The sequence below is a fragment of the Coregonus lavaretus genome (assembly GCF_964263955.1).
Source record: "Coregonus lavaretus genome assembly, chromosome: 2".
Lineage (NCBI taxonomy): Eukaryota > Metazoa > Chordata > Actinopteri > Salmoniformes > Salmonidae > Coregonus > Coregonus lavaretus.
This window is the reverse complement of record NC_139989.1, coordinates 29,990,377-30,062,465: the sequence shown is the minus strand read 5'-3', so window position 1 is coordinate 30,062,465 and position 72,089 is coordinate 29,990,377. Positions and strand designations below refer to the sequence as shown.

The window sequence follows — 72,089 nt, the reverse complement described above, 5'->3', positions numbered from 1 at the left end:
ATGTTTTTTTATTGTCCAGCCAAATGAATTTTAGGCATATCATTGGAGATGTGGTTATCTGTTGTCTTACTATGAGGTTACCTTTTATTCATGTTGATCCTGACATGACCTTTGACCCTAGACTGCAGTTACTTCCTTCTTGCTTGGTACACACCCACTGGAATACGTTGCCATTAAACATTTTTTTTAACATAAACTTGTTTTCATATATTTATTTGTATGTGGCTGTCAGTGTCATATAGTTTGATACTTGTATCCGCAAAGAACAATAAATAATACCAAGATAAACAGTAGACACTGCAGCCCAAAGCTCAGTGAAACCAATGTAAAAGGCAGTAACTGATGTGAGTGATGGCAGTTACTGCCTTTTTTCTTGGGTTTACTGTAACTTTTTGCAGTTACTGCAAACATGACCCCCATTTTCTCCATAGCACAACACAATGGAGGCAGGATATTTGTCCACATGATAAAGCATGTATTTAATGTATTACAAAAATGTAACTAACTCATTTTTCACCAAATGTGCATCTACTGCTCTTTTGCTTGGTAGGACAGTATAGGATAGGCTATCGCTCTCCCAGCTATACGATGTTTTTTGCATGTCTGTTTTGACAATTGACGTGCGTCAATTTTTACATAAAGCTGCGTAATCCCACTTGGGTCAAACTCCCGGAATAGGCTACTGTAATTCTACGCCTAAATTCCATCAAAGTAAAACAATTATTTTGGCATAAACTTTTGATTTAGTCTATGATAAATCTGTTAACGCTATACTTATTGCATTCAGCGAAACATATGCGCACGATTTTTCCATGCATAACCCAAAAAGACACGGGGTAATTAATGTGCGAAATTGCTCAATTTATAATAGTAAACCAAACCTGATCTTTCTCGGATTTTGCTGTTCCCGTTCTCCTTCCGCCTCCTTCATTCTCTTTATCCGTATCCTTCATTACGCACTCTATACCCCTCCCTCTCGCCTCTTCTCCTGCTAGGGGCAACAACAACAAAATCGAATAGGTCCGAAACCCAAAAACAAATAGTTTGAAGTTGACCGCTGGAAGTGCACCGCAGGCAGACACAGCGATGTAAAATTATTCCGAATGGCCACCTCGAGCTGCGCTGCGCTCCGTTCCGTCCTCACACAAGTCACACGGAGCTACCTCAAGATGTTTACAGAGCTAGATGTACTGTAGCTCTGTGTAGTATAGCCGAGCCCACGACAGGTATGTTGCAAGCACGGTGTAGGAGGCGGCCATAGGGATATTTGAGAAGGGAGGGCCCACAACCAGTCACACGGAGTTCAATGTACTGTAGCTCTGTGTAGTATAGCCGAGCCCACGACAGGTATGTTGCAGGCACCGTGTAGAAGTGGGAGGCCAAAGGGATATTTGGGAAGGGCAGGAAATAATGTCCAATGTCTGAGCATCTCGAGTGCATTCAATTACATCGCAGATTCTGTTTTTCTCCTTCGTTGGACCAACAATCATGAACGAATGAAACCTTGACTTTGGCCTAGCATGTTTAACATTGTTTGTGGTATTAAGTTACTAGTTACCGTCATTAACGTTGCATTTAAACGCTACGGCTGACGTTTGTAGAACAGCTATGTGCGTCGTCTTTAGAGCTTTTTTGCCCTCAAGCTTCTGTCGTAGTAAATATAAAATGTTATAGATTGATCTGAGTAATATGTTGTGTAAAATGGTCTTATAAATGCTGTTACAGGAGTGTGTCATGTGTCTGATACTAACAGCGTACTGTTCTGTGTCATGTGTCTGATACTGTTGTGTTAGTTGTCTGTGCATAACAATGGACAGAGGACCATATCTTGTCACCAGGTGGCCAAGGACAACACCCACGCCACAGGCCACAATCACTTGCTGCTCCCCACGAGTTTCCCTTGAGACACACACACACACACACACACACACACACACACATCTCACTGTGGACGCACACTCATTCTCAACTTGACACACATACACACACACACACACACACACATCTCACTGTGGACGCACACACATTCTCAACTCCCCTTCTACTGGTCGGGTGCCAAGGGCAGAGGACTCTGCCGTGCACCAATGGGGCATCTGCTCATGACAGAGCAGACCCGCCTCCTACGCCTCGGGAACCAATCAAGGGACTAGAAGAAGGACCCCTTCCTTTATGTTACATTGTATAAAATAATGCTGTAACTCTGTTTATCCATTCCTTCTCAACTGTCTCCATAAGAGGCAATTGATTGGGTCCATGCATAGGGCCCATGCATGTAGCTTGAGCAGTACCAGCTATCTCTGTTTTAATAAACTGCCTTTTGCTTAAGCAAATTCCTCTCTGTCTAGCGTCGTTGGTTTTGTACTTCCTCTCCAATTATGTGTTCACCAACACTTCCCTTTATACACAAAAGATCTCTGCTAAAAAAGTCACATGGTTTATCCGTCTCTGTGACCGCCGATAACTATAGAACAAAGTTGACTACAAATACAGCACAAATGGGAGAAGGTAAGGAACTTGTCTGTCGGCCCTGCATTAAAGATCAAAATTGGTTAAATAACTGTCAATAAAGTATACTGACTATCCTACCGATCCTTGACTTCGGCGATGTCATTTACAAAATAGCCTCCAACACTCTACTCAGCAAATTGGATGTAGTCTATCACAGTGCCATCCGTTTTGTCTCCAAAGCCCCATACACTACCCACCACTGTGACCTGTACGCTCTTGTTGGCTGGTCCTCACTACATGTTCGTCGTCAAACCCACTGGCTCCAGGCCATCTATAAATCACTGCTAGGCAAATCCCCGCCTTATCTTAGCTCATTGGTCACCATAGCAGCACCCACCCGTAGTCTGCGCTCCAGCAGGTATATCTCACTGGTCATTCCCAAAGCCAACACCTCCTTTGGCCGCCATTCCTTCCAGTTCTCTGCTGCCAATGACTGGAACGAATTGCAAAAATCTCTGAAGCTGGAGACTCTTATCTCCCTCAATAACTTTAAGCATCAGTTGTCAGAGCACCTGACCGATCACTGCACCTGTACACAGCCCATCTGAAATTAGCCCACCCAACTACCTCATCCCTATATTGTTATTTATTTTGCTCTTTTGCACCCCAGTATCTCTATTTGCACATAATCTCTTGCACATCTAGCATTCCAGTGTTAATACTATTGTAATTATTCTGCACTATAGCCTATTTATTGCCTTACCTCCATAACTTGCTACATTTGCACACACTGTATATATATTTTCTGTTGTATTTTTGACTTTATGTTTTTTTACCCCATATGTAACTCTGTGTTGTTTTTATTGCACTGCTTTGCTTTATCTTGGCCAGGTCGCAGTTGTAAATGAGAACCTGTTCTCAACTGGTTTACCTGGTTAAATAAAGGTGAAATAAAAAAAATAAAAAATAAAAAAATACCAGTTTCATTTAAGGACCCAAAAGTTGCAGCCTCATTCTAAAATTGAAAACTATTTTTTCCTCAAATCTACAAACAATGCCCCATAATGACAAAGTAAAAAACAGGTTTAGAAATGTTTGCTAATTTATTACAAATAAACTAAAATATCACATTTACATAAGTATTCAGACCCATTACTCAGTACTTTGTTGAAGCACCTTTGGCAGCGATTACAGCATCGAGTCTTCTTGGGTATGACGCTACAAGCTTGGCACACCTGTATTTGGGGAGTTTCTCCCATTCTTCTCTGCAGATCCTCTCAAGCTCGGTCAGGTTGGATGAGGGGTGTTGCTGCACAGCTATCCTCAGGTCTCTCCAGAGATGTTCGATCGGGTTCAAGTCCGGGCTCTGGCTGGGCCACTCAAGGACATTCAGAGACTTGTCCTGAAGCCACTGCTGCGTTGTCTTGGCTGTGTGCTTAGGGTCGTTGTCCTGTTGGAAGGTGAACCGTCGCCCCAGCTTGAGGCCCTGAGTGCTCTGGAGTAGGTTTTTGCTCTGTTCATCTTTGCCTCGATCCTGACTAGTCTCCCAGTCTCTGCCGCTGAAAAACATCCCCACAACATGATGCTGCCACCACCATGCTTCACCTTAGGGATGGTGCCAGGTTTCTTCCAGACGTGACGCTTGGCATTCAGGCCAAGAGGTTCATGGTTTCATCAGACCAGAGAATCTAAAGGCCTGATTGGTGGAGTGCTGCAGAGATGGTGGTCCTTTTTGAAGGTACTCCCATCTCCACAGAAGATCTCTAGAGCTCTGTCAGAGTGTACATCAGGTTCTTGGTCACCTCCCTGACCAAGGCCCTTCTCCCCCAATTGCTCAGTTTGGCCAGGCGGCCAGCTGTAGGAAGAGTCTTGCTGGTTCTAAACATCATCAATTTCTTGGGGACCTTCAATGCTGCAGAAATGTTTTGGTAGCCTTCCCCAGATCTGTGCCTCGACACAATCCTGTCTTGGAGCTCTACGGACAATTCCTTCGACCTCATGGCTTGGTTTTTGCTCTGCCATGCACTGTCAACTGTGGGACCTTATATAGACAGGTGTGTGCCTTTCCAAATAATATCCAAGCAATTTAATTTACTCCAATCAAGTTGTAGAAACATCTCAAGGATTATCAATGGAAACAGGATGCACCTGAGCTCAATTTCGAAGTCTCATAGCAGACGCTGAATACTTATGTAAATAAGGTATTACCGTATTTTATTTTTAATACATTTGTAAACATTTCTACATTTCTAAAATCCTGTTTTCGCTTTGTCATTATGGGGTATTGTGTGTAGATTGCTGAGATTTTTATTTATTTAATCCATTTTAGAATAAGGCTGTAACATATCAAAATGTGGTAAAAGTATTTCCAGGGATACAACCATCCCAGCTCTGCAGATTTTGCTGTGAAGAGACAGAATCATTAGTTTTGGTACTGCCTTTATGTAGCTTGTTTTTGGTCACAGGTTAATGAATTGCAACATTTACCTGGCGCTAACTGTGCAAATAGCACTGCTGGGTGATTTGAAAAGTCATAGTCAATCGAACAATAAAATAATAATACTCTTAGCAAACAAAAATGTTTATCTTTAATTTACAACCTGTAGAAACTATGAGAGTAGAAAGGTTCAGAACTTTTGTGAAACATCACAGCACAGTTTAAAAATACAATGTGTATGGCAATTAGAAATAAAAACTGGATGGTTTTCAGAGATAGATGAGAGGGGTTCCAGGTGAAGCTGGTTGAGAGAATGCCAAGAGTGTGCAAAGATGTCATCAGGGCAAAGGGTGGCTATTTGAAGAATCTCAAATATAAAATAAATGTTGATTTGTTTAACACTTTTTTGGTTACTACATGATTCCATATGTGTTATTTCATAGTGTTGATGTCTTCACTATTATTCTACAATGTAGAAAATAGTAAAAATAAAGAAAAACTCTTGCATGAGTAAGTGTGTCCAAACTTTTGACTGGTAAGTGGTAATATTTCTCTCGGAGCTGATCTGTCGTCAGTATTTTGAAAAGATTATAATGTTAAGGAAAGATTTGAATGGAGAAAGCTGACCTGAGAGTAGTGCTCCCTTTCTTTCATTCTATCAGTATCGACATATGCTCAAACGACGCACTTAGCTAAGGTTCTCTCTGCGTGGTGTTTTGGGTAACGCATGTTACATCTTCGGCCGTTGTAGGTAAAATGCGTTGTTAAAACACTCGTAAGCCTAAATCCATCGCTATCGGGAAACCAGGCCCTGGATTGCTCTCGGGAAAGTGTGTCACAGACAGTGGCCGTGTCCAAATACCCATACTAGCGTACTAAATAATATTCGAAAAAATAATGTTTTATAGTATGTGAAATTTCGAAAGTAGTACTCCGAATGCATCATCTAATGCGCAATTGCGTTGACTCCCGCCATTCGTTCATATTGGTACAGTGTGTCAATTTATCTGGTTATCAGCTGTTGTCAAACACGTGAGTCAAAAAAGAAGAGTGAATTCTACTAGAACAAATGCCGAAAAGAGCATGCAGTTTCAGTATGAAGTACGCTAGTATGGTTATTCGGACACAGCCACTGTGTCACCAAGGTCACCCAGCATAAAAGCAACCATTCAGGGCTTTGTTTCCCAGTTGTGATGTAACTTAAGCATTACGATGATTGAACCAGTTGATCGTAGCAGATGATCATACCAGAAAATCTTAAGAAGTGTTTGCTTCCCAAACAAGCAGGTAGAGAGAACATTCACTAAGTCAGTCGTTAGACCATGTGTCGATACTGAGAGAAACGAAAGAAAAGCAAAACTGCTCTCGGATCAGCTTTCTTCATTCAAATCGTACCTTAACGTTAGAGTTATTCCACATTATTGACAACGGATCAGCTCCTAGAGAGATATTACCACCTATGGCTGCAAATAGGCTATTGAGGTGGCATATTATGCTTACCCAATAATAATGCACTAAATCACAGATTGGGTACATCATTGCGCACATGTTGTCACACATCATGAAACACATTGAGGCAAAAATTACAGACAGTAGCCTAGTCGCAAAATAAAACTAAATTGATTAAACATGAAATAGATTTCAATATGATTGAAATTGCCTATATAGGCCCATGCAGCCTATATATTTTAATGCAGTCTTCTCTGTTTTCATTTTAAGCATAATTTGATCCTCCACTTGTTTGTAACAATTGCAAATTCTTTGGCAACTTTGTATTTGTAATCAACATCAGCAGTCACAGACAGACAGATCAGTGGAGGCTGGTGGGAGGAGCTATTGGAGGACGGGCTGGAATGGAATAAATGGAATGGTATCAAACATATGGAAACCACATGTTTGACTCCGTTCCATGAATTCCATTCCAGCCATTACAATGAGCCCGTCCTCCTATAGCTCCTCCCACCAGCCTCCTCTGAGACAGATAGCCTAAACATCTTGATTCTATGTTTAGCGGAGATCTTCTGTGAATAAAGTGACGTGGAAGGGCAAAAAAGCATCTAACGATGCACTTTGGCTGCTCTACGAGTGGTCTGGATCACTTGTAGATGTGCAAAGGTTTTTAAGAGCCACGTTACTACACTGTTAAAATAGAAAGACTCAAAACACCCTCATTGTGTAGTGAAACCATGAAAAGTAGTGCACCTAAGCTGAGATCAGGGCCTGGTTTCCCCATATCAGAAGATAAATGTTTAGATTAAAGGCTTCAAACGTTGTGCTGCCGTACTGTTCAGAATTCTCCCAGTCTTGGGGCATGGAGGTGGAGAGAGGGCATTCGTATGTCAGTTGTGCCCTCTAGCAAACTCTATGGTCCAGTAAAACAACAGGCACATTTGCAGGCACCTCCCCTACCTTCTCAGGCCCTAGAGCCTGAGAAGGGAGATATGGAGAACTAAAAGAAGGAAGAAGTGGGAGTTTTGTTTGTTTTGGCAATGTACTATTTTTATTAGGGTGGATTGTTAGAATCACTATTAAGTATGGATTTCTTTATTTTAATTAAATTTTTAGTTTCAATCCGTCCAGTTGGTGGCGTCAATACAACTTTTGGATGTAGTCCGCCATAAAACACACAGAAGAAGAAGGCAACTCCCCGCGGGAGGAGGAAGAAGACTTTCTGCGGGAACGTCGTTGAGGAGAGGGATTTTTGAAATCATTGAGAAACAAACAAACTTTCTTAAATGAAAAAGAAAGCGGGAGAGAAAGGGAGTAGGGGTATGAAGGGGAGCGAGAGTTCTACAGAGGTAGAGAGGAGGCAGAAAAATAAGTTTGAGGAGAGCAACCTAGATTCCAACGATAGTGGAAGTTCGGAGGCAGAAAGTGCAGAGGAAGGGAAAGATAAGACGAGAGGAACATGGAGGTGAGGAGGAGCATAAAGTGATTATGAAGTTTAGGGAGGAAGGGGGAGTTGGGGCGATGAGTCCGATAAGGTTGACGGCTGTGATAAAATAGTTGATTGGGGAAGTTGTTAATGCTAAAGTGTTAAGAGATGGGAGCTTGTTGGTGTTCTGTAAGGACATGGCGCAGGGGGAAAAAGCTATCGTAGTGAAACAAATAGGGAAGTGTAAGGTGGTGTCGAGCAGCTGGTCTGACCAAGCAGGGAAGCAGTGGAGTAAAGGGGTGATAACAGGAGTGCCTGTGAGTGTTAGCACTAAAGAGATAAGGGAAAATTTGAGAGGAGGTGTTCTAGTGAATGCACAAAGATTGCAAGCAACAAGGGGTGGAGATAGGGTAGATAGCGCGTCTATTCTGTTAAATTTTAAGGACCGGGGACTGCCAAATAAGGTAACAATAGAATATGAGTTATTATGTGAGGGCTTATGTACCGAAACCTTTAAGATGTTATAAATGCCAGAGGTTTGGGCATGTGGCAACAGTCTGTAAAGAGAAAAAGAGGTGTGCCAGGTGTAAAGGGGAGCATGATTATGGGAAGTGTGGAGATGGTGTACAACTAAAGTGCTGCAACTGTGGGGGTGCTCATAGTGTGGCATATAGTGGGTGTGAGGCTATGAAGAAGGCAGTGGAGGTGCAACAACTGAGAGTGGAAAGAAGGGTATCATATGCTGAGGCACTGAGGGTGGTCCAGGAGAAAAGGGTGTCATATGCTGAGGCAGTGAGGGTGGTCCAGGTCCAGGGAGATACAGGTTCAAGGGAGAGAAGGGTAGGAGCATCTAGACCGGGGATTACGGGGCAGGTGGGCAGCGATATGGTATACATAGAAAAGAGAAAGCTGGTGACGTTCATAGCAGGAGCTATCAATAGCACTGATAAAGTATAGTCTAAAACGGAGAGGATTAAACTAATAGTGAAAGCTGCTGAAAGTTTTCTTCCAGGACAACCTTGTACGTGGCTTGATTCATGCGTCCTTCACAAAGACAAATCTGCCCGATTCCAGCCTTGCTGAAGCACCCCCAGATCATCACCGATCCTCCACCAAATTTCACAGTGGGTGCGAGACACTGTGGCTTGTAGGCCTCTCGAGGTCTCCGTCTAACCATTAGACGACCAGGTGTTGGGCAAAGCTGAAAATTGGACTCATCAGAGAAGATGACCTTACTCCAGTCCTCTACGGTCCAATCCTTATGGTCTTTTGCAAACCTCAGCCTGGCTCTTCTTTGCTTCTCATTGATGAAGGGCTTTTTTCTAGCTTTGCACGACTTCAGCCCTGCCCCTAGGAGCCTGTTTCGAACCGTCCTCGCTGTGCACTTCACCCCAGCTGCCGTTTGCCATTCTTTTTGTAGGTCACTTGATGTCATCCTACGGTTGTTGAGTAACATTCGAATGAGTTGGCGGTCATCCCGGTCAGTAGAGAGTCGTTTTCGCCCTCTGCCGGTCTGTAGCTTTGTTGTCCCCAATGTCTGCTGCTTGACCTTGTTCTTATGAACCGGCGTCTTTGAAATTTTAAGGATGGAAGCAACCAGCCAGTAAAGCCAGAATTGAACCTTTCTTTTCCTCACTCAAAACTTTCCTTTTCAACTCTTTTGGCATGGTCAATAGTTATTTTTTGATTAATATTACTTTTGAGGTACTATTAGCACTGTTTTTGCCATCCAGGTGGTCCTATTGCAAGAGGATAGTGATGACCACAGCAGTGGTTTTTATACTTTTCCCCGTTAAATAAGATTTGGTTCAGGTGATCACCTAATCAGTACCTAATTCAGTAGAATGAGGTGTGCCTGTGTTGGAATTAAACAGACACTGGAATGGAATGGCTGTCATACATGTAGAGATGCTGATTTAAGAAACATTTGCAGTGGTCTCTTAATTTTTTCCAGAGCTGTATAGTGTATGCATGTCCTTTATACTGCAAAACATTTGTATACATTGTAGAAACTACTGGGGACAAGCAAATTGGCTTGTCCCACTGGTGACGTGTAGAGCTGTAGTGACATGTTTTAGGTATTTAGAGATGTATATCTATTATTTTGAATGCTAGACAGTGAACAAAATGATTTAATATATTGTATAGATCAATAAAAACAAAGGCTATTAAAATACTTTTTTTTATAGTACAATGTGTGTCCCTCAGTTTTATTTTATTGGTGTTACCGCCTTGAAAATAATTTATTACAGAGATATACAAGGACCTTGAGCATTTTCTCGTGGCAAACTTATCGGGGGAGGGGTCTATACTAAAGAAAATTCTTAGCAAATCACACCCTTTTAGTAGGCCTATGTCATAAATTTGAGGATTCCATTGATTTGGTGTCTAAATCCAAGGTATCACTTGGTGTTAGTCCATTTAAATGAAGGGAAATAACATTGAGCAAAATGATTAATCATATCACTTTAGTAAACTATTTTTAAAGGTTTGATTACCTTAGATTTGAGCATTTGTGGACATTTAAAGTTGGCCAATTTATTACACACATTTTTTTTATTATAGGCTAACCTAAACCTAAAGCACTGGAACTTGAGTAGGCCAAGGCCTATCGTTGTTGGGTAGTCTGTTGGCATTCAGGCAGGTCTCTCTTTCAGTTTACGCTTATTATGACAAATAGTCTGAGTTACCAGACACCTGATAGGGAGTGATGGGCATCTGCTCTATTGTTAGTCCCCGACTCCCTTTTCTGTTCAGTTGGCCCCTCATTTTCTTTTATTATTTTGTACCTCTTTTTCGTTATATCCAATTGGTAGTTACACTCTTGCCCCATCGCTGCAACTTCTGTACGGCCCGGGCTTGAACCCTGGTCTATAGTGACGCCTCAAGCACTGAGATGCAATGCCTTAGACCGCTGCGCCACTCGGAAGGCCCCCTCCTCATTCTATGCACTGAACATGCTATGACAGGTGCTGGGGTGTGGTTCAATGGGATATGAATTCTGAATGAATGTCAATCCCCTGCCAACAGCTATTGCTAGTCAGGTTCAACCTGTTACATTAGACTACAGTTTGTTTAGTTGAAATGACAGGATGTTTGTGTGCTATGGGTCAGAGGAGACTGGATGGAAAAACCAAAACCATTTCTTTGGGAATGTAAAAGGGGGGGGATCTTCAATACACACACACACGCATGTGTGTATTGAAGAACCTCCCTGTCACATATCCAAAGAAAAGATTTTGGTTTTTTATTGGTTGCCATCCAGTCTCCCCTGACTATGGTATAGCACACAAACATCCTGTTATTTCAACTAGTGTTCCCAACCGGGGTGTGTGTGAGAGCGAAAGAGAGTTTGCATGCGTGTGTGTCATAGAGTGTAAAAGATATGGATGAAGCCATCAATGACGTCACCCCATTTGTTTCCTATGTGCCGTCTCAGTAGCGCATTTGAAGATCAGGACGTGTTGTTTTAGTATGTCGCCATCTTGCTACATGAAGGAGTCAGTGACATGAGGTCAGTGGTTGGGTAGGCACTGGCCAGATTTACTCTCAAATAAACATTGATAAGCCCAAGTTCACCATACAACAAATAGCTACAACAATCCAGAGTGACTAAGACTATTAAGAAAATAAATTACCCCCATGTAAACACTGATGTAGCCAAGATACACTAGTAATAGTCTTCGATGACCGCATTTCATATTATCCTACAAAATCACACACAGCTCAACTAACAGCCGTGGCCATCCACAACCGATAGGTGTCACTAAAGACCAATATATGGACAATAAGTAGCACACTCAGGGCGTTTTCACACAGTTTTGAGCTATATTTCGAATCAGAGTTGGACTATTTGTTACATTGTATATTTTTTATTTGGTCCGGTTGGTTTCACTTTGCCAAATGTCAAACAAACTAACATTCCTAAACAACCAAGTCAAATGTGCATCACCCGCTCTGACTGTCAGTCATTCAGTAAAAACGGAAGGGTGGTGCCAAAAGAAGTTAGAGAAACCAAAAAAGAGCTCTTGAGGCCAACGCTGCTAAATGTGTGAAATTAAGACTTTTTTGCTAAAGGTTCTGGTTCTGCTGGTCCAAGTGCTGTGTCTGTGAGAAATTACAGATAATTTTCCTTGGTGCAGTCGAGGTAGAAAGAAAACAGAAAGACACAGTCACGCATACTGACACAGATCATGTAGCCTACTACTGCCAGTTAGGCCTAATATTTTGGCTGTATATTGTATGAAATATATTGCATACCTACTATAGTAGGCTAATTAGGGAAGGTGGATTCGGAGGAACATTTGGACACTAGGCTACTTGCAATATAGCCTAACAAGTCGTTAGATTGGCTTTTATAACACATAGGTAAGGCAATATCCATCTACACATTTTTACCAAAAACGTCATGTATTACAATAAAGATCAATTCGTGGACTGTCTGTGTATTTTGTTTCATCAATGTTTATTCGCTTATGAATCTGTCTCTTCAGCCCAGCGAGTGAGTTTATGAGCTGTAGTAGCAAGTGACTCTGGTGTCGGATTACATTACATAGCCACAGAACTGAAGGCTGGAAAGACCTGCCTATCTCCGGCTTATTTCATTTGTTGAAAGGCCTGTCACAACTTGCCAGAAATCTACACATACGTGCACGGCACTGTCAAACGAAGCACAACGCAATGAATATCCGCATCCACATAAACTAGTCCCGACATCATTCATTGACAAACACCGACGGTTGTATATTTAATGAAATAGAAGGAAAGAGGAGTGGGAGGCCCCGGTGCACAACTGTTGCAAAGAAAAAGCCATATCTCAGACTGGCCAATTAAAATAAAAGATTAAGATGGGCAGTCTGAGATATGGCTTTTTCTTTGCAACTCTGCCTAGAAGGTCAACATCCTGGAGTCACCTCTTCACTGTTGACATTGAGACTGGTGTGTTGTGGATACTATTTAATGAAGCTGCCAGTTGAGGACCTGTGAGGCGCCTGTTTTTCAAACTAGACACTCTAATGTATTTGTCCTCTTGCTCAGTTATGCACCGGGGCCTCCCACTCCTCTTTCTATTCTGGTTAGAGCCAGTTTGCGCTGTTAATTTATGTCCTCCGAATTCATATTAATTATATAAATAGGCCTGTTTAATTTTGTCTGGCTTGCCATTCCAAATAAAATGCAAAACAATGTCTCATATAATTTAAACAACTGTTCGCAAGGCTTAGGCAAGACCATAAGCAAATAGGTAAACTGGGATAATACTAAAGAGATAATCAGGGTGATTTTTCCACAAATAGGCAGGTATTTACCTTTCCATGGTAGCAAGATCTTATCTACAGTTGAAGTCGGAAAACTTGTTTTTCAACCACTCCACAAATTTCTTGTTAACAAACTATAGTGTTGGCAGGTCGGTTAGGACATCTACTTTGTGCATGACTTTTCCAACAATTGTTTACAGACAGATTATTTAACTTATAATTCACTGTATCACAATTCCATTCGTCATACCACTCAGGAAGGAGACGCGTTCTGTCTCCAAAAGATGAACGTACTTTGGTGTGAAAAGTGCAAATCAATCCCAGAACAACAGCAAAGGACCTTGTGAAGATCCTGGAGGAAACAGGAATCTATAAAACGAGTCCTATATCGACACAACCTAAAAGGCCGCTCAGCAAGGAAGAAGCCATTGCTCCAAAACTGCCATAAAAAAGCCAGACTACGGTTTGCAACTGCACATGGGAACAAAGATCGTACTTTTTGGAGAAATGTCCTCTGGTCTGATGAAACAAAAATAGAACTATTCGGTCATAAAGACCATCGTTATGTTTGGAGGAAAAAGGGGGTCGCTTGCAAGCTGAAGAACACCATCCCAACCGTGAAGCACGGGGGTGGCAGCATCATGGTGTGGGGGTGCTTTGCTGCAGGAGGGACTAGTGCACTTCACAAAATAGATGGCATCATGAGGAAGGAAAATTATGTGGATATATTGAAGCAACATCTCAAGACATCAGTCAGGAAGTTAAAGCTTGGTCGCAAATGGGTCTTCCAAATGGACAATGACCCCAAGCATACTTCCAAAGTTGTGGCAAAATGGCTTAAGGACAACAAAGTCAAGGTATTGGAGTGGCCATCACAAAGACCTGACCTCAATCGTATAGAAATTTGTGGGCAGAACTGAAAAAGCGTGTGAGAGCAAGGAGGCCTACAAACCTGACTCAGTTACACCAGCTCTGTCAGGAGGAATGGGCAAAAATTCACCCAACTTATTGTGGGAAGCTTGTGGAAGGCTACCCGAAACGTTTGACCCAAGTTAAACAATTTAAAGGCAATGCTACCAAATACTAATTGAGTGTATGTAAACTTCTGACCCACTGGGAATGTGATGAAAGAAATAAAAGCTGAAATAAATCCTTCTCTCTACTATTATTCTGACATTTCACATTCTTAAAATAAAGTGGTGATCCTAACTGACCTAAGACAGGGACTTTTTACTAGGATTAAATGTCAGGAATTGTGAAAAACTGAGTTTAAATGTATTTGGCTATGGTGTATGTAAACTTCCGATTTCAACTGTATTTCACCAGACCACCCTCCTTGCATGAGCGAGGAAGAGGTGTGGCTTATTTTTGAATGACTCAGAGACGCTGCGTCTGACCTTTTTATAGGGTAGGAGGGACATCCTTCCCCGACGCACACGTCTCGACGTCCAGCCAATCATGGCTGGCATAGTGTAATAAAGGCTTCTGACAAATACGCTGGAGGCGTTTCCCATAAGTGAAATACCTCACTCATACTATCAGAGAACCGGGGTTACAGTCGTAACCGAAAGTTCTGTAAACTGCGTGCTAATACTCACAGTAGAAGGATTTGTCTTAATGTATATGAAAGTGATGCTATGAAAAGGATTCTTTCAAGTTATCAAGCTCACTCTGACTGACAAATCACTGCCTATTACTGTAATTAAAAAGAGCATTTGAAAATTCTCCAAAACATAGGGGAGCTCCCAGTAACGATGAGCATACAGAGAATTGTATGGTTGTTCAGGAAACATTGTTTTTCATGAGGCCTACCTGTGCGCCTTCCTTTAAGCACCTCTGTCCGAACATACATGTACAGTCCGAACAAACATGTACAGCCATTTGCGGATCTTTTCAGTGTCCATGTGAAAGATAGTTATTGCGAGGCTGGACCATTTGTTAACTTCCACTTCTTTTTTTGAACACCCATGTGAAATGAATGCTTGCAAAACTGCATCTCTTCCTCCACCTTTTTTCCACAGATCTGATTCCGAGCTTCTGTGGCCTTTTTTAATACGTTCCATGTTTTTTCGATTGACGAAACCTAACTAATGAGACATATTTTATTTTGTATAAAGATGTTTTCACATTTGGCAATGTAGTTAAAATCACGGTAATAGTTATGCACGCTCAAGTTGTCTGTTTTTTTGTCTTATTTCTTGTTTGTTTCACAAGAAAAAATATTTTGCATCTTCAAAGTGGTAGGCATGTTGTGTAAATCAAATGATACAAACCCCCCCAAAAATCTATTTAAATTCCAATGTAAGGCAACAAAATAGGAAAAATGCAGAGGGGGGTGAATACTTTCGCAAGCCACTGTACAAGCTACATTGAAGCTTCAGACTATATCGTTTCTGTGGGCCATTTGACAGATAGTTGTTTACATTAACATGGAAAAGCACGTTCTCCAGTCCGACTGGGTAAAAGCATCTGGTTCAAGCATATTGTTAAAGAATATATATTGTTTACATGACGGTGCCTGTATCATTCAGCAATAGCAACTGTTATCTCTCTGGCGGCAAACAGACTTGCTGTCTCCAGCTGACTATTTGCTTACTGGCCTGGGCAAATGTGTGTCTCTGTCATCTTATCAAAGACCACGTTGTCCTTAACCACGACAGCTTTCCCAAGGGAAAAAGCAGAGTCAAATAGACATTCTAAATTACTCATAAAACACTTCAGGAATTCTAGTTTTCTTCAAAGACAAAAGGATTCCCTCTAAGATAGTCACACAAATGTAAGCATTTGAAAAGCATTTATTAGTGTATTTCTTATTATTACCTTAAAAGTTGAACGTAGTTAAGACCCATGGGGCGGCGCACAATTTGCCCAGCGTCGTTCAGGGTAGGGGAGGGAATGGCCGGCAGGGATGTAGCTCAGTTGGTAGAGCATGGCGTTTGCAACGCCAGGGTTGTGGGTTCGATTCCCATGGGGGGCCAGTATAAATAATAATAATAATAATAATAATAATAATACAAAAAAACTGTAAGTCGCTCTGGATAAGAGCGTCCGCTAAATGACTAAAATGTAATGTAAATGATGGGCCTGCTATGTCATTTTTACATGTGTAGTTCTACATTTATTAAAAACGTGTAATATAGCATAATTAATCATTTATGACAAAAGATTACCGCAAATACTCAGATTACAAAGTTTACAGGTTTATTCAAGAAACTGGATGTAAGAAATCTGCAGGTTGTCCTCCAAAACATCAATTTGTGGTATAGGCTGACACCCTTTGGATTATGCTGGAACTGCACAGTGCGCAGTCATGACAAACTCACATTAGCAGTAATGTGACCAACAAAATAATGATACGAATACTTTTTCCCCAAAAAATTATTCATGGTAAAATTACAATATAGTTATGCACTTGTAATTTGTACTTGCTAATAGATTTTTATGAATATTACCAGTAGCTAAACAATTACCTAACACCATATTCCATGGGTTTACTGACCACAGTCCATTGAATTAATATTAAGAAGTGTTGATTATTTGGCGACAGGAGTGCACAGCGCATAGAAGAAAGCAGTAAGATGTGTAAAATAGCGTTATGTTTCTGCTAAATGTTCACTGCTAGCGTGCGAGGCCAAGAGTGTGGGGCACTTCATTTCGGTCGCGCAGGGATCAAATCCCCACCTTCCTCCCGGGAGTTAGCCCCAGGTCTTCAGGACTGAGCCCCGGATGTTCTGAAAGTCTAGCGATGTCCTTGTTAGCTAGTCAGCTGACAGCAAAGGTGCAGGAGCTTTCAGGGATTTGTAGTCTTGCATGATGTCTACTTTGACGCCAATTAGCATTTTCGAATCTGAGAGCAAATAGAGCTGAATATATTGACAAAACTCACCTTGTCCGAGAGAGATTTACATGGTTATCAAAACGTCATGCCAGGGAAAGCTTACATGAAACACAGACCTTCTAAAATCCGCTATGGGAAAAATGTATGGTGATTTTTCTCTCATTACTAAACTTTGCGAGGCATGTCACTTCACCCATCTCTTCGCATATGCTCTGTTTCAAAATATAACTTTTTTCCACGTTGCCATGACCCAACTTGAGTGGGGAAAATATTATTTGTATTTGATTCTGTTACATTTCATTATGTTCTTAGCCTACTGTAAAATATACAGTGCCTTAAGAAAGTATTCATACCCCTTGATTTAGTCCACATTTTGTTGTTACAGCCTGAATTCGAAATCGATTTAAATATTTATTTGTTCACACCCATCTACACACAACACCCCCTAATGACAAAGTGAAAACATGTTTTTAGAAATGTTGGCAAATCTATTGAAAATGAATTACAGAAATAACTCATTTAGATATGTATTCACACCCCTGAGTCAATACATGATAGAATCACCTTTGGCAGTGATTAGAGCTGTGAGTCTTTCTGGGAAATTCTCTAAGAGCTTTGCACACCTGGATTGTACAATATTTGCACATTATTCTTTTTTAAATTCAAGCTCTGTCAAGTTGGTTGTTGATCATTGCTAGATAGCCATTTTCAAGTCTTGCCATAGATTTTCAAGCCGATTTAAGTCAAAACATTAACTAGGCCACTCAGGAACATTCAATGTCGTCTTGGTAAGCAACTCCAGTGTATTTGTCCTTATGTTTTAGGTTATTGTCCTGCTGAAAGGTGAATTCGTCTCCCAGTGTCTGTTCGTCAAACCCTGATCTGTTTCACCTGTCTTGTGCGTTTCTCCACCCCCCACTAGGTGTCTCCTATTTCCCCCATTATCCCCTGTGTATTTATACCTGCGTTTTCTGTCTGTGTTGCCAATTCGTCTTGTCTCGTCGTCCCAGTGTGGTTTTCCTTCTCTCTATTTGTGTTCTAGTCTTCCCGGTTCCGACCGAAAAATATATTAAATCCTATGTGAAAGCAGTATAACGGACAACAAATACTTCTACTTACAGCTATTTTCGCTCACATGTATGGTACATGTAGTCAAATACTAATACACTATATATACAAAAGTATGTCGACACCCCTTCAAATTAGTGGATTCTGCTATTTCAGCCACACCCCGTTGCTGACAGGTGTATAAACTCGAGCACACAGCCATGCAGTCTCTATAGACAAACATTGGCAGTAGAATGGCCTTACTGAAGAGCTCAGTGACTTTCAACGTGGCACCGTCATAGGATGCCACCTTTCCAACAAGTCAGTTTGTCAAATTTTTGCCCTGCTAGAGCTGACCCGGTCAACTGTAAGTGCTGATATTGTGAAGTGGAAACGTCTAGGAGCAACAATGGCTCAGCCGCAAAGTGGTAGGCCCCACAAGTTCACAGAACGGGACCGCCGAGTGCTGAAGCGCATAGCGTGTAAAAATCGTCTGTCCTCAGTTGCAATACTGGAAGAAACGTCAGCACAAGAACTGTTCGTCGGGAGCTTCATGAAATGGGTTTCCATGGCCGAGCAGCCGCACACAAGCCTAAGATCACCATGCGCAATGCCAAACATTGGCTGGAGTGGTGTAAAATTTGCTGCCATTGGACTCAGCAGCAGTGGAGTGATGAATCACGCTTCACCATCTGGCAGTCCAACGGACGAATCTGGGTTTGGCGGATGCCAGGAGAAAGCTACCTGCCCCAATGCATAGTGCCAACTGTAAAGTTTGGTGGAGGATGAATAATGGTCTGGGGCTGTTTTTCATGGTTCGGGCTAGGCCCCTTAGTTCCAGTGAAGGGAAATCTTAACGCTACAGCATACAATGACATTCTAGATGATTCTGTGCTTCCAACTTTGTGGCAACAGTTTGGGGAAGGCCCTTTCCTGTTTCAGCATGACAATGCCCCCATACAGAAATGGTTTGTCGAGATCAGTGTGGAAGAACTTGACTGGCTTGCACAGAGCCCTGACCTCAACCCCATCGAACACCTTTGGGATGAATTGGAACGCCAACTGCGAGCTAGGCCTAATCACCCAACATCAGTGCCCGACCTCACTAATGTTCTTGTGGCTGAATTGAAGCAAGTCCCCACAGCAATGTTCCAACATCTAGTGGAAAGCCTTACCAGAAGAGTGGAGACTGTTATAGCAGCAAAGGGAGGACCAACTCCATATTAATGCCCATGATTTTGGAATGTTTGAAGAGCAGGTGTCCACATACTTTTGGTCATGTAGTGTACCTACATTCCTAACTTCCTCCCTCTGCAAGTGCTGGACCCTCACCCACTGCGGCCTATCCACCACTCATTGCGATCTTAACTCTAACCCTCCGACATCCACAGATCAACCTATCTTTCCCAGTATAATGCCATTTTGTTATTTCCTTTTGCAATCGATCCCTCAATTTTACTGTGATGTCTTACGAGGGTCCTGAACCTTCCTATTTGTAAAATGTATACCGATTTTGCCCTAAAAATAAATACTTTACCCAAGAGTACAATGATACTGTAATTCCCATTGACTGGTAGTGGTTTTTCAGATGCCCTAACAAAACAGTTTGCAGGTCCATCTGAACCCTGATATTATGACATAACAAGCATTCCTGGACTTGACTCCAAAAGCGAGCCACCGATGGACAGTACCAGAAAATATGCTCTATTTATTCTGTTTGCACAAGGCTGACTGTTCAATGCCCCATATATTGAGCATTCTTTTTGTAGCAGTATTCTATATGATAGCTTAAATTGAAACGAACGGATTGATGTTTTAATTGTTGTTTTATACAGTGGGGAGAACAAGTATTTGATACACTGCCGATTTTGCAGGTTTTCCTACTTACAAAGCATGTAGAGGTCTGTAATGTTTATCATAGGTACACTTCAACTGTGAGAGACGGGAATTCTAAAACAAAAATCCAGAAAATCACATTGTATGATTTTAAAGTAATTAATTTGCTTTTTATTGCATGACATAAGTATTTGATCACCTACCAACCAGTAAGAATTCCAGCTCTCACAGACCTGTTCGTTTTTCTTTAAGAAGCCATCCTGTTCTCCACTCATTACCTGTATTAACTGCACCTGTTTGAACTCGTTACCTGTATAAAAGACACCTGTTCACACACTCAATCAAGCAGACTTCAACCGCTCCACAATGGCCAAGACCAGAGAGCTGTGTAAGGACATCAGAGATAAAATTGTAGACCTGCACAAGGCTGGGATGGGCTACAGGACAATAGGCAAGCAGCTTGGTGAGAAGCCAACAACTGTTGGCGCAGTTATTAGAAAATGGAAGAAGTTCAAGATGACGGTCAATCACCCTCTGTCTGGGGCTCCATGCAAGATCTCACCTCGTGGGGCATCAATGATCATGAGGAAGGTGAGGGATCAGCCCAGAACTACACGGCAGGACCTGGTCAATGACCTGAAGAGAGCTGGGACCACAGTCTCAAAGAAAATCATTAGTAACATACTACGCCGTCATGGATTAAAATCCTGCAGCACACGCAAGGTCCTCCTGCTCAAGCCAGCGCATGTCCAAGCCCGTCTGAAGTTTGCCAATGACCATCTGGATGATCTAGAGGAGGAATGGGAGAATGTCATGTGGTCTGATGAGACAAAAATAGAGCTTTTTGGTCTAAACTCCACTCGCCGTGTTTGGAGGAAGAAGAAGGATGAGTACAACCCCAAGAACACCATCCCAACCGTGAAGCATGGAGGTGGAAACATCATTCTTTGGGGATGCTTTTCTGCAAAGGGGACAGGACGACTGCACCGTATTGAGGGGAGGATGGATGGGGCCATGTATCACGAGATCTTGGCCAACAACCTCCTTCCCTCAGTAAGAGCATTGAAGATGGGTCATGGCTGAGTCTTCCAGCATGACAACGACCCGAAACACACAGCCAGGGCAACTAAGGAGTGGCTCCGTAAGAAGCATCTCAAGGTCCTGGAGTGGCCTAGCCAGTCTCCAGACCTGAACCCAATAGAAAATCTTTGGAGGGAGCTGAAAGTCCGTATTGCCCAGTGACAGCCCCGAAACCTGAAGGATCTGGAGAAGGTCTGTATGGAGGAGTGGGCCAAAATCCCTGCTGCATTGTGTGCAAACCTGGTCAAGACCTACAGGAAAAGTATGATCTCTGTAATTGCAAACAAAGGTTTCTGTACCAAATATTATGTTCTGCTTTTCTGATGTATCAAATACTTATGTCATGCAATAAAATGCAAATTAATTACTTAAAAATCATACAATGTGATTTTCTGGATTTTTGTTTTAGATTCCGTCTATCAGAGTTGAAGTGTACCTATGATAAAAATGACAGACCTCTACATGCTTTGTAAATAGGAAAACCTGCAAAATCGGCAGTGTATCAAATACTTGTTCTCCTCACTGTATATCAGTTCATAGACCCGATGCCAAGGTATTGGGACATCAAAGACCGGTTCCAGACTAACCAGAATTGTATACAGCATTGCTGTCAAACCTTTTGACTAAGTGAAACTGATACTTTTTTAAATTTATACTAATCATTTGAAGCCATTTATGATTTTTTATGGGTGGCAGACTAATTATTTAATTACTTCTTTAAGTAATTGTCTCTTCAAATTTTGTGGTAGAGCAGTGATGAGTTGGTTATAATATTGAATTGAGCATACACCTCCATACACTGTTGTTAGTTGCTTGTGTGACATAATTTTACCATCCTTGTTTACAATGTCCTTCATAAATATAATACCTTTCTTGTACATTTCTTTCAATATTTTTGTTTTCTCTATCAGTACATTGGAGTTTAGCCATACTATTTGCTGTACTATTAGATCTGCCTTTTCTGGAGGACGAAACTGAAATTGTAGGATACATTAAACAGAGATCCATTATCAATCCACCGAAAATGTAAGGTTTTATTCTGCAAAAAGGTCAAGAGCCCACTCTTAAACAGGATGGGCCTCTCTTAATAGCTTGCTAGAAAACCATTTTGGATTTTGATGCAATTTCTTGATGATTATTCAGATAGTACACCACATCAGTCACCGGCTTCATCAATAAGTGCATCGATGACGTCGTCCCCACAGTGACCGTACGTACAAATCCCAACCAGAAGCCATGGATTACAGGCAACATCCGCACTGAGCTAAAGGGTAGAGCTGCCGCTTTCAAGGAGCGGGACTCTAACCCGGACGCCAATAAGAAATCCCGCTATGCCCTCCGACGAACCATCAAACAGGCAAAGAGTCAATACAGGACTAAGATTGAATCTTACTACACCGGCTCTGACGCTCGTCGGATGTGGCAGGGCTTGAAAACTATTACAGACTACAAAGGGAAACACAGCCGCAAGCTGCCCAGTGACACAAGCCTACCAGACGAGCTAAATCACTTATATGCTCGCTTCGAGGCAAGCAACACTGAAGCATGCATGAGAGCATCAGCTGTTCCGGATGACTATGTGATTACGCTCTCCGTAGCCGATGTGAGTAAGACTTAAGCAGGTCAACATTCACAAGGCCGCAAGGCCAGACGGATTACCAGGATGTGTACTCTGAGCATGCGCTGACCAACTGACAAGTGTCTTCACTGACATTTTCAAAATGTCCCTGACTGAGTCTGTAATACCAACATGTTTCAAGCAGACCACCATAGTCCCTGTGCCCAAGAACACTAAGATAACCTGCCTAAATGACTACCGACCCGTAGCACTCACATCTGTAGCCACAAAGTGCTTTGAAAGGCTGGTCATGGCTCACATCAACACTATCCCAGAAACCCTAGACCCACTCCAATTTGCATACCGCCACAACAGATCCACAGATGATGCAATCTCTATCTCACACTGCCCTTTCCCACCTTGACAAGAGGAACACCTACGTGAGAATGCTATTTATTGACTACAGCTCAGTGTTCAACACCATAGTGCCCTCAAAGCTCATCACTAAGCTAAGGACCCTGGGACTAAACACCTCCCTCTGCAACTGGATCCTGGACTTCCTGACGGGCCGCCCCCAGGTAGTAAGGTTAGGTAACAACACATCTGCCACGCTGATCCTCAACACGGGGGCCCCTCTGGGGTGCGTGCTCAGTCCCCTCCTGTACTCCGTGTTCACCAATGACTGCATGGCCAGGCACGACTCCAACACCATCATCAAGTTTGCCAACGACACAACAGTGGTAGGCCTGATCACCGACAACGATGAGACAGCCTATAGGGAGGTGGTCAGAGCCTGGCCGTGTGGTGCCAGTATAACAACTTCTCCCTCAACGTAATCAAGACAAAGGAGATGATTGTGGACTACAGGGAAAAAAAAGAGGACTGAGCATGCCCCCATTCTCATCGACGGGGCTGTAGTGGAACAGGTTGAGAGCTTCAAGTTCCTTGGTGTCCACATCACCAACAAACTATCATGGTTCAAACACACCAAGACAATCATGAAGAGGGAACGACAAAGCCTATTCCCCCTCAGGAGACTGAAAATATTTGGCATGGGTACGCAGATCCTCAAAAAGTTCTACAGCTGCACCATCGAGAGCATCCTGACTGGTTGCATCATCGCCTGGTATAGCAACTGCTCGGCCTCTGACCGCAAGGCACTACAGAGGGTAGTGTGTACGGCTCAGTACATCACTGGGGCCAAGCTTCCTGCCATCCAGGACCTCTATACCAGGCGGTGTCAGAGGAAAGCCCTAAAAATTGTCAAAGACTCCAGCCACCCTAGTCATAGACTGTTTTCTCTGCTACCGCATGGCAAGCGGTACCGGATCGCCAAGTCTAGGTCCAAAAGGCTTCTTAACAGCTTCTACCCCCAAGCCATAAGACTCCTGAACAGCTAATCATGGCTACCCGGACTATTTGTATTCTGTCTGTCCGTTCTGTCTGTAATAAAGCCCTGCTGAGGGGAAAAACGAATTCTGATTGGCTGGGCCTGGCTCCCAAGTAGGTGGACCTATTCCATGGATTAGGGCCTAATTAATTTATTTCAATTGACTGATTTCCTTATATGAACTGTAACTCATTAAAATCTTAGAAATTGTTGCATGTTGCATTTATATTTATAGTTAAAAAGCAGAGATTTAAAGTGGGCTTCTTTTTTTAGAAATAGATCTATTCTCTATCTAAATTGCAGGAAGCAGATTGTACAGTCAACTTTCCTGCCAGTTCTTGATTATGGGGACACCATTTTTCAGATCGCAGCAGCCACTACTCTTAACCCTTTGGATGCTGTCTACCATAGCGCCCTTCTAATACTAACCACAGCATTCTGCATCAAAAGGTTGGCTGGTCCTCATCGAAGTCCTGTAGATCACTTAATTACTCCCTTTTTGTTTACAAAGCTATACTACACAAGTTTTCAATTTACATAATTTCTCTCAGCAACTGCGATGCAATCTTTTTGTCCAAATTCCGAAAAAAATACAGATTTCGATTTTGACACAATAAACCATTACAATTTCACTACATTTGGAATGGTAAACCAGATAAAGTTAAACGAGCATATTTATAAAATGAAAAGGAGATTGGAGGGTTAAAATGATTAAATATTAAGGCATTAAACCTCTCTCTTAAAGCCTCCATTGTACCGAAATTGCATCAAAATCCAAAATGGTTTTCTAGCAAGCTATTGAACATTGGCTAATAAGACTGATGGAAGAGTCAGTTTACTCGCTCACCGTCGGAACCTTACAAGGCACCCCGACCTACGTCCACGATATCTCCGTCTCTTTCTCACGCGAATGGCGGAGATTTGGGCCTTGTCTGGTGTCTGTAGAAATATTTTGCATCCGACTCGTTGAATAAAGAATTTTCGTCCACTACGAGGTGAGTAATCGCTGTCCTGATATCCAGAAGCTATTTTTGGTCGTAAGAGACAGTGGTAGAAACTTACAAATAACACGAAAAAACACACATACAGTGGCTTGCAAAAGTATTCACCCCCCTTGGCATTTTTCCTATTTTGTTGCCTTTCAACCTGGAATTAAAATGGATTTTTTTGGGGTTTGTATCATTTGATTTGCACAACACGCCTACCACTTTGAAGATGCAAAATATTTTTTCTAGTTAAACAAACAAGAAATAAGACAAAAAAACAGACAACTTGAGCGTGCATAACTATTCACCACCCCCAAAGTCAATACTTTGTAGAACCACCTTTTGCAGCAATTACAGCTGCAAGTTTATTGGGGTATGTCTCTATAAGCTTGGCACATCTAGCCACTGGGATTTTTGCCCATTCTTCAATGCAAAACTGCTCCAGCTCCTTCAAGTTGGATGGGTTCCGCTGGTGTACAGCAATCTTTAAGTCATACCACAGATTCTCAATTAGATTGAGGTCTGGGTTTTGACTAGGCCATTCCAAGACATTTAAATGTTTCCCCTTAAACCACTCAAGTGTTGCTTTAGCAGTATGCTTAGGATCATTGTCCTGCTGGAAGGTTAACCTCCGTCCCAGTCTCAAATCTCTGGAAGACTGAAACAGGTTTCCCTCAAGAATTTCCCTGTATTTAGCTCCATCCATCATTCCTTCAATTCTGACCAGTTTCCCAGTCCCTGCCGATGCAAAACATCCCCACAGCATGATGCTGCCACCACCATGCTTCACTGTGGGGATGGTGTTCTTGGGGTGATGAGAGGTGTTGGGTTTGCGCCAGACATAGCATTTTCCTTGATGGCCAAAAAGCTCAATTTTAGTCTCACCTTCTTCCATATGTTTGGGGAGTCTCCCACATGCCTTTTGGCAAACACCAAACGTGTTTGCTTATTTTTTTCTTTAGGCAATGGCTTTTTTTCTGGCCACTCTTCCGTAAAGCCCAGCTCTGTGGAGTGTATGGCTTAAAGTGGTCCTATGGACAGATACTTCAATCTCCGCAGTGGAGCTTTGAAGCTCCTTCAGGGTTATCTTTGGTCTCTTTGTTGTCTCTCTGATTAATGCCCTCCTTGCCTGGTCCGTGAGTTTTGGTGGGCGGCCCTCACTTGGCAGGTTTGTTGTGGTGCCATATTCTTTCAATTTTTTAATAATGGATTTAATGGTGCTCTGTGGGATGTTCAAAGTTTCAGATATTTTTTTATAACCCAACCCTGATCTGTACTTCTCCACAACTTTGTCCCTGCCCTGTTTGGAGAGCTCCTTGGTCTTCATGGTGCCGCTTGCTTGGTGGTGCCTCTTGCTTAGTGGTGTTGCAGACTCTGGGGCCTTTCAGAACAGGTGTATATATACTGAGATCATGTGACACTTAGATTACACACAGGTGGACTTTATTTAACTAATTATGTGACTTCTGAAGGTAATTGGTTGCACCAGATCTTATTTAGGGGCTTCATAGCAAAGGGGGTAATTTTTTTCATTTCACTTCACCAATTTGGACTATTTTGTGTATGTCCATTACATGAAATCCAAATAAAAATCCATTTAAATTACAGGTTGTAATGCAACAAAATAGGAAAAACACTAAGGAGGATGAATACTTTTGCAAGGCACTTTAATAGTACAATTGGTTAGAGGGCTGTAAAATGCTCAGATATTTATAGGCGGGAACCCGATCGATGGGAGGACCATCCAATGAATAAATATGAAGTCCATCTGAAACATGTATTTAGTGTTTCCCGCATTATGTACAAGTTTTAAACCAACCAGGGCTTTCTGTAAGGCAAGGTTAGGTTGCAGCTCTAACATAGCCTGGTCAACAGTTGGGGAAATGGCATACATACGTGTTGTCTGCATACAGATGAATATTACAAGTTTTAACAAATAGACCAATATTATTTATATAAATAGTAAAGAGGACAGGTCCCAATACCGGTCCCTGCGGTATACATTTTGTAATATCCAGGGGCCTCATTTATCAAAATTGCGTAGAAACTATTCTAAAACACTAACGGTAGCTAACTCCGTTCCGGACATATGTGGGCAACCGCGGCATTCAAACGAGGCTGCAATGAAAACTAATGGGACTGTAGTGACTGTGTTGGCATCAAAATCCGGGGTGTGAACTAAATTTCAATTCAGCGTTGATTGACATGGTAATGGACCAATAGTATTGGAGAAAAGTTGAAGAAACTGACCCGCTGACGCTGTACGTTAATGTGTGACATGTCACGCCGTAACGTACGGCACGCATTATTCAACTCATTCTGTGCAGTACAGCCTCTTTCCACCAGGTGTAGCGCTTCTCTCGCAAATTAAAAACAAGAAATGATCAATGGTGAGTGTTATGGTGAGTGTTAAGGTAATTACTCGTGAGTTCATCAATAGTTAATAGTTAATTCAATCAATTGTTAATTTTCCGCATAATCACTGCGAGCCATCATGACTCTCAAAAACCGTGACACCCACAGTTTAATTGTGAAGATAAATTTAGCGCCGGCCTAAAAACCCTATTCAAATTCGACACAAACCTTCAAATATGTATGTAATGAGACATTCTATAAACTCTTTATAGTGTTTTATTTACATTTTAGAGGTGATTAGTTGGACAAATAGGGTGAAAAAAAAGGCGGTTCCCCACAAGACATATCTTCCCCTTTCACTATGACGCAGTAGCTTTCGCTTCCCCACCCGCCATTTTTAAAGAGACCTGGCGGAGCTCCACTGCTTTCTTCAATCATGCAGAGATAGGCAGCCTGAAGGTCTCGTCATTTATTTGCTGGAAAGGGGAGACATTGTGCTTTACAATGGTATTCATATTACAGTTGACCTGGAAGTATTACAGGTACATCGTGGAACAGCGCGATGTACAAAAGTGCGTTAGCTACCGTTACTTACAAACAGAATTTAGAATGTTCATATACAATCCTACAAGCGTCATACGCACACCGGTAGGAGACAATCATTGATAAATATCAACTGTTATCAGCCTCAGTGCTCGTGCACGACCTTGGCTATTTGCATTTCAAAACTCCCCTAATTAACCATATATGGTCAAAATCATCCCTGTGTTTGTGTGTATGCCTGTGTGCATGAGCACTGTGTGCGTACAGCATATTACAACTAGTATTTTGTACTGTTGTTATGGACAAGAATGTACTGTGGGATACTGTAAGCGTCAGGTAAACAAACTTCTATGTAACTGGTAGAACCTGACTAGCAGTAGCTGCTGAAAGGGGATTGACATTCTATTCAGAACTCATATCCTTCATTCCCATTGACCCGCATCCCAGTACCTGTCATAGCATGGTCAGTGCATATAGAAATTATATATCAATTGTGGTGGAAGTGCATTAAGACTGCATTAAGAAGCTGCTATCGTATTCTCTCTCTCTCACACACACACGCTCCCTCTCTCTCCATGCAAATATTGAGCCAGTCCACTCAAGCACCACTATTCAATAGAGTACATTAGAGATCGGAGAGGCAAATGAATGGACAATCTAAAGGTATAATAATAATAATATAATAATAATATTATTAAAGATATCACAAGACAAGTGCAATACCTTCTATTTCACTGTCTTTCTATTTTCTCTCTTGAACGGACTCTTGTCCAGCCTTCAATCACTTATCTCTCCTTTGTTTATTTTTCTCGGATCAATGGCAGTTGTGCATAGTGCATACAGATATAGGATCTTAATTTGAGCAAGTTTCCTACAGCAGGAAAATAATCCTGAAGCAACAGGAAATGTGAATTATTATGTGGGTCTAGGGTATCTGGGATAATTGTGTTGATGTGAGCCATGACCAGCCTTTCAAAGCACTTCATGGCTACAGACGTCAGTGCTACGGGCCGGTAGTCATTTAGGCAGGTTATCTTAGAGTCCTTGGGCACGGGGACAATGGTGGTCTGCTTGAAACATGTTGGTATTGCCCTAGAGGCACCAAAACATACAATTTAAGAACATTTTGAAGATTGTTCCACAAATAAGGTGCAAGAAAACTAAAAGCTGATTTACCTAACTCAGTAGAAACAAAAGGAATTTCCAGAGTTAGCCATCCTTGAGTGGTAACTCGTATGTCTAAAGTTTAGTAATGATGTTAGGTACAGTGGGACTTTTTGTAAAAGGGCTTTACAAATGAAAACATAGCAATATATCAACCTACGTGACATCAAAGAAGGCCAAACTATTTTCTGGTAGAGAATGCTGGTCTCAGGGATGGGCGTCAAGTAGCCTAGCGGTCAAGAGCATTGGGCAAGTAACCGAAAGGTTGCTGGTTTGAATCCCGTAGGTGAGACTAACATCTGTCTGCTCTGTGTCCTTGAGCAAGGAACTTAACCCTAATTGCTCTGGATAAGAGCTTCTACTAAAATTAATGCATTGATGAGTACTAACATTGTTGTCAGTAATAAAGCACAGTGCACTATGATAACGGCTTTAATGAAGTGGCAGCTGTGTTCATATAGATGATGTTGCCTTAGTCTAGGACCAATAGGAACGTCGACTGAATAATCTGCTTTCTACTATTTAGCGAGAGGACCTATTTCTATAGAAGCCCATTTTTATTCTCAGCTTCTTAACTAACTCATCAATATGCTTTTTAAAAGACAGCTTTTCATCTATCCAGATTTTGTAAGCAGGGACACGATCAATATGGACACCATCTAAAGTACATATGCTTAAATCATCAGACTTATTTTTATGCACTCTAGAGAACAACATATACTTAGTTTTACCTGCATTCAGTACTAATTTCAGGTCAATAAAGTTTTTCTGTAATACAATGAAGGCAGACTGTAGTTCAGGTAGAGCCTGGTCAACCGTGGGGTCAATAGCATACACAACAGTATCATCGGCATACAAGTGCAGGTTACAATGTTTTACAGACAAGTCGATATTGTTAACGTAAACAGTAAAAAGTACAGGACCCAGAATCGACCCCTGCGGGACACCTTTCGGAATACCCAGGAAACCTGATTTAACACCATCAGTAGATATACATTGAGTTCTATCTGTCAAGTAATTTTTAAACCAGTTACATGCAGCCTGGTCTAGGCCAATTGAGGAAAGCCTAAGAATTCGTAGTGAGTGATCAACATTATCGAAAACCTTTGACAGGTCAATGAAGAGGGCAGCACAATGTTACCTTTTATCCATACAGTGAACCACATCATTTATAACTAGGGATGCAGCAGAATTAGTGCTATGACCTGGTCTAAAACCCAACTGATGTACATTTAGAATACATTTCCAAGATAAGAAATGTAATGTAATTGAAGTTAATTTTTCTTTTGCCAAACTTTTTTATTATGTTAGAAAAGTAACACTATAACGCTGCTTTCAGTTAAACATTTAACACAGAATCACTTGGTGCATAGCCTACTGTACCATTTACGCAGGATTTTGGCATGCACTACCCAAAAAGACAAGGGCTATTTAACATGCAGAATTGCGTGATAGCTGAACCAAACCTGATCTTTCTCAGATTTTCTTGTTCCCATTCTCCCTCTGCCCCCTTCATGCTCTTAATCTGTATCCTTCATTAAGCACTCTATCCCCTCTCTCAAATAGGTGCGAAGACAGAAACAGCTAAAACCCAATTTTTATGTTTGAAGTTCACCGCTGGATGTGCACTGCAGACAGAGCGATGTAAATCTATTTGGAGTAGCCGCCTCAGGCTGCGCTGCACTCCGCCCACAAGCAGTCACACGGATCTATCTCAAGAAGTTTACATAGCTCGATGGTGCTGTGTGTAGATAGACCTATAGCCGAGCCCACATGCAAGTAAGATGTACAGTATGTTCGAGGCACGGTGTAGAAATGGTAGGGCCTATGATAGAGAGCAGGGGAATGGGAGGAGGCCAAAGGGTTAGGCTGCTTGGGAAGGGCGGGCATGCAGGAAAGAATGGCCAGTGTCCGGACTCCGGGGCGTCTCGAGTGCATTGCATTGCCTCGCGGATTCTGTTTTTCCCATCTTTGGAACAACAATCATAAACAAATAAACCTTTATTTAACTTAAATTGTTTGTGGTGTTCAATCATGGCGCAACCATTTTCTGGGGAAGTCCTGGGATATACCTTGGGAAAGTGTGCCACAGTGTGTCGCCAACGTCACCCAGCATAAAAGCAACAATTCAGGTCATTTTGGGATGTTTGATTGCATTTTCTCATAGGTCTACTGGCCAGGTAGCCTAGTTTTGAATAAATTAGGCTACCCATCATGTCCAGAAAGCATAAATTGATTCCAGGATGCTACATTAATAAATTACAAGGTGTAAATTATTTGGAAGAAGCCTTTAGACTGTTTCCATTTGAATGTGGCCAATTTATTAAACACATGTTTAATTATAAGCTAACCTAAATGTACAGTGGGGAAAAAAAGTATTTAGTCAGCCACCAATTGTGCAAGTTCTCCCACTTAAAAAGATGAGAGAGGCCTTTAATTTTCATCATAGGTACACGTCAACTATGACAGACAAATTGAGATTTTTTTTCTCCAGAAAATCACATTGTAGGATTTTTAATGAATTTATTTGCAAATTATGGTGGAAAATAAGTATTTGGTCACCTACAAACAAGCAAGATTTCTGGCTCTCACAGACCTGTAACTTCTTCTTTAAGAGGCTCCTCTGTCCTCCACTCGTTACCTGTATTAATGGCACCTGTTTGAACTTGTTATCAGTATAAAAGACACCTTCCCACAACCACAAACAGTCACACTCCAAACTCCACTATGGCCAAGACCAAAGAGCTGTCAAAGGACACCAGAAACAAAATTGTAGACCTGCACCAGGCTGGGAAGACTGAATCTGCAATAGGTAAGCAGCTTGGTTTGAAGAAATCAACTGTGGGAGCAATTATTAGGAAATGGAAGACATACAAGACCACTGATAATCTCCCTCGATCTGGGGCTCCACGCAAGATCTCACCCCGTGGGGTCAAAATGATCACAAGAACGATGAGCAAAAATCCCAGAACCACACTGGGGGGACCTAGTGAATGACCTGCAGAGAGCTGGGACCAAAGTAACAAAGCCTACCATCAGTAACACACTACGCCGCCAGGGACTCAAATCCTGCAGTGCCAGACGTGTCCCCCTGCTTAAGCCAGTACATGTCCCGTCTGAAGTTTGCTAGAATGCATTTGGATGATCCAGAAGAGGATTGGGAGAATGTCATATGGTCAGATGAAACCAAAATATAACTTTTTGGTAAAAACTCAACTCGTCGTGTTTGGAGGACAAAGAATGCTGAGTTGCATCCAAAGAACACCATACCTACTGTGAAGCATGGGGGTGGAAACATCATGCTTTGGGGCTGTTTGTCTGCAAAGGGACCAGGACGACTGATCCGTGTAAAGGAAATAATGAATGGGGCCATGTATCGTGAGATTTGGAGTGAAAACCTCCTTCCATCAGCAAGGGCATTGAAGATGAAACGTGGCTGGGTCTTTCAGCATGACAATGATCCCAATCACACCGCCCGGGCAATGAAGGAGTGGCTTCGTAAGAAGCATTTCAAGGTCCTGGAGTGGCCTAGCCAGTCTCCAGATCTCAACCCCATAGAAAATCTTTGGAGGGAGTTGAAAGTCCGTGATGCCCAGCGACAGCCCCAAAACATCACTGCTCTAGAGGAGATCTGCATGGAGGAATGGGCCAAAATACCAGCAACAGTGTGTGAAAACCTTGTGAAGACTTACAGAAAATGTTTGACCTGTGTCATTGCCAATAAAGGGTATATAACAAAGTATTGAGAAACTTTTTTTATTGACCAAATACTTATTTTCCACCATAATTTGCAAATAAATTCATTAAAAATCCTACAATGTGATTTTCTGGATTTTTTTCCCTCATTTTGTCTGTCATAGTTGATGTGTACCTATGATGAAAATTACAGGCCTCTCTCATCTTTTTAAGTGGGAGAACTTGCACAATTGGTGGCTGACTAAATACTTTTTCAGCTACATCCCTGAACAGTTAGACTTACAGTGGGGAGAACAAGTATTTGATACACTGCCGATTTTGCGGGTTTTCCTACTTACAAAGCATGTAGAGGTCTGTAATTTTTATCATAGGTACACTTCAATTGTGAGAGACGGAATCTAAAACAAAAATCCAGAAAAACACATTGTATGGTTTTTAAGTATTTAATTTGCATTTTATTGCATGACATAAGTATTTGATCACCTACCAACCAGTAAGAATTCCAGCTCTCACAGACCTGTTAGTTTTTCTTTAAGAAGCCCTCCTGTTCTCCACTCATTACCTGTATTAACTGCACCTGTTTGAACTCGTTACCTGTATAAAAGACACCTGTCCACACACTCAATCAAACAGACTCCAACCTCTCCACAATGGCCAAGACCAGAGAGCTGTGTAAGGACATCAGGGATAAAATTGTAGACCTGCACAAGGCTGGGATGGGCTACAGGACAATAGGCAAGCAGCTTGGTGAGAAGGCAACAACTGATGGCGCAATTATTAGAAGAAAAAAAAAACAGTTCAAGATGACGGTCAATCACCCTCGGTCTGGAGCTCCATGCAAGATCTCACCTCGTGGGGCATCAATGATCATGAGGAAGGTGAGGGATCAGCCCAGAACTACACGGCAGGACCTGGTCAATGACCTGAAGAGAGCTGGGACCACAGTCTCAAAGAAAATCATTAGTAACACACCACGCCGTCATGGATTAAAATCCTGCAGCTCACGCAAGGTCCCCCTGCTCAAGCCAGCGCATGTCCAGACCCGTCTGAAGTTTGCCAATGACCATCTGGATGATCCAGAGGAGGAATGGGAGAAGGTCATGTGGTCCGATGAGACAAAAATATAGCTTTTTGGTCTAAACTCCACTCGCCGTGTTTGGAGGAAGAAGAAGGATGAGTACAACCCCAAGAACACCATCCCAACCGTGAAGCATGGAGGTGGAAACATCATTCTTTGGGGATGCTTTTGTGCAAAGGGGACAGGATGACTGCACCGTATTGAGGGGAGGATGGATGGGGCCATGTATCGCGAGATCTTGCCAACAACCTCCTTCCCTCAGTAAGAGCATTGAAGATGGGTCGTGGCTGGGTCTTCCAGCATGACAAAGACCCGAAACACACAGCCGGGGCAACTAAGGAGTGGCTCCGTAAGAAGCATCTCAAGGTCCTGGAGTGGCCTAGCCAGTCTCCAGACCGGAACCCAATAGAAAATCTTTGGAGGGAGCTGAAAGTCCGTATTGCCCAGCAACAGCCGCGAAACCTGAAGGATCTGGAGAAGGTCTGTATGGAGGAGTGGGCCAAAATCCCTGCTGCAGTGTGTGCAAACCTGGTCAAGACCTACAGGAAACGTATGATCTCTGTAATTGCAAACAAAGGTTTCTGTAGCAAATATTAAGTTCTGCTTTTCTGATGTATCAAATACTTATGTCATGCAATAAAATGCAAATTAATTACTTAAAAATCATACAATGTGATTTTCTTGATTTTTGTTTTAGATTCCGTCTCTCACAGTTGAAGTGTACCTATGATACAAATTACAGACCTCTACATGCTTTGTAAGTAGGAAAACCTGCAAAATCGGCAGTATATCAAATACTTGTTCTCCCCACTGTATAGGATATTTGAAAATTTGCAGGTGTGCAAACTGTAGTGTTCTGTAGTGCTTAGACCTACAGTGGAGAGAAGACACACAACTTTTTTCTCACATCAACACATCAATGTTAATTGATTTTAGAAAGGATATGGCAAACTGGAATCATGAATCAGCATTGAAACTGGAGTAGGCCTCCAACTGGGCACAAACTGGTTGAATCAACATTGTTTCAATGTAATTTGTCAACGAATTGTGACGTGGAATCTACTTGGAAATTACATTGGATTTGAAAAAAGTAGTCAACCCTTTGGAATGACTTTGTTTTGAGGGTGGAATTTCAACCACAGGATTATGTCATCGTTGTAACACATTTTCAACAGACAAACCTTTTATAAATTATGTTGAATTTATACATTTGAAACAATGTCAGATCTTCAAAGTTATATCCACTATCAGAAGAAGAAAAACAATAGGCTGGACAGCACCTCCTACTGGAGAGTTGATCTAGCTACAGCTATTCATTTGGTCTCCCATTCAGGGTTTTAACCAAGCCCAGCTTTGATATTTGTCACTGACTACTAGCAATGTGCTATCATGATAATGATTATTGAGAGATCTCTTAATAACAAAATATATTCACTGTTGCTATCGAAGTCATTCTAAAGAGTAGGTTTAACAGACCAAATGAAATGTAACCATAGTTTATATCATATATCATCAATGATACTATTTAGGCCTATATAGCATTTGTAAAGTCATCAACAGCTTTTGTTTCAATTCAACCCAGGGTTCAACTAAAAATAAACAATAGGAGTTAAAGGCCTAGTGTTTCAAGCTTTGGTTGATTTCAAATGTAATCTTCAAGTTAATCATTAATATGTTGGATTCACTTCTCAAACTCAGCCAAACATCAAAGTTAAAGAATAGGACTAAATCGAATCAAACTTTATGTCAAATGCATTTAAAGTGGATATTGAATTGTGTTTGGTTGTCAACACAACCAAATTTCAACATTTGAAGGAGATGTATCTTCTGCTTAGATAGTTTCATCTGTACCACTGACTTAGTCTGGCTTTAATTCCAGTTTGTCTACAAATTAATCATTGATATGTTGGATTCATATCTCCATCTCAACCAAAAATCAAAGTTGAAGAATAGGACTAAATCAAATCAAACTTTAAATGCACTTTTCATAAAGTTTGAACCACTATATACTTTTAATGTCAGCTCAACTGCAATCCAGAACATTTGGTTGTGCTATTCAATGAAGCACAGTGATAACACATTAAGTTGTTGTATTCCCATTTGAATTTGTTGTGCTTTTAAATGGTTGAAAGCACAGTGATAACACATTTAGATGACAACTAAACCAACAATCAGACATTGTATTCCCATTGGAATTTGGTTGTGCTTTTAGATGGTTGAAAGCACACAATGCAACAATCTTCTGGTTGTCTTTTTGAGTGGGTGAATAAAGGTTGAAATCTCATTGATCATGGTCTCAACCAAATATTACCCACATTTCTACATTGAAATTACGTGAGTGTGCTTAGTGGGCTAGGCCTATAGTTGTCAGGAAATCTGTTGACATATAGGCAGGTCTCTCTATTCCAGTTGACACTTAATGTGACCAATAGTGTGACTTGCCAGACACCTGATAGTGAGGGATGGGCATCTGCTAGGTGTATCGAAAGGTGTGATAGTGGATTGGATTGGAAGAAAAAGGGTGGGGTGAGAGCAGGTTGGGAGATAGAGAAGATTATCCACCTGACTGAAACTAGTTGGGTATGGATACACTTGTTTTCGTGGGCTGGGTTCCTTCCTTTCTTTATCAAACAGGGTCAATGTTGGGTGGGACCTCAGGCATCCTCCATTGTTAGTCCCTAACTCCGGCCTGGTTCCATTTCGGTTCTCAGCACCTTACCTTGGCGCCTAGCTCTCTAGCCTTAACTGTGTTCACAGATCTGATAGGACAGGATAGGTGAAAGCAATGCAATGGGAACTCCACAGCCTTTTGGAAGACTAGGTGGGATCCACTCTGTATATCTTAAATTGATCAAGTCCTCTAGCTCAGATCTGTGAACACTGAATGGGGTTGGCACTAAGGGAAGGGGATAGGGACTGAAAGGGAACTGGGTCTTAGTCATGTCTTGGGGACCCATGTGGAGTTGTGTTATTTCCTGAACTCAAGGAAGTCACAGTACAAATAAAAGCTACCCTCCCATCTCCTGAGGTTCTTCAATACACACATGTACGCCGGACACACGCGCTCACACACCCTCTGATTTAGCACAACACACATTGCGTTGCATTGATGAATCACAGATACAGTACATTATAATATATAATGGCTGGTCTCCTAGGAATAACTACAGTCGTGTTTTGTCTGGAAATGGAAAATTAACCTTTTCCTTGGAAATTATGCCCATACTTTCCAATGAACCCACCCACTGTGAACCTCCTGTTACTTTTCCAGGGAAAAGGTTAATTTTCCATTTTCAGTCCATACGACTGTTGTAGTTATTCCCAGGAGAACAACCATCATGTACTGTAATGCAATGTGTGTTGTGCTGAATCAGAGGGAATGTTTGTGCGTGTGTGTATATTGAAGAACCTTCCCATCACATTTCCAAGAAAAAGGTTTGGTCTTTTATCAGCTGCCATCTAGTCTCCCCTGACCCATAGCGTAGCACACAAACATCCTGTCATTACAACTGGCATACACAACCGGTGTGCTTGTGTGTGTATATGTGTGTGTGTGTGTGTGTGTGTGTGTGATCTCTACAGGCTCTGGGAGGAGGCAACATAAAGACACAGCACAGGAAACTGTAGCCCTGCATTCTGACAACTAAGGAAACCCACTTCCTGCCCGTCATGACTAAGAAAGGCTAGGTGTAAAAAATTAAAGGGTCTTGATGACCTCTACTACATTTTAACATCTTGACCATGGCCATAAAACTAGGGACAGCTGACAATTAAAACCCTGTGTTGGACAGTCGAATCAAAGGCAATAAAAAGGTATCTCAGTCTAGGACACCATGGAGGTGCTGGCTCAGGTGTACCTACAGGGCTCGAGGGCCGCCCCGTGATGGAAGAACACGGAAGTCAAGGGCGCTGTATTCGGTTACCCAGTGAGGAATGTACATAGTCAAAGGGCACAGCATTTAGCCGCCCCATGGAGGGCCTCGGGTGTGGTGAATATCTCTACGGCATGGCTGTAGGGTCGCTGGGGCCCACCAATGGGCGCTGAGTGAGGTGCAAGAAGCTGAAGGTGGTCTCCTGACCATAGCTGAAGGGGGTGGCGTGCCTACCCCAGTGAAGGAGTGAGGCATGCTGATCATGCCTGTTGGGTGGCTCTCCTACCACGACTGAAGGAGATTACTCCTGTGCTGGTGGGAACCCCTGTGCTTGGGCAGACAGGGCTCCGTAAGCTGGGGGAGGCTTGGATCTTAAGGCATGACTTGCCTGGGCACCAGAGACAAGTCAGGTGGTTCCCCAGGTGCGAGGACCAAATGGTCTTCCAGCCCAGGAGGCGGGCGGCCCCCCAGAACTGGAGACAGCAGGCCTCACAGGTCAGGGAATGGTGGGTCCCCCAGGCCAGGGGGCTGAGGGCCTAGCAGGGTATGAAACTCAGGGCCTGACAGGGCAGGGGACTTAGAATGTACTACTAAGGCTTAGAGCCAAGTATGGCAGGAGACTGTGAACTAAACTGAGCAGGGAACTTGGTGCCTGGCGCTAGGACAGGCGACTGGGCGCTGGCTGAGGCTTGGGGCTGCGAACTGGCTAGGGGCATGGACTGCAGACCTAGAAGAGCAGACAACTCAGAGCCTAGCAGGACAGGAGACACAGGGCCTAGAACCAGGGTAGGAGGTTTGGAGTGTAGCACTAAGGGAGCTGACTGTTTGCCGACTGAGGTTGGGGGCTGCGGACCAACTGAGGGTAGAGGCCGCGGACCTGGTGGGGCAGAGAACCCAAAGCCTGGCGGAAACTGTCTCTGAACCTGACAGGGAAACTGTCTCTGAACCTGACAGGGAAACTGTCTCTGGACCTGACAGGGAAACTGGCTCTGGAGCTGACAGGGAGAACCAAGGAGAGCGGTAGAGCTCTGGGCCTACTCCAGGAACTGGTAACTCTGAGCCTAGCTGGGCAGCCACCTGATGACCAACCTGGGCTAGGGACTGAGGGCTGACTAGTGCTAGAGACAACAGATCTAGTACAGCTGGAGACTGAGGACCTAGTGCTAGGGACTGAGGGCCGAGGAGGGCTGAGGACTGAGAACCTAGCACCGGTAACTTGTGGCCTAGCAGGGCAGGAGGCTGAAAGCCTGGCGGGCTAGGGGGCTGCAGGCTGACTATGTCTGAAGACAGTGAGCCTAGTACAGCAAACTCTGGGCCTAATAGGGCAGGAGCCTAAACCTGGTGGGCTAGGCAACTGGCTACCAACTAAGGCAGAGGGCTGAGATCTGAGCAGGTCAGGAGACAGCAGACCTGAAAACGGGGCAGCTAACTTATAGCCTAGCATGGCAGAGGGCTCTATGCCTGGTGGGATAGGAAGCTGCATACCCAATAAGGTAGGAGGCCCGATTCGTACAGAGCAGGAGACTGTAGACCTGCAGATGGGGCATCTAACTTAGACCCGGGCAGGAGGCTCTAAGCCTGGTGATATAGGGAGCTGCATACCCGAAAAGCCAGGGGGCAGTGACCCGAGCAGGGTAGTAGAGTGTGGACCTGGCGGCGAAGCAAATGTGGGGCCTAGCTGGTTAGGATACCTAGGGCCTGGCAGAGCAGCAAACGTAGGGGCTACAAGTGAAGGAGACTGCATTACCTAGAACAGCTGATGACTGGGGGCCTAGCACTAAGGCTGGAGTCCGGGAACCTAAGTCAGAACAGTGTGAACCTACAACTAGGGCCAGAGACTGAGGGCCGGTACGGCCAGAAACTGAGAGCCTGCAGGGGGCAGCAAGGATAGACTGGACCTATCAGGAAGGCAGGGAACTCTAGACCTACCTCGGGGGCAGGATACACTGGACCTACTTGAGGGGCAGGACACTCAAAGCCTGGACACTCTACACCTACCAGGTAGGCAGGATACTGAAATGTTAACCCTACTGTAGAGGCAGGGAACTCTGACTCTGACCCTACTGGGGCGGGAGGGGACTCTAACCCTATTGTGTGGGCAGGGAACTCTTACTGACCCCACTGTGGAGGCAGAAAACTGGACATTTAGGTCAGGGGGGACATCAGGGGTGACCTCTGGTGGGTCACCCAGGACAATGTCTGGAAGGTTGCAGGACCCTCTGGGCTGGAACTAGCACGGTGCTAGCAGGCGGGGCTGGAGAGGTCCCAATGTCCTGGCTGCACTTGACATCTGCAGTAGCTGCAGGCTGTGGCTCCTTCCTAGGAGCAGGCAAAGAATCCACCGCTGGCTTGGGCTCTGGGCCAGGAGCGGGAGAGACAGGTGGAGACTTTGTGGTTGAAGGTTCCAGGGCAGCAGAAAGTTTACCCCGGGCAACCGAATGTCTGTCTCGACTAGCAGGGGATCCCCACTGGGAGAAGAAGATGACTCCGCAACGGCAACCAGAACATGGCTCCCCGATTAGAGCAGGAGTCTCCTTAACCATGGCTAGTCAAGGCTCTGGCTGAAGGGGATGCAGACCTTGGTGTGGTGGACTGTGCACTCTGAAGTGTCGATCTGCTGGGGAGCTTGGCCACTCTGGGAAGCAGAAGCGGACACAGCACTCTGTTGGCTCAGGCCGGGGGTGCCTAGTGGTACGTCGGTCAGGGGTGCAGCTGGGCCACTCAGGTAGATACGATGGTGGCCCCAGCTGAGGGGGCCGAGAGCGAAGACAATCTGGTGAATAACTGGGCCACCTAGGGACGTAGTGAAAGTCCCAACGGTCCCGTGTAGGTGGCGAATGCTCTGGCCAGTGAGGCCTAGAGTAGTGTCTCTCAGGGGAGTAGTTTGGCCGACTCGGGATGTATCGGTGGTGATGGCACTCCCGTGGTTGGCTCTAGCTGGGGGTTCCTAGAGCGGCGGTGGTCAGGAGAGTAGCAGCGGTGCCTGTGCTCCCACGGCGGTGACTCTGGCCGGGAGGTCCTAGAGTATGCCCTCCTGATCTCTTCCCTCTCATTTATCAATATTGCGTAGAAACTATTCTAAAATACTACTTTAGAATGGTGTACGCATAGAAAAAAGTGTGATTTATCAAACAATCCTACAAGCATCATATGCACACCGGTAGGAGATAACCATTTGATAAATACCAATTGTTCTCAGCCTCAGTGCTCGTGCACGACCTTGGCTGTTTACATTTCGAAAAGCCTCTAATTAACCATAATCATAATTTTAAAGCCTGTGGGGAATATACAATGCCATACCATGAAATAGCCTAAAATGGTGCAAGTTAAGAAAACAAAAAAAATCCAAGACTGAAATAGAGGTTCTAGTGTTAGCGATTGAGTAAAACCGAAAGCTTTTATTTAGCTTGCTCAGTTATGGCTTGACCAGTAAAAACAAAAACATAGCTACAAAGAGGACCATTAGGACAATTCAAGTTGCTTTATCAACGGCAAATATACTTCAAATGAGTAGGCAACACTCACCAATAAGCCATCCATCCTCAACAGCTCCCTCCTGCAGGCGTATAGGCCAACATTGCTGTTCTGCAGAATTAATGAGTAGTGCGTTCCACCTGGCCACCACATTCAGCAGCGTCTTTTGCGCATCACCTGCACATAAAGAGTGGAAGTCTTTTCTGTTCAGATAGTTGAAATCGTTTTGGGATGGTGATTTTATGGCAATGTGGGTGCTCTGTTCGTATTTGGGAACCCATTGATGACATCATGATAAAGAAACCCCTCGAGTTCAACCTGTTGTGCGATGGTGTATGGAATTTGTATGTGTTACTGTTAGTTTTGCTGATGATTGCATCCAAAACATTGGCTCATCGAGGGCTGTGAGATGCCGATCGGCAAGCTCCCGCTGAAAAGTGCCTGTTGCCAAAAACCCGAGAGTGGATAGCACTTGGATGTGCACCAGAATGGCATGTTTGCCTTATTAAAGTAGGTCTTAAATCCTTGCAAAAATTATACATTTTTTGGGGGGGGACGATATCTGATGAACCAATCTGTACTTTCTGCAGAAAAAGTCCCACCTGTCTCTAAAAACGCACTCTCTGTGAAATGCATCGTGTGCCAAATCTTCAAACAGAGCAAGATCAGCCATCTCTCATTCGATTTCCCATTATCTCAGTCTTTTATAGCATTTCAACAATGGTTTCACTTTCACACGTACCTCTAATTTAACAAATTACTGTACTTTATATGGATTATTATCATAACAAATGCACTGACGTGGTCAAATTGTATAGCATGTCAAGATACATGCATGAATTCACAATGGAAATACAATGAAATCGAAAAATTATTTAATTATTACTCTCACAATTTCAACATACGGTGCCTTCGGAAAGTATTCAGACCCCTTGACTTTTTCCACATTTTGTTACATTACAGCCTTATTCTAAAATGAAGAAAAATAAATAAATATCCTCAGCAATCTACACACAATACCCCATAATGACAAAGCGAAAACAGGTTTGTAGAATCTTTAGCAAAGGTAAAAAAAAAAGACAACTGAAATACCTTATTTACATAAGTATTCAGACCCTTTGCTATGAGACTCGAAATTGAGCTCAGGTGCATGCGGTTTCCATTGATCATCCTTGAGATGTTTGTACAAATTGATTGGAGTCCACCTGTGGTAAATCCAATTGATTGGACATTATTTGGAAAGGCACACACGTCTATATAAGGTCCCACAGTTGACAGTGCATGTCAGAGCAAAAACCAAGCCATGAGGTCGAAGGAATTGTCCGTACAGCTCCGAGACAGGATTGTGTTGAGGCACAGATCTGGGGAAGGGTACCAACACATTTCTGCAGCATTGAAGGTCCCCAAGAACACAGTGGCCTCCTTCATTCTTAAATGGAAGAAGTTTGGAACCACTAAGACTCTTCCTAGAGCTGGCCTCCCGGCCAAACTGAGCAATTGGGGGAGAAGGGCCTTGGTCAGGGGGGTGACCAAGAACCCGATGGTCACTCTGACAGAGATCTAGAGTTCCTCTGTGGAGATGGGAGAACCTTCCAGAAGGACAACCATCTCTGCGGCCCTCCACCAATCAGGCCTTTATGGTAGAGTGGCCAGACGGAAGCCACTCCTCAGGAAAAAGGCACATGACAGCCCGCTTGGAGTTTGCCAAAAGGCACCTAAAGGACTCTCAGACCATGAGAAACAAGATTCTCTGGTCTGATGAAACCAAGATTGAACTCTTTGGCCTGAATGCCAAGCGTCAGGTCTGGAGGATACCTGGCACCATTCCTACGGAGAAGCGTGGTGGCAGCAGCATGCTGTGGGGATGTTTTCAGTGGCAGGGACTGAGAGACTAGGTAGGATCGTGGGAAAGAACAGAGTAAAGTAGAGAGATCCTTGATGAAAACCTGCTCCAGAGTGCTCAGGACTTCAGACTGGGGCGAAGGTTCACCATCCAACCTGACATAGCTTGAGAGGATCTGCAGAGAAGAATGGGAGAAACTCCCCAAATACAGGTGTGCCAAGCTTGTAGCATCATACCCAAGAATACTCTGTAATTGCTGCCAAAGGTGCTTCAACAAAGTACTGAGTAAAGGGTCTGAACACTTATGTAAATAAAACATTTCAGTTTTTTATTTGTAATACATTTACAAAAATGTCTAAACTGTTTTTGCTTCGTCATTATGGGGTATTGTGTGTAGATTGATGAGGGGGAAACACGATTTAATCAATTTTAGAATAAGGCTGTAACGTAACATCATGTGGAAAAGGTCAAGGGGTCTGAATACTTTACGAATATACACCCAGGGGTGTTATTTGGGTTCTTGCATTGGAATTATATTGAATTCTGCTTATATCACGCTATACCACAACAAACATAACAGTTCAAATGCCGACACCATTGAGTGCTTTTGACCAAGAAGTGACAGGTGGGCGCGAAATCTCCACTGCGCTCTATCAGCACCATGGACAGCACCCTACACACTAAAGCAAAGCCATTGAAAACCTATGCTGGCTAAGGAAGTCATTTTGCCATTCCTTACCCACCATTTTTGCTGAAATGACGCACTGGCTATGCCACCAAGATTTGGATCAAAACCAACCAGCTAGATTCCCCCTTCTGATAACCAGGTGGCGAATCGCATCTCTGGCAGACATATCAGTGTGGATGACGGATCACCACCTCAAGCTGAACCTCGGCAAGACGGAGCTGCTCTTCCTCCCGGGGAAGGACTGCCCGTTCCATGATCTCGCCATCACGGTTGACAACTCTGTTGTGTCCTCCTCCCAGAGTGCAAAGAGCCTTCGCGTGACCCTGGACAACACCCTGTCGTTCTCCGCTAACATCAAGGCGGTGACCCGATCCTGTAGGTTGATGCTCTACAGCTGGGGTTGTGAGTAGATATGCTTGTTTTGAGATCAAAGCAAGAGCTGCATGTAGCCCCGTGTGCACATTTTGTTTGCTAGTCCTTTGCTAGTTAGTGAGTTATTAGCCCAGTTATAGATCATTTGTAGTCAGCAATAGGGGAGTGATTGCTTCCTACAAGAGCAGAAAACGCGTACATCTCTAGACAGGTAAAGAGCTATTTTTTTTGTCTTAAAGTGGCAGTGTTGTATTTTGACATGCTTGAATAAGGTAAGTAGCCAATCGGCAGAGGGTAGCATAATTTGTCCGATTTTTTGTAATAATGGTATGGGAATAATTTTTTCAGTCACCTTGTCTGAAGAACAAGTGGAAAAGAGGTTAATGTCAAGCCCGGCATGTTTTTTTCAAAAGTCTAATGGAATTTAGGCCTACATTGAACACCACACATTGGCTGCTACTGTAGGCTGAATGATAGAACAGCTATTGTCATGGTAAAATGTTTTTGATAGCAGGCCACTCTGGTAGGCCTAAATTATGATCAAATAGCCACAGCAGCCTACTTGGCCATTGTTAAAACTGTAATTTAAAGCGGTTACAGCCTCAGTGTTCACAGTAAAAGTGTGCTGGAAGTTGCACAGAATTTTCACAAAATTCAAGTTTGCGCTCAGCAGACATGAAATTTGCTCAGTACTGAAAAAAAGAGGGAACATTGCCCACTTCCCAATTCAATTAACCCCTGGCTATCAGATTACAACAAGGTTTACGTGTTCAAATGTAGACATCAAATTCAAAGCAATTGGCACACTGCCTAAATGGCAGACTGGCAAAACAAACTGGCACTTTCTCTAATTTCTAAAAGTGAGAAAAAAGGCTGCAGGCTGGCAGCTGCTCTCCGAGCGATGCATTGCATGGTCCTAAAGCCAGCCCACGCTAAACAGCCGTTGCATTTTAATCAGGATTGGAATGATTTTAGTCTATTTCTATTTTTGCCTACTTAACATTTCTGGTCTTGAGCTAGGGAATGGCGACTGCCCCTGATATAAATGCGCCGTTTTCATATATGTAGACACTGGTTTAGTGCTGGAGATGATGAATATGAGGTTGAAAAGTGGCTGAGTTGCCCTTTAAGACTTTTCATACAAAAAACATTACAAGTTTCATGAGGTCTTGATTTTGTCTAACGGTTAGCAAATTAGGTAAATTGAGAAAGCTCACTTTATTTAACCTCAATGTCAACTTGTAGATTTTAGCTGTATAGATCATGTATTTTGGATGTTTTCAATGTATTTCCAACACTTTCAAACAATGTGATCAATCGTGATTAAAAAGAAAATGGTGAACTAAAATTACAAAAAGTTTATTAAAACAGATTAACTGACAGCCCTAATAATTATATACTTCCACAGTTTTGAGGTGCTCTTGATGTTGCTTGGAGTTGACTCTTTTGGGACTGTTCCATTGGTTCCAATTCTGACTGCCTGACCAGTCAAACACTTGTAGAGACAAAAAACTGGGGTGTTCACCTACTAACAGTGACTACCGGAGACCTTACAATGAAAGGAACGAGCGTGTGCTGATACATCCATCACAGTTCACACATCCCAGGCACCCAACACACGTTGACTCACCGTCTATAGCTTCAACTTCCAACATGATTCTATTTGCTGGCGTCGACGAGTGAAAAATTTGATAATGACTTAAATTAAGCTCTAACTTTGTTGTAAATTAATGGAACGTGTGAAACCATCAAGTCACAGAAGACTTTTAACAGTCAGCTCTGACATCACAAGTCATATGCTTTCAATGTGTATTCCCCTTTAATTTTATGTCCGTTTATTGACTGATACCACATTTGTGATGGACTACAGAAATGCCTCTCTAACACTAATAGAAACCAATGGAGACTCAAACAGACTAAGCACAGAGTAGTAATATCAAATTGCACCTACAAATCAATCTAAGGTCAGTTTTGCAGTTCCCTCCTTTAATGGGTAGGGTAAGGATTGTGTGGAGGATAAAACTGATCCTAGATCTGCCTTCCTATGGGAAACTTCTACCCAGAGCAATTATAGTTGAGAAAAGCTCTGTTGTCAGGATTAGCCCAAATTCGAACAGTTTTGATAACGGTGTGTGTATGACAGAGAGGGATACAGAGATGCGTACAATTACTTTAGGCTGCAAAGTGGCTCTAATTTTAACTAAAGTGTCTACATTCTTACATAACTCAAACATTACCTACAGTATTTAAGCCTGGTTCAGAAACAACCCTTTAAACTGTTCACTCAGTCAGTGACAGGTCAGCTGCAAGCCTGTAAATCCATAGTTTGTAGGACAGTGACACCTTGTGTTCTTTTATTTCTCTCTGCCTAAGCACTGATCAGAGTACACAAACAGATTAAGCCTGGTCCTGTACTTAAAAGCGAACTCGATAGAGAATCTCCTGTGTTCTGGAAACCGCTCCTTAGTGTACAGACTTCAAATAAAAGACATGGACAGAATATCAAGTGTCAACTCTCTATATTTAAACCATCCATCCATTCAACCGACCAACAACCTGACTATTTGACAGGTTTATACCACACAGAGAGAAAAGGAGAGAGTCAGTGTAGTGTACTTACAGTATGTACAGTGTGTGCGCACGTAAGTGTGTATGCATGTGTGTTCTGCATCTCTCCCTCAACATTGTACTTATTTTTTATTCATATACTGCGTGTGTATATTTCGTGGTTATCTACTCAATATTTCTGTACAGCAAGACACACAGGAGACGAGAGAGGGGGTGGGGGGGGGTTACGAGTTTAAAATGGGGACAGCAAATAGGGAGGGGAATAAAACAACTGTCACTCTACGGCCTCAGTGGGCCCAGTCACGTGCAAGGAGTGGGGGGCTGGTCCTTGGGCGGCTGAACCAATGGGAGTAGGGGGAGAGCGACCCCTGGTCCAATCAATAGGAGGAATCCATCTCTCTGTCCTCCCTCTCTTCCTCGTCCATCTTTCGACCGTGCTTCCTGAAGTACTTGTACCTCTGAACGTAAAGCTTGACCAGGTTGCTCACCTTGACCGGGTTGATCTCTCCTGTTCGACTGTGGCAGATCTGAGAAGCAAAGACAACCACACATAGGTCAGTATTAGTCATAAACACACTATATATCAAATGGTTGTTAAACTGTAACTACACAGTAATTACGCTGTAATTACTTCAAATTGTAACTGTTGGAACATAGTTACATATTCTGGGTAGTTTGCATTCTGGATGCTGATTGGCTGAAACAGCATTTCAGCCGTGTGTATATTAGACAATACAGTGGGGGAAAAAAAGTATTTAATCAGCCACCAATTGTGCAAGTTCTCCCACTTAAAAAGATGAGAGAGGCCTGTAATTTTCATCATAGGTACACGTCAACTATGACAGACAAAATGAGAAAAGAAAATCCAGAAAATCACATTGTAGGATTTTTTATGAATTTATTTGCAAATTATGGTGGAAAATAAGTATTTGGTCAATAACAAAAGTTTCTCAATACTTTGTTATATACCCTTTGTTTGCAATGACACAGGTCAAACATTTTCTGTAAGTCTTCACACACTGTTGCTGATATTTTGGCCCATTCCTCCATGCAGATCTCCTCTATAGCAGTGATGTTTTGGGGCTGTCGCTGGGCAACACAGACTTTCAACTCCCTCCAAAGATTTTCTATGGGGTTGTGATCTGGAGACTGGCTAGGCCACTCCAGGACCTTGAAATGCTTCTTACGAAGCCACTCCTTCGTTGCCCGGGCGGTGTGTTTGGGATCATTGTCATGCTGAAAGACCCAGCCACGTTTCATCTTCAATGCCCTTGCTGATGGAAGGAGGTTTTCACTCAAAATCTCATGATACATGGCCCCATTCATTCTTTCCTATACACGGATCAGTCGTCCTGGTCCCTTTGCAAAAAAACAGCCCCAAAGGATGATGTTTCCACCCCCATGCTTCACAGTAGGTATGGTGTTCTTTGGATGCAACTCAGCATTCTTTGTCCTCCAAACACGACGAGTTGAGTTACCACCAAAAAGTTCTATTTTGGTTTCATCTGACCATATGACATTCTCCCAATCCTCTTCTGGATCATCCAAATGCACTCTAGCAAACTTCAGACGGGCCTGGACATGTACTGGCTTAAGCAGGGGGACACATCTGGCACTGCAGGATTTGAGTCCCTGGCGGCGTAGTGTGTTACTGATGGTAGGCTTTGTTACTTTGGTCCCAGCTCTCTGCAGGTCATTCACTAGGTCCCCCCGTGTGGTTCTGGGATTTTTGCTCACCGTTCTTGTGATCATTTTGACCCCACGGGGTGAGATCTTGCGTGGAGCCCCAGATCGAGGGAGATTATCAGTGGTCTTGTATGTCTTCCATTTCCTAATAATTGCTCCCACAGTTGATTTCTTCAAACCAAGCTGCTGACCTATTGCAGATTCAGTCTTCCCAGCCTGGTGCAGGTCTACAATTTTGTTTCTGGTGTCCTTTGACAGCTCTTTGGTCTTGGCCATAGTGGAGTTTGGAGTGTGACTGTTTGAGGTTGTGGACAGGTGTCTTTTATACTGATAACAAGTTCAAACAGGTGCCATTAATACAGGTAACGAGTGGAGGACAGAGGAGCCTCTTAAAGAAGAAGTTACAGGTCTGTGAGAGCCAGAAATCTTGCTTGTTTGTAGGTGACCAAATACTTATTTTCCACCATAATTTGCAAATAAATTCATTAAAAATCCTACAATGTGATTTTCTGGAATTTTTTTCCTCAATTTGTCTGTCATAGTTGACGTGTACCTATGATGAAAATTACAGGCCTCTCTCATCTTTTTAAGTGGGAGAACTTGCACAATTGGTGGCTGACTAAATACTTTTTTCCCCACTGTATACCACGGGTATGATGCAAAAATACTTGCTTACTGTTCTTTTTATGTTGGAAACCAGTTTATAGCAGCAATAAGGCACCTCTGAGGTTTGTGGTATATGGCCAATATACGGCTTCGTGTCGTGCATAAGAACAGCCCTTGGCCACAGTACACTGAACAAAAATATAAACAACATACAAAGATTCTACTGAGTCACAGTTCATATGAAGGAAATAAATTCATTAGGCCCTAATCTATGGATTTCACATGACTGGGAATACAGATATGCATCTGTTGGTCACAGATACCTTAATGTATGGGCGTGGATCAGAAAACCAGTCAGTATCTGGTGTGACCACCATTTGCCTCATGCAGCGCGACACATCTCCGTCGCATAGAGTTGATCAGGCTGTTGATTGTGGCCTGTGGAATGTTGTCCCACTCCTCTTCAATGGCTGTGAGAAGTTGCTGGATATTGGCGGGAACTGGAACATGCTGTCGTAAATGTTGATCCAGTGCATCCCAAACATGCTCAATGGGTGACATGTCTGGTGAGTATGCAGGCCATAAAAGAACTGGGACATTTTCAGCTTCCAGGAATTGTGTACACATCCTTGCGACATGGGGCCGTGCATTATTATGCTGAAACATGTGGTGACGGCTGCGGATAAATGGCACAACAATGGGCATCAGGATCTCATCACGGTATCTCTGTGCATTCAAGTTGCCTTAGAGAAAATGCAATCGTGTTAGTTGTCCATAGCTTATGCCTGCCCATACCATAACCCCACCATGGGGCACTCTGTTCACAACGTTGACATCAGCAAACCGCTCGCCCACACGTCTGCACAGTACAATTGAAACCAGGATTCATCCATGAAGAGCACACTTCTCCAGCGTGCCAGTGGCCATCGAAGGTGAGTATTTGCCCACTGAAGTCAGTTACGACGCCAAACTGCAGTCAGTTCAAGATCCTGGTGAGGACGAAGAGCACGCAGATGAGCTTCCCTGAGACGATTTATGACAGTTTGTGCAGAAATTCTTCGGTTGTGCAAACCCACAGTTTCATCAGCTGTCCGTCCAGGTGGCTGGTCTCAGACGATCCCGCAGGTGAAGAAGCCGGATGTGGACATCCTTGGCTGGCGTGGTTACACATGGTCTACAGTTGTGAGGCCAGTTGGACATACTGCCAAATTCTCTAAAACGGCATTGGACGTGGCTTGTGAACATTCAATTCTCTGGCAACAGCTCTGCTGGACATTCCTGCAGTCAGCATGCCAATTGCACGCTCCATCAAAACTTGAGACATCTGTGGCATTGTGTTGTGTGACAAAACTGCACATTTTAGAGTGACCTTTAATTGTCCCCAGCATAAGGTGCAACTGTGTAATGATCATGCTGTTTAATAAGCTTCTTGATATGCCACACCTGTCAGGTGGATGGATTATCTTTGCAAAGGAGAAATACTCACTAACAGGGATGTAAGCAAATTTGTGCACAAAATTTGAGAGAAATAAGCTTTTTGTGCATATGTTTTTTTTTTATATATATATTTTATTTCAGCTCATGAAACATGGGACCAACACTTAACATGTTGCGTTTATATTTTTGTTCAGTGTATTGGCCAATATAACACACCCCCTCGGGCCTTATTGCTTAAATATACCACACTTCCAACAACTGCCAATACCTGTTTATGGAAATTCTATAAACATTCACAAACACATCAAAGTAATTGTATCGACACCACACTACTCAGTCTAGTAATTATGCCAATCTTTTAAATTGTGTTTGCCAATCTTTTTAAAATGTGCAAGTCACAAACAGGTTGAACAGCAATTGTTATTCCTACGGAACAAAATGCACCTACACTCTGTTACTGAGAGACACTACAGCCTAAACCCAAAAGCCTAACCATTGCTGAGCAGACTTTTTTGTTCCAGCCCAGCATTAACACACCTGATTCAACTACTGAACCAACTGTTTATTAAGTCATTCATAAAATAAGGTGTTTTACACCATCGAATAACACAGTTAACTCTGTACAAAACCATGTAATAACACTATACTAAATCATGTAACACTACTAAGCCATGTAATAATATACTAAGCATGTAATAACACTGTACTAAACCATGTAATAACAGCGTACTTAAACCATGTAATAACACCGTACTTAAACCATGTCATCACACTAACATTGTGCTAAACCATGTAATAACAATGTAATGCAGCTAAAGCAGGTTTAGGGTTAGAGGGCTGGGTTACCTTGTGCACTGCCTTCCTCAGGATGTCCTTGTAGTCGTCCTTGTTAATATCTTTACGCTGGTAGTAGGGCTTAATGGCCAGCTTCACCTCCTCCACCGCACGCTCTTGAGTGTGGAGCTTCTTCAGGTACTGAGAGCGAGAGAGAGAAAAATAAAATAAGAGGTGCAGTGTATACCAGTGTTGCACGGTATACCAAAACGTCAGTACCCTTTCAATACCAGAACATGAAAAACTGTTTTGCAGTAGAATTTGTTACTTTCGGTACTTCTGTCAAATGTGTCTCACGGATCAAGCCTGTCTTATCAGCGCAGCCGACCCCTTATTATAGCGCCCACAGTGCCTGCTCCACTTGCTTATTGCTAGTGTGCACTGGGAGTCTGGGCTGCATCATGTTAGCTCCCCACTCATGCTGCACAGAAATTAACAGACTTGAATAATTCGACAAGGCATGTAGATGTTGAAACTGTTCATTACTGTTCGCAGAACAATGTCGATCGATACAGGCTAGAACCCTTTACAATGGAAGAATATACAGTGTCCAGCTTTGTAGGCTAACTTTCCTTGCTAGGTGACAGCTAAAGCTAACATCAATTCACTACCCTAGACTTTGTGATAATATGCAAACTATAACGCAGAATATGTTGATTTCAAAGCTGATTGCTACTAAAAACTTCATGGATTCACTTATTTCGGTCTATCTGTCACATCTCTCCGTCAGTGAACTGACTGTTTCATGAATGACATCATTACTGGTTGAAGAGACAACACACATTTTTATGAAAAAAGCTACTTCTATGCAAATGTTGTTGATGAACACAATAAAATGTGTCCCAAATGGATGGGAAATGGTTTGTCATCTGTAGCCCCATGGAATCACCCAAAACAAGTTCAATAACTCAACGCATTCACACACTCCTATTGAATATGATACAGCTTGATTTACCCAATAAAGATTTACCATTCAAATAAAATGGTAAAAACAAAGTCAAACTGATTGCATGATTGTATAATTGATTCATTAATGCATACATGGCTGTCTCTGAAAAAATTGTATGCGAAAAAATGCAAATGTAATGATATTGAACTCAACGATTCAACAGAGCAGTAGCTGAGTCCATCTGTCTGGATCAAGTGCCATTCTGTGACTTTGGCTAATATGCCTTTTTTGCCGTGGTATCGTTTTGGTATCGAGCATCGTGATACTAAACCTGGTATCGGTAATGAAGTAAACATTCTGGTATCGTGAAGACACTATGCAGTACTGTACTGATAGTCTGATGACCTTATTCCATTCCACACACACACACCAGTAATTGGAAGATATGGGAGCAGTAGAAAGACATGGTTTTTAATGGTGCTACCTTGTCAGGGTCCTTGCTCTCGTTGTCCCAGCCTATATCACTACAGCCCCCAGACCCTCCCGAGAACCCAGAGGGCATGGGAGGGGGCGGGGTCTGGGCACAGCCGCCACCCATAGACATGCCAGGGTGCAGGTGGCTGGGCAGGGTTTTGGTGCAGCCCACCAATGGGAGAGAGCTGTGCAGGATGAACTGGGCAGGGGTGGGGCCTGGGGGAGGATGAACCTGGGAGGAGGAAGAAGAGGAAGGGGCATGCTGCGATGAATGGTTCTGATTGGTTTGGGAGAGAATCTGCAAGAGAGAGAGAGAGATGGAAGGTATGATGAGAAACGAAGTGTTTGGTCAGATATCGAACACCTTCAAAACAATCCAAGACAAATATGTAACACGTATACAGTGCTTTCAGAAAGTATTTACCTCCCTTGACTTTTTTCACATTTTGTTGTGTTACAGCCTGAATTTAAAATGGATTAAATTGAGATTTTGTGTCACTGGCCTACACACAATAACCCATAATGTCCAAGTGGAATTATGTTTTTAGAAATTAAAGGCTGAAATGTCTTTAGTCAATAAGTATTTAACCTCTGTTATAGCAAACCTGAATAAGTTCAGGAGTTAAAATGTACTTAACAAGTCACATAATAAATTGCATGGACTCACTCTGTGTGCAATAATAGTGGTTAACATGATTTTTGAATGACTACCTCATCTCTGTACCCCACACATACAATTATCTGAAAAGTCCCTCAGTCGAGCAGTGAATTTCAAACACAGATTCAACCACAAAGACCAGGGAGGTTTTCCAATGCCTCGCAAAGAAGGGCACCTATTGGTAGATGGGTAAAAAAAAAAAAAGAAGCAGACATTGAATATCTCTTTGAGCATGGTGAAGTTATTAATTACACTTTCAATGGTGCATCAATACACCCAGTCACTACAAAGATACAGGCGTCCTTCCTAACTCAGTTGCCGGAGAGGAAGGAAACTGCTCAGGGATTTCACCATGAGGCCAATGGTGATTTTGTTTGGCACATTTTTATTTTACCCCCTTTTTCGATCTTGTCTCATCGCTGCAACTCCCCAACGGGCTTGGGAGGCGAAGGTCGAGTCATGCGTCCTCTGAAACATGACCCGCCAACACGCCTTTCTTAACACCCGCCCACTTAACCCAGAAGCCAGCCGCACCAATGTGACGGAGGACACACCGTCCAGCTGACGACCGAGGTCAGCCTGCAGGCACCCCGCCACAAGGAGTCCCTAGAGCGCGATGAGCCAAGTAAAGCCACCCCAGCCAAACATTTACATTTTAGTAATTTAGCAGACGCTCTTATACAGAGCGACTTACATGAGCAATTAGGGTTAAGTGCCAAACCTTCATCTAACCCGGATGACGCTGGGCCAATTGTGCGCCGCCCTATGGGACTCACGATTTACGGCAGGTTGTGATACAGCCCGGGATCAAACCCGGGTCTGTAGTGACGCCTCTATCACTGCGATGCAGTGCCTTAGACCGCCACGCCACTCGGGAGGCCCGGCCAATGGTGACTTTAAAACAGTTACATGCTGTGATAGGAGAAAACTGAGGATGGACCAACAACATTGTAGTTACGTTAATATAATGAGTGTGAAAAGAAGGAAGCCTGCACAGAAAAATATTAAAAAATATATACCAAAACATGCATTCTGTTTGCAACAAGGCACTAAAGTCACTTTGTCCTGAATACAAAGTGTTATGTTTGGGGCAAATACAACATTACTGAGTACCACATCATATTTTCAAGCATGGTGGTGGCTGCATCATGTTATGGGTATGCTGGTCATCGGCAAGGACCAAGGAGTTTTTTTAGTATAAAAAGAAACTGAATAGAGCTAAGCACAGGCAATATCCTAGAGTATAACCTGGTTCAGTCTGCATTCCAACAGACACTGGGAGACAAATTCACCTTTCAGGAGGACAATAATCTAAAACACCAGGCCAAATATACACTGGAGTTGCTTACCAAGTCAACATTGAATGTTCCTGAGTGGCTTAGTTACAGTTTTGACATAAATCTGCTTGAAAATTACATGCGCCGAATACAACAGGTGTAGACCTTACCGTGAAATGCTTACTTACAAGCCCTTAACCAACAATGCAGTTCAAGAAATAGAGTTGAGAAAATATTTACTAAATAAAATAAAAAGTAACACAATAAAATAACAATAACGAGTGGGTACTGGTACTGCGTCAATGTGCAGGGGTACAGGTTGGTCGAGGTAATTTGTACATGTAGATAGGGGTAAACTGACTATGCATAGATAATAAACAGCAGGTAGCAGCAGTGTAAAAACAAAGGGGTGGGTGTCAATGTAAATAGTCCGGGTGGCCCCTTGATTAATTGTTCAGCAGTCTTAGAGCTTGGGGGTAGAAGCTGTTAAGGAGCCTTTTGGACCTAGTCTTGGCGCTCCAGTACCATTTGCTGTGCAGTAGCAGAGAGAACAGTTTATGACTTGGGTGACTGGGGCCTTCATCTGACACCGCCTAGTATATACAGTACCAGTCAAAAGTTAGGACACACCTACTCATTCAAGGGTTTTACTTTTTTTAAACTATTTTCTACATTGTAGATTAATAGTGAATATATCAAAATTATGAAATAACACATAAGGAATCAAGTAGTAACCACAAAAGTGTTAAACAAATCAAAATATATTTGAGATTTTTCAAAGTAGCCACCCTTTGCCTTGATGACAGCTTTGCACACTCTTGGTATTCTCTCTGCCAGCTTCATGAGGTAGTCACCTGGAACACATTTCAATTAACAGGTGTGCCTTGTTAAAAGTTAATTTGTGGAATTTATTTCCTTCTTAATGCATTTTAAGCCAATCAGTTGTGTTGTGACAAAGTAGGGGTAGTATACAGAAGATAGCCCTATTTGGTAAAAGACCAAGTCCATATTATGGCAAGAACAGCTCAAATAAGCAAAGAGAAATGACAGTCCATCATTACTTTAAGACATGAAGGTCAGTCAATCCGGAAAATGTCAAGAAATTTTAAAGTTTCTTCAAGTGCAGTCACAAAAACCATCAAGCGCTGTGATGAAACTGGCTCTCATGAGGACCGCCACAGGGAAGGAAGACCCAGAGTTACCTCTGCTGCAGAGGATAAGTTCATTAGAGTTAACTGCACCTCAGATTGCAGCCCAAATAAATGCTTCAGAGTTCAAGTAAGACACATCTCAACATCAACTGTTCAGAGGGGACTGCGTGAATCAGGCCTTCATGGTCGAATTGCTGCAAAGAAGCCACTACTAAAAGGACACCAATAAGAAGAAGAGACTTGCTTGGGCCAAGAAAAACGAGCAATGGACATTAGACCGGTGGAAATCGTCCTTTGGTCTGGAGTCCAAACCGCCGTGTCTTTGTGAGACGCAGAGTAGGTGAACGGATGATCTCCGCATGTGTGGTTCCCACTGTGAAGCATGGAAGAGGTGTGATGGTGTGGGGGTGCTTTGCTGGTGACACTGTCAGTGATTTATTTAGAATTCAAGGCACACTTAACCAGCATGGCTACCACAGCATTCTGCAGCGATACGCCATTCCATCTGGTTTGCGCTTAGCGGTACTATCATTTGTTTTTCAACAGGACAATGACCCAACACACCTCCAGGCTGTGTAAAGGCTATTTGACCAAGAAGGAGAGTGATTGAGTGCTGCATCAGATGACCTGGCCTCCACAATCACCCGACCTCAACCCAATTGAGATGGTTTGGGATGAGTTGGACCACAGAGTGAAGGGATATGTGGGAACTCCTTCAAGACTGTTGGAAAAGCATTCCTCATGAAGCAGGTTGAGAGAATGCCAAGAGATTGTGCAAAGCTGTCATCAAGGCAAAGTGTGGCTATTTGAAGAATCTCAAATATAAAATATAATTTCATTTGTTTAACACTTTTTTGGTTCCTACATGATTCATAGTTTTGATGTCTTTTCTATTATTCTACAATTTAGAAAATAGTAAAAAATAAAGAAAAACCCTTGAATGAGTAGGTGTGTCCAAACTTTTGACTGGTACTGTACTGATGCACATACAGTTGAAGTCGGAAGTTTACATACACTTAGGTTGGAGTCATTAAAACTCGTTTTTCAACCACTCCACACATTTCTGGTTAACAAACTATAGTTTTGGCAAGTCGGTTAGGACATCTACTTTGTGCATGACAAGTAATTTTTACAACAATTGTTTACAGACAGATTATTTCACTTATAATTCACTGTATCACAATTCCAGTGGGTCAGAAGTTTACATACACTAAGTTGACTGTGCCTTTACACAGCTTGGAAAATTCCAGAAAATGATGTCATGGCTTTAGAAGTTTCTGATAGGCTAATTGACATAATTTGAGTCAATTGAAGGTGTACCTGTGGATGTATTTCAAGGCCTACCTTAAAACTCAGTGCCTCTTTGCTTGAAATCATGTGAAAATCAAAAGAAATCAGCCAAGTCCTCCGAAAAAAAAAAAAATGGTAGACCTCCACAAGTCTGGTTCATCCTTGGGAGCAATTTCCAAACGCCTGAAGGTACCACGTTCATCTGTACAAACAATAGTACGCAAGTATAAACACCATGGGACCACGCAGCCGTCATACCGCTCAGGAAGGAGACGCGTTCTGTCTCCTAGAGATGAACGTACTTTGGTGCGAAAAGTGCAAATCAATCCCAGAACAACAGCAAAGGACCTTGTGAAGATGCTGGAGGAAACAGGTACAAAAGTATCTATAGCCACAGTAAAACGAGTCCTATATCGACATAACCTGAAAGGCCGCACAGCAAGGAAGAAGCCACTGCTCCAAAACCGCCATAAAAAAGCCAGACTACAGTTTGCAACTGCACATGGGGACAATAATCGTACTTTTTGGAGAAATGTCCTCCGGTCTGATTAAACAAAAATAGAACTATTCGGTCATAATAACTATCGTTATGTTTGGAGGAAAAAGGGAGTGGCTTGCAAGCCGAAGAACACCATCCCAACCGTGAAGCACGGGGGTGGCAGCATCATGCTGTGGGGATGCTTTGCTGCAGGAGGGGCTGGTGCACTTTACAAAATAGATGGCATTATGAGGAAGGAAAATTATGTGGATATATTGAAGCAACATCTCAAGACATCGGTCAGGAAGTTAAAGCTTGGTCGCAAATGGGTCTTCCAAATGGACAATGACCCCAAACATACTTCCAAAGTTGTGGCAAAATGGCTTAAGGACAACAAAGTCAAGGTATTGGAGTGGCCATCACAAAGCCCTGACCTCAATCCTATAGAAAATGTGTGGGCAGAACTGAAAAAGCGTGTGCGAGCAAGGAGGCCTTCAAACCTGAATCGGTTACACCAGCTCTGTCAGGAGGAATGGGCCAAAATTCATCCAACTTATTGTGGGAAGCTTGTGGAAGGCTGCCCAAAACATTTGACCAAAGTTAAACAATTTAAAGGCTACCAAATACTAATTGAGTGTATGTAAACTTCTGACCCACTGGGAATGTGATGAAATAAATAAAAGCTGAAATAAATCATTCTCTCTACTATTATTCTGACATTTCACATTCTTAAAATGAAGTGGTGATCCTAACTGACCTAAGACAGGGAATTTTTATTAGGATTAAATGTCAGGAATTGTGAAAAACTGAGTTTAAATGTATTTGGCTAAGGTGTATGTAAACTTCCGACTTCAACTGTACATACACACACACATAACGGAACATAATTTACTCAAAGACACACACACCTGGCTTGTAGCATGGATGAACTCTTGGGCTTTGGCTCTACTTGCGATATTGGCCTCTTCCATCTTAAACAGCAGAGCTGTCACTGAAATACAGAGAGTTAAACCTTATACATATTATATACTTCATAGTAGCAACAGGAATACACAAAAATGTAATGCCCCTCCACCAAAACGTTGTTATAATGAATGCTATTGACAGAGACTTACATGCTAAAACTCCTCCGGCCGTGCAGTCCACTCCTGTCTGCAGACTCCAGGGGAGGGTAGGGGCAGCAGGAGGAGGGGGAGGAGGAGGCGGTGGCAGCTTGTTGGCCGAGGAGGAAGAAACAGAAGAGGAGGAAGAGGAGGAGGGGTCTGTGGAGGAACGAGGAAGTGAGAGAGAGGCGGGGGCAGAGCCAGATGAGGAGGAGCAAGGGGGTGAGGCCAAAGATTTGGAGCCTTCGTCCAGAGGGAGGGGCTTCATGTTGGAGGGGCCGTACTGTGAGAGGCCTGCCCCCTGGGAGGAGGGTAGGGCCGGGGGACTGGAGGGGGGCAGGTTGGGGGTGCTCTGGGTCTGAGCGGGGCAGTCCTCGGGTAGGAAGGAGGGCTCGGGGGTCTTACAGCTGCTGTCCACCGTCTGAGAGTCAGGAGAGGACTCCCGAGCATCACGCGAGGCGGGGAGGGAGGGCGGAGAAGTGTGGGGGGGTGAGGAGGACGGGGGGAGGACACTGGTGGAAGAGGACGATGATGAAGAGGACGAGGAAGGGATTGGACCGGCTGGACCGGAGTGCGGACTGGAGGGTTTAGCCCCGACTCCTGATTGGATGTCGGAGGAAGTCCCACCCCAGCCGCCGCCCTCAGAGCTACAGTTGGCCAAGGCGCCATCCATGTCCGTCAAACCACCGGCTAAGCTTTTCTCTCCCCGCGTCTTCTTCGCAAGCCGCCGCCTACGCTTGGTTGCCAGGGACGATGAGGGCGAAGATGCCGAGGAGGAAGTGGAGGTGGTGGAGCTGGGCTTGGCCTTCTTGGACTTCAGTGCTGCCACCGTGGGATTGGCCAGCGAGGAGGAAGGAGGAGCGGCCAGGGAACTGCGTTTGCCCACCTTCCCCAGGTCCTTGTTGCGTCCACTCAGCAATAGAGGCTCAGAGCAGGGCTTGAGGAACGGAGACCTGCTCTCATTGTCCCTCCTAAAGACCACTGCAATGGAGCCACCCACCACCGGCCCCCCAGAGCCCCCTACTGGCCCGCCCGCACCGAGGAGCTCCATGCCGAGCTTCCCTGAGCCCACCGGGCCCCCCGTGGTGCTGCTCACGCCCTCACGCACCAGCACTGACACTTTGGACTGCAGCTTGGCTTTCCTCCCAACACCTCCGCTCAATTTCTTGGACCTGCCAGACCGACCAGACTCTTTCTTTCCTCCTTTTTCACCACGCTCTTTCTCCTTCCCCATCTTCCGCCCTCGTTTGGCCGAGGAGGGGAGGGTGGCTGGGGCGGAGGCCGGGCCGGAGGGTGCCTGGGTCGGGGAGAGTGAAGAGATGGCGAGCCCCTTGCCTTTGGGTCGAACTGAGGAGGAAGAGGACGACTCGGACTGACCAGCTTTCTTGCCCGTTCGGGATTTCTTCTTGAAGTGGTGGCGTCCAGGTTTGGTGGCGGTCTTTGGTTTGGCGCTTGGGCTGGGGGCAGCAGGTTCCAAAGGCTGGGGAGGGGGTGGGGAGTCTTCTATAGAGGGGTAGTCTGAGTCCAGGGCCTCTCCGTCCAGAGAGTGTATGTCTATCTCCAGTTTGTCTGAGAAGTGGTCAGAGTCGTAGCCATGGTAATGTGACGGCGGCGAGAGGGAGCGGCTCCCATGCCGGCCCATGCGGTCTTCCAACCCTTCATCCGAGCGCCGACGCCTCTTCTTCTGCCTCTTGTGGGGCTTGTCGGAGCCCTGGGAGGGGCTGCGGGGGGAGGATGGAGCCAGCGGGGGGGAACCGGGGAGAGTGGTGGTGGTGGTTGTGGTGACCGTGATGGTGCGCTTGATGGCGAACAGGTCAGAGCCATTGAGATCCTGGATGGACGGCGGCACCACGGGTCGACCGTCTCGACGTCTCTCCCTGTCCCTTTCTCTGTCCCGGTGCCTTTCTCTGTCCCGGTGCCTTCGTTCTATGCTTCCTTTGGACCTCTTGGAGCTGCCTCTTTCTCGGCTGGTCGATTCGCGGACGCCGTCTCGCTCTCTTTCCCTATTTATCCGGCTGGAGTCTCCATTCCTCTCCCTTCTCCGGGTGTCGTCTTTCTTTCTGTCCTTGTCTCGATCTCCGTCTCGTTCCCCATCTCTGTACCGGTTTCTGTTCTTCTCTCTGTCTCTGTCCCCGTCTCTCTCTCTGTGTCGGTCCTCTGAAGTGTTTGACCAGGAGCGGCCCCTGTGCGTCTGCTGCACTGAGGAGTTTTGTGAGCGGGGGCGTGTTGAAGATTCCGGAGTGCTCCGTCGTCTCTTCTTCCTCTTCCTACTATCGCTTCTGCTGCTCCTCCCTCTCTCCTCCTCCACCTTTGTTTTCTTCTCTTTCTCACTCCGCCGCCCCCTCTCCCTTTCCCTGTGTCTATCCTTCCTCTCCCCACTCTTCTCTCCACCGCCATCCTTCTCTTTCCTTTTCTTTCTCCTCCTCCTCTCCTCCTCCTCCCCTACCTTGCCCTCCTTCCGCTTGCGCCGCTCCCTTTCCTTGGAGCTCTTGCAGGACTTGCGGCTCTTGTCCTTCTCGGCGGTGTGCGGGGAGGGGGGGGAGGAGGAGCGGTATCTCGCTTTACGCCGGCTGACCAGCTTCCTCCTCAGATCTTCCGCCCCGACCACCACCACCACCTCCTCCTCTTCCTCCTCCTCCATGGGCTCCCCATCCTCCATGCCAGGCATCACCGGCCCCGCCCAGTCCCCCTCAGCCCGCACCGACACAAAGCTGTCCCCGTCCAGCACCCTCAGGATCCTCTCCGGCTTGGCTCCCCCGTGGAGGAAAGGACTGCCGGAGGAGATGGGGAGGACGAGAGGAAGAACTCCTTCCCGGCCTCTCTCCTCCCTCTTCCCTCCGTCCCTCTCGTTGGCCCCCACGATCTCACCCTCCTCAATCTCAGAGTGGTCCGAGTGGTCCGCCTTCTCTCTCCTGTCCCGTACTTTCACCCGGGGCTCTTTGGATCGGTCCAGCCTCCTCCGGAGGGGGAGAGGGAGGGAGCGCGGGGAGAGCGGGGGAACAGAGAGAGCGTCCGTGGAGTCTGGAGGAGCATTGTCTTTCTCCTCTCCTCCTGTCCTCCCTGTCTCTGCCTTCCTTCTCTTCCCTCTGGCATCACTCCCCTTGCTGCTCACGCTGTTCCCTCTCTCCCTCCCTCCCCCCATCTCTCGCTCCTCCTCCTCTCTCGCTGAGGGGGGTGAGCCGGTCGGATCAAAGGGGTCATACTTTTCCCCTTCTTCCTCCTCGGCCGCTCCTCCCTCCCTCTCTCCTTCCGTGGGGTGAAACGGGTCATAGATCTCCGTCTCGCCCTCTTTTTGTCCGTCGGTTCCCCTTTGGGGTGAGGAGGAGAGGCATAACAAGGGATCAGAGGAGGAGAAAGGGGGGTCAGAGTGGGAGGAGGGGGGAGCCAGGGAAGCAGAAGTGGAGGACACCACGTCACCCACCGTCACGCTGTTGGTCCTGCCTTCCTGGATGTCATTGTGGTAGCTGGTTGCCACGGTGCCAGGAGAGGAGGATGAAGAGGAAGGTGGGGAGGCGGGAGAGGAGGAAGGGGAGGAGGGAGAGGTGGAGGAGGGCAGGGGGCTCTTGGCAGTCTCTGTGATCCTGTGAGGAGGAGGGACAGCAGGCATCCCTTTAAGTCCTAGGGTTTGAGTTAAGTCCATGGCCCAGGATGGGAGCTGGGCCTGGGGCAAGCTGCAGTCCAGTACTCCCTGTAGCCTGGGGTTGTAGGTGGACGAGGGATGCTGAGGGCCGGGGATCAAAGAGCAACCCTGAAAGATGAGACAAGAAATATTAGGCCTTTATCAACTACCTGGGGGTCCACAATCTGTCAAGTGTGTGTGTGTGTGTGTGTGTTTGGGGGAAGTAGAGTATTGTATGTGTGTATTGGAGTTGGTACAAGGTATTTACCTGTCTTCCTGCTGCCTATACCAGGGGTGACAGTGGACAGGATACTGAGCAATGACGAGCCCTCCACTCTCACCTCAGCTGTCAACTCCACTTCAAGGTCAGAACTGGAATACAAATACATCACTCATGAAACCACGCATAGTGAAACTTGCACATCTAAATTCCCTGTTATGTAATTTATTATATTGGTGTCTCACTCTCCCATACATTTCAGCTTACTTTTCACTCTGACATCCTCTCTTAAGCCAGGCATATGATTTTGGCCCCAATTTAGCTGTCCTAAACAAGTTTGAGATCGGAGACAAAATCCCCATGTTTTTGCCTACTCAGGGCGCGCGGCTGTCACCGATGCTCATTTAATGTGAGCGGTTCAGAGAAGAAATCTGAGGGCTACCGATCCCGTCTTTGAGACGTGCCGATATTTTCAAAAATGTTGGATTTTATCGTTGCTAAATCTGCAATGCTCTTGTAGTGTGAGATATTTAACGACAAGTTTTGAGAACGGTGATCAGCAATAGCCAATGAGATCCTACCAGTGATGATGACGTTTCGCATCAGCAAGAATGTGTACTCTTAAACAAGAGCGATGAATACTACTAGCATGCATTTGTACTTGCCTTTAACCTCTACGGGATCGGTGTCCCGTATACGGGACGGTTGAGCTAACGTGCGCTAATGTGATTAGCATGACTGTTGTAACAGCAAACTTTCCAGGACATAGACATGTCTTATGTGGGCAGAAAGCTTACATTCTTGTTAATCTAACTGCACTGTCCAATTTACAGTAGCTATTACAGTGAAAAAATACCATTCTATTGTTTGAGGAGAGTGCACAACAAAAAACTTATCACGCCAACTGGTTTGATACATTCACCTCTGAAGGTAAATAATGTACTTACATTCAATAATCTTGCTTTGATTTGTCATCCTAAGGGTCCCAGAGTTAAAATGTAGCATTGTTTTGTTTGATCAAATCCATTTTTATTTTAAAATGTAGGAACTGGGTTCTACAGTTTGAACCCCTGCTGTCTCTGGCGCCACACCCACCCCGCCCGGCCATCTAGATGTGTGAAAGTTAGTGTATAAACTAATGATCCGTCATGTGTGACATTCCTGGGAGTGTGTAAACTTACATTTTGTATTACCATATCATTTTTGTATGTTCTCTATAGTTATGTACTTGACCAATTCAGCACATTTGGGCAGACTTGATACAAAATTGTCCAGTATTGCAATGCTTCACTGGATCAATCTGAAACTTTGCACACACACACTGCTGCCATCTAGCGGCCAAAATCTAATTTGCGCCTAAACTGCAATATTATATTGTGGACTTTCTCTTGCATTTCAAAGATGATGGAAAAAATGTATAATAGAAAACACATGTTTTTTTGTTTGTATTATCTTTTACCAGATCTAATGTTATATTCTCCTACATTAATTTCACATTTCCACAAACTTCAAAGTCTTTCCTTTCAAACGGTATCAAGAATATGTATACCCTTGCTTCAGGTCCTGAGCTACAGGCAGTAAGATTTGGGTATGTCATTTTAGGCGAATATTGAAAAAAAGGGTCCGATCCTTAAGAGGTTAACCAAAGCATCAAATCATTGTTTTCGCGAGACAGCGTGGTATCAAGAATCCTCACAACCAAGTGAAGAATTTTATAGTGTGGGACCTCCCGTCTCTGCCAAAACGTTTAGTGTGCACACCACTACGTTGGCAAGACAAAAGATTACAGGAAATACACTGCTCAAAAAAATAAAGGGAACACTAAAATAACACATCCTAGATCTGAATGACTGAAATAATCTTATTAAATACTTTTTTCTTTACATAGTTGAATGTGCTGACAACAAAATCACACAAAAATTATCAATGGAAATCTAATTTATCAACCCATGGAGGTCTGGATTTGGAGTCACCCTCAAAATTAAAGTGGAAAACCACACTACAGGCTGATCCAACTTTGATGTAATGTCCTTAAAACAGGTCAAAATGAGGCTCAGTAGTGTGTGTGGCCTCCACGTGCCTGTATGACCTCCCTACAACGCCTGGGCATGCTCCTGATGAGGTGGCGGATGGTCTCCTGAGGGATCTCCTCTCAGACCTGGACTAAAGCATCTGCCAACTCCTGGACAGTCTGTGGTGCAACGTGGCGTTGGTGGATGGAGCGAGACATGATGTCCCAGATGTGCTCAATTGGATTCAGTTCTGGGGAACGGGCGGGCCAGTCCCATAGCATCAATGCCTTCCTCTTGCAGGAACTGCTGACACACTCCAGCCACATGAGGTCTAGCATTGTCTTGCATTAGGAGGAACCCAGGGCCAACCGCACCAGCATATGGTCTCACAAGGGGTCTGAGGATCTCATCTCGGTACCTAATGGCAGTCAGGCTACCTCTGGCGAGCACATGGAGGGCTGTGCGGCCCCCCAAAGAAATGCCACCCCACACCATGACTGACCCACCGCCAAACTGGTCATGCTGGAGGATGTTGCAGGCAGCAGAACGTTCTCCACGGCGTCTCCAGACTCTGTCACGTCTGTCACATGTGCTCAGTGTGAACCTGCTTTCATCTGTGAAGAGCACAGGGCGCCAGTGGCGAATTTGCCAATCTTGGTTCTCTCTGGCAAATGCCAAACGTCCTGCACGGTGTTGGGCTGTAAGCACAACTCCCACCTGTGGACGTCGGGCCCTCATACCACCCTCATGGAGTCTGTTTCTGACCGTTTGAGCAGACACATGCACATTTGTGGCCTGCTGGAGGTCATTTTGCAGGGCTCTGGCAGTGCTCCTCCTGCTCCTCCTTGCACAAACGCGGAGGTAGCAGTCCTGCTGCTGGGTTGTTGCCCTCCTACGGCCTCCTCCACATCTCCTGATGTACTGGCCTGTCTCCTGGTAGCGCCTCCGTGCTCTGAGTGGCGCAGTGGTCTAAGGCACTGCATCGCAGTGCTAACTGTGCCACTAGAGATCCTGGTTCGAATCCAGGCTCTGTCGCAGCCGGCCGCGACCGGGAGACTCATGGGCGGCGCACAATTGGCCCAGCGTCGTCCAGGGTAGGGGAGGGAATGGCCGGCAGGGATGTAGCTCAGTTGATAGAGCATGGCGTTTGCAACGCCAGGGTTGTGGGTTCAATTCCCACGGGGGGCCAGTATAAAAAAATATGTATTCACTAACTGTAAGTCGCTCTGGATAAGAGCATCTGCTAAATGACTAAAATGTAAATGTAAATGACACTACGCTGACAGACACAGCAAACCTTCTTGCCACAGCTCGCATTGATGTGCCATCCTGGATGAGCTGCACTACCTGAGCCACTTGTGTGGGTTGTAGACTCCGTCTCATGCTACCACTAGAGTGAAAGCAACGCCAGCATTCAAAAATGACCAAAACATCAGCCAGGAAGCATAGGAACTGAGAAGTGGTCTGTGGTCACCACCTGCAAAACCAGTCCTTTATTGGGGGTGTCTTGCTAATTGCCTATAATTTCCACCTGTTGTCTATTCCATTTGCACAACAGCATGTGAAATTTATTGTCAATCAGTGTTGCTTCCTAAGTGGACAGTTTGATTTCACAGAAGTGTGATTGACTTGGAGTTACATTGTGTTGTTTAAGTGTTCCCTTTATTTTTTAAGTAATGTAGTGTACACCAGCATTACCTGTCGAGGAGATGCTGTGGAGAGCAGTGAAGAGAGACCAGGGAGGGAAGTGGTTCGGGGGTTGCAGTAATGGCAGCTCCCTATATTAAGGGGACAGACAGACGAACACACACATTAATAACTGCTACAGTCAGTGTAAGAGCTTTAAAAACACACACAATCACACTCACCAGCTCGCTAGGCTCGTCATTTGGGCTCTCCCTATCACCTTGGTAACACCTCAACCTCGTCCTACTCCTTTTTTCATCCTTCTCTGTTTCCTCTTCGCTGGAGTCTTTGTCTGAAGAGACATAAGTCAAATCAAATTTTGTTCTGAAGTGTAGTGTGTGATGACCCCCGTCTGTGCCACATCGTTTATCACGTCAGGTATATTAGAAAAATGTATACAGACCTTTAGCCTACAGTGAATAAATGTAAGCATTCCTCAATTCAAATCAGTTGCAACATGACCATAAACAATATTATTGAGACAAACCCCACAACTTCAAAGGTACCGCTCAATTAATTTGAGAAAGCACAGTTACAGCACAATCCTTTTTCTGGGATTCAGGCTGTCTCCATCAGTGTCTTCCTCTATGCCCATCTAAGTGAGAACAATAATTTCCTGCGAAAAACACGACAGATGTTCGATAATGACATTCAGACAGTGATTGGGTCGTAACTAGCAGCTAGCTATCTAATTAGCCATTACATTAGCTATAACTGGCAGTGGCTAGCTAACGTTAGTTGTTGCAAAATACCTGGATCAGGCCGCACTCTCGTCTGTTGCGTGCAACATCAGTTGACTAGGCTGACAAACTACAGCAACTAACTTAACTAGCAAACTTAACTAGCAGGAAACACTTTGAAATACACTAATTACAATCGTCACATGTTTTCACTGAAATCAGATTCGTAGTTAGCTAGCCAGACCTGGCAGAAATAGCAGTAACGTTAGCTAGCTAGCCAGGTACGTTAACGTTAGCTCTCCTCCTAGCTACACCAGTCAAATACATGCACTAATTACCGTAGATCCAGTTATATGTTTTGTCCGTTTAAATCCACAATCTTCAACTACCCTTTATTTTCTAAAACGTGCAATTTACGTTTAAAATACAGTATTAAAGGTTGAGATATTATTCTTTTAAAAGCACAATAAGAGGCCCATCCCATCAATCGCCGACATTTTACTTCCCTTGAAACCGGTCAACAAGGGCGGATGGGAAATGAAGTTTTTCGTTGATCGGGCTAATTTTGAGGATGACATCCTTCCAAATGCTATTTGAAAGATCCTGCACATAATAAATACTTTCCCCGCCAATAAATCTGAAGGTGTATTTAATCCTGAAGATTATATATTTTCACGTTTCGATGATTGAATATCATGCCTTTATTATAACAAAGAATCACAGGTTAGAAACTGACTATACACTATTTCATTGTTTACATGTGAATTGACTTTCAAACTTTTTATCCTATGTTGACTCATATCCTATTAATGTATATCCTTCTGAAAATTTGAACACTTTGCACTGGTGTAAACCCATGCTAAATTTGTCTCAAAGTGTTCTGTGGTTCTCCAGATCTTTTCTTGTTGGCCTCTGGGCTTCAAATGAGTACAGCAACAGCGTTCCTAAGTATTGCAGTAGTTTTCCAGGTCATAGTAGTTTCAGTAGCCCCTCTTTAACAGTCTGTGGTCCTCATCTCTCTCCATTCTCCAGCATCACCCTGGTTTCCATTTGGAAAGGGGCTATGTCCCACATCATGATACCAGTGGAGGCTGGTGGGAGGAGCTATAGGAGGATGGGTTTGTTGTAATGGCTGGAATGGAATTAATGGAACAGAGTTCCACATGTTTGATGTGTTTGATACCGTTCCATTAATTCCATTCCAGCCATTATAATGAGCCCGTCCTCCTATAGCTCCTCCCACCAGCCTCCACTGGATGATACCTGTTAGGGTTGAAAACAGGGTACCAAGTTACACAGAAACAGGCACCTACAGACACATAGACACACACAACAGAGACACACACACACACAAACTTATGCAGGCCTATGTTGTCCTCTCTGACCCGTCTCCCAGACTGGTAGAACAGCCCCTTCTCTCCACAAACCAACAGCAGAGCTTCGACCAGCTGGATGCCACACATACTACGGTTGCCAAACGTCCACACAGGGACGGCAGAGGGAGCAGGCAGGACAGGGAGACCAAGGAAGCTCATCCTACTGCTACAGAGGAGGAGTACAGAGTAGAGAGGAGCTACATGATGGGGGACAAGTCAGTTTGTGAGAGAGAGAAATAAAGGAAGGTTGGAAGAAGGGAGAGAGAGAGAGAGAGAGAGAGAGAGAGAGAGAGAGAGAGAGAGAGAGAGAGAGGAAAAGAAAGAAAGAAAGAAAGAAAGAAAGAAAGGCAAAGGCCTGCTAGATAGAAGTTAGAACAAGAGAGGAATGGATGGAGAGGAACAATTTGTTAGCAAGAAGTGACAGAAAAAAAGATTTAGAAAGAAAGAGTAGAAAAAGAAGTACCCCGACAGAAAGGCGGAAAGAAAAAGAGAGAAAGAGAGAGGTGAGATTGAGGGTGAGGATGAGCGACGAAGAAAAAAGTTGCTGTGAAGGCAAAGACGGAAATGCAAGTAGAGTTTTAAGAAGAGTATTAAAGTACAGTTAACTTACCCTGTTGACTGGCTGTTAGGGCTTTTACTTTCAGTGTCAGCTCAGTCTGTGAGTTCCTCTATGTGCTCATGTCCACATGCCAAAGATGATTTGCTCCTCTCCAACCTTTCGTGTTCCTGTTGTGTTATCGATATGTATCCCTTACCTCCTTATTCTCTCACCCTCTCTCTCACTCACTCACCCTCTCTCTCTCTCTCTCTCTCTCTCTCACCCCCCCTATTTGCATTTTTTAAATTATAGCACATAAAATATTTTACTGGCATGGACAAATAATGAATGAGTTCAGGGATTTTGGTGGGAATTCAGGTCAGGGCTGGGGTCAATGAAATGTTAATTCCAGTCAATTCAGAAAATAAACCAAATTCCAATGACACATTTTCCTAATTTGAAAGCATTGAAAATAATTGGAATTGGAATTTCAGTGTACTTCCTGAATTGACTGGAATTGAAATTAAATAGAACCCAACCCTGATTGAGATGAGGTGGTGTTGAAGGAGTCAGGCGCAGGAGGGTAAATCACAGAATAATAGGCTTTGATCCGCAAAATACAGGTTTACGCAGAAATGTGTCAAACATACTCCAGGGCACAAAACAGGCGCACTGGAAAATACAAGGCACACAGGAAAATACTCCCGTCAATACAAAATACACGAGCTCCACCAAGCTTCACTAACCTCCACAATAAACAATCACCCACACAGACAAGGAAGCAGAGGGAACACTTATACAATGACTAATGAGGGAATAAGGACCAGGTGTATGTGATTGAAGACAAGACAAATGGAGTGATGATAAATGGATCGGCAGTAGCTAGTAAGCCGGTGACGCCGAACACTGAAACCTCCCCAAACAAGGAGGGGAGGCAGCCTCGACGGAAGTCGTGACATTGATTCAGGTATTCAATTTATTGTAAAATTGAAACAACAAACAAATCTTAGAATGCACTCATATATACAATGATATCAGTTATTGAAAAAATATGTATACTGTACATACAATATAAAAAGCATTCATGTGAAGGTGGATGTTTTTTTCCAGAGGGAAACAAAAACCAGAAGCAAGTATGGGGGGAAAAAACCTGGAAAAATTATTCCCAGACCTCTTTTTACAAGACGATCGAGAAAGCTCCTATAAAATACACAGAAACAAAGATTACAAGTGTGTGTGTGCGCACTACTTTGAGCTAAGAGTTAGTACTAACAAAGTAACAAGCAGACAGACCCCTAAACAGTAAGAGGACAATAAGAAATGTAGGCTCTTTAAGAAAACACAGTTATGAAATCATATGTGCATTATTTTATTTTTTATTTCACCTTTATTTAACCAGGTAAGCAAGTTCTCATTTACAACTGCGACCTGGCCAAGATAAAGCAAAGCAGTGCGATAAAAACAACAATAACACAGAGTTACATATGGAATAAACAAAAACAAAACGTACAGTCAATAACACAATATAAAATCTATATACAGTGTGTGCAAATGTAGTAAGTTATGGAGGTAAGGCAATAAATAGGCCATAGTGCAAAATAATTACAATTTAGTATTAACACTGGAGTGATAGATGTGCAGAAGATGATGTGCAAATAGAGATACTGGGGTGCAAATTAGCAAAATAAATAACAATGTAAATAACAATATGGGGATGAGGTAGTTGGGTGGGCTAATTACAGATGGGCTGTGTACAGGTGCAGTGATCGGTAAGCTGCTCTGACAACTGATGCTTAAAGTTAGTGAGGGAGATAAGTGTCTCCAGCTTCAGATATTTGTGCAGTTCGTTCCAGTCATTTGCAGCAGAGAACTGGAAGGAATGGCGGCCAAAGGAGGTGTTGGCTTTGGGGATGACCAGTGAGATATACCTGCTGGAACGCATACTATGGGTGGGTGTTGCTATGGTGACCAATTTGCCTAGAAGTGATTTATAGATGACCTGGGGCCAGTGGGTTTGGCGACGAATATGTAGTGAGGGCCAGCCAACAAGAGCGTACAGGTCACAATGGTGGGTAGTATATGGGGCTTTGGTGACAAAACGGATGGCACTGTGATAGACTACATCCAATTTGCTGAGTAGAGTGTTGGAAGCTATTTTGTAAATGACATCGCCGAAGTCAAGGATCGGTAGGATAGTCAGTTTTACGAGGGCATGTTTAGCAGCATGAGTGAAGGAGGCTTTGTTGCGAAATAGGAAGCCGATTCTAGATTTAACTTTGGATTGGAGATGCTTAATGTGAGTCTGGAAGGAGAGTTTACAGTCTAACCAGACACCTAGGTATTTGTAGTTGTCCACAGATTGTAAGTCAGACCCGCCGAGAGTAGTGATTCTAGTCGGGCGGGCGGGTGCAAGCAGCGTTCGATTGAAGAGCATGCATTTAGTTTTACTAGCGTTTAAGAGCAGTTGGAGGCCACAGAAGGAGTGTTGTATGGCATTGAAGCTCGTTTGGAGGTTTGTTAACACAGTGTCCAGTGAAGGGTCAGATGTATACAAAATGGTGTAATCTGCGTAGAGGTGGATCTGAGAGTCACCAGCAGCAAGAGTGACATCATTGATATACACAGAGAATAGAGTCGGCCCGAGAATTGAACCCTGTGGCACCCCCATAGAGACGGCCAGAGGTCCAGACAACAGGCCCTCCGATTTGACACATTGAACTCTATCTGAGAAGTAGTTGGTGAACCAGGCGAGGCAGTCATTTGAGAAACCAAGGCTATTTAGTCTGCCAATAAGAATGCAGTGATTGACAGAGTCAAAAGCCTTGGCCAGGTCGATGAAGACAGCTGCACAGTACTGTCTTTTATCGATCGCGGTTATTATATCGCTTAGGACCTTGAGCGTGGCTGAGGTGCACCCATGACGAGCTCGGAAACCAGATTGCATAGCGGAGAAGGTACGGTGGGATTCGAAATGATCTGTTTGATAACTAGGCTTTCAAATACTTTCGAAAGGCAGGGCAGGATGGATATAGGTCTGTAACAGTTTGGATCTAGAGTGTCACCCCTTTGAAGAGGGGGATGACCGCGGCAGCTTTCCAATCTCTGGGGATCTCAGACGATACGAAAGAGGTTGAACAGGCTAGTAATAGGGGTTGCGACAATTTCGGCTGCTAATTTTAGAAAGAAAGGGTCCAGATTGTCTAGCCCAGATGATTTGTAGGGGTCCAGATTTAGCAGCTCTTTCAGGACATCAGCTATCTGAATTTGGGTGAAGAAGAAGCGGGGGGGGGCATGGGCAAGTTTCAGCGGAGGGTGCAGAGCTGGTGGTAGGGGTATCCAGGTGGAAAGCATGGCCAGCCGTAGCAAAATGCTTATTGAAATTCTTGATTATTGTAGATTTATCGGTGGTGACAGTGTTTCCTAGCCTCAGTGCAGTGGGTAGCTGGGAGGAGGTGCTCTTATTCTCCATGGACTTTACAGTGTCCCAAAACTTTTTGGAGTTAGTGCTACAGGATGCACATTTCTGTTTGAAAAAGCTAGCCTTTGCTTTCCTAACTGATTGTGTATATTGGTTCCTGACTTCCCTGAAAAGTTTCATATCGCGGGGGCTGTTCGATGCTAATGCAGTACGCCACAGGATGTTTTTGTGCTGGTCAAGGGCAGTCAAGTCTT

At 43.9% G+C, this 72,089-nt stretch overlaps 2 protein-coding genes across 2 annotated transcripts in view; both read right to left on the bottom strand.

Moving 5' to 3' along the window:
* The window catches only part of LOC311143377 (transient receptor potential cation channel subfamily M member 4-like), a 98,989-nt gene extending 97,787 nt beyond the window's left edge, over positions 1–1,202 (bottom strand). Inside the window, exon 1 of the mRNA XM_084179213.1 lies at positions 882–1,202. Coding sequence (XP_084035339.1) covers positions 882–953 — 72 coding nt within the window. The 5' untranslated portion in view covers positions 954–1,202. The remainder of the gene's footprint in view (positions 1–881) is intronic.
* A 45,135-nt stretch (positions 1,203–46,337) lies between these two features.
* Positions 46,338–67,027, bottom strand: LOC311149196 (uncharacterized protein). The gene is made up of 9 exons (XM_084186283.1): positions 66,842–67,027; positions 66,006–66,115; positions 65,836–65,915; positions 62,174–62,277; positions 58,299–62,034; positions 58,092–58,174; positions 52,340–52,627; positions 50,979–51,107; positions 46,338–46,930 (listed from the first exon to the last, which is right to left on the bottom strand). The coding sequence occupies exons 5-9, from the start codon at positions 61,924–61,926 to the stop codon at positions 46,781–46,783; spliced, it is 4,278 nt and encodes a 1,425-aa protein (XP_084042409.1). The 5' UTR covers positions 61,927–62,034; positions 62,174–62,277; positions 65,836–65,915; positions 66,006–66,115; positions 66,842–67,027; the 3' UTR covers positions 46,338–46,780.
* Between the last annotated feature and the right edge of the window lie 5,062 nt (positions 67,028–72,089).

Coding starts and splice junctions, on each gene's coding strand:
- LOC311149196 (XM_084186283.1), bottom strand. CDS start 61,926: ATGGACTTAACTCAAACCCTAGGACTTAAAGGGATGCCTGCTGTCCCT. Junction 58,175..58,298: donor GGCCGGAGGAGTTTTAGCAT/GTAAGTCTCTGT, acceptor TCTGTATTTCAG/TGACAGCTCTGCTGTTTAAG. Junction 51,108..52,339: donor AGAGCAAGGACCCTGACAAG/GTAGCACCATTA, acceptor TCTCGCTCTCAG/TACCTGAAGAAGCTCCACAC.